General features: G+C 51.5%; 8 protein-coding genes and 1 long non-coding RNA gene across 22 annotated transcripts; 4 read left to right on the top strand and 5 right to left on the bottom strand.

Annotated features, from left to right (window-relative positions):
• Positions 1–338: 338 nt before the first annotated feature.
• Positions 339–15,134, bottom strand: ABHD16A (abhydrolase domain containing 16A, phospholipase). 6 transcript variants are annotated; one of them, XM_025418209.3, is made up of 20 exons: positions 14,928–15,134; positions 13,920–13,976; positions 13,103–13,169; positions 12,783–12,869; positions 10,028–10,113; positions 8,141–8,214; positions 7,800–7,961; positions 5,116–5,230; positions 4,930–5,031; positions 3,928–3,991; positions 3,472–3,521; positions 2,976–3,099; positions 2,223–2,327; positions 1,936–1,999; positions 1,618–1,674; positions 1,409–1,471; positions 1,185–1,261; positions 989–1,087; positions 846–892; positions 339–670 (listed from the first exon to the last, which is right to left on the bottom strand). In XM_025418209.3, exons 1-20 carry the CDS (start codon positions 15,057–15,059, stop codon positions 587–589), a joined length of 1,716 nt encoding a protein of 571 aa, XP_025273994.1. In that variant the 5' UTR covers positions 15,060–15,134; the 3' UTR covers positions 339–586. The 6 variants fall into 6 exon arrangements, with proteins under 6 accessions (XP_025273994.1, XP_025273993.1, XP_025273996.1 ...); XM_025418208.3 differs by having other exon boundaries at positions 989–1,090; XM_025418211.3 differs by having other exon boundaries at positions 7,839–7,961; positions 14,928–15,133.
• A 3,159-nt stretch (positions 15,135–18,293) lies between these two features.
• Positions 18,294–22,530, top strand: LY6G6F (lymphocyte antigen 6 family member G6F). Its single transcript, XM_025418214.3, has 6 exons — positions 18,294–18,451; positions 19,042–19,371; positions 19,455–19,718; positions 20,698–20,853; positions 21,051–21,117; positions 21,252–22,530. Exons 1-6 carry the CDS (start codon positions 18,394–18,396, stop codon positions 21,274–21,276), a joined length of 900 nt encoding a protein of 299 aa, XP_025273999.1. The 5' UTR covers positions 18,294–18,393; the 3' UTR covers positions 21,277–22,530.
• On the bottom strand, positions 22,524–29,386 carry LOC112641317 (lymphocyte antigen 6G6e-like). The gene is made up of 4 exons (XM_025418227.3): positions 29,198–29,386; positions 24,300–24,417; positions 23,328–23,459; positions 22,524–23,204 (listed from the first exon to the last, which is right to left on the bottom strand). Exons 2-4 carry the CDS (start codon positions 24,349–24,351, stop codon positions 22,978–22,980), a joined length of 411 nt encoding a protein of 136 aa, XP_025274012.3. The 5' UTR covers positions 24,352–24,417; positions 29,198–29,386; the 3' UTR covers positions 22,524–22,977.
• LY6G6D (lymphocyte antigen 6 family member G6D) lies at positions 25,622–29,698 on the top strand. Its single transcript, XM_025418225.3, has 3 exons — positions 25,622–26,073; positions 26,156–26,302; positions 29,371–29,698. Exons 1-3 carry the CDS (start codon positions 25,995–25,997, stop codon positions 29,592–29,594), a joined length of 450 nt encoding a protein of 149 aa, XP_025274010.1. The 5' UTR covers positions 25,622–25,994; the 3' UTR covers positions 29,595–29,698.
• A 744-nt stretch (positions 29,699–30,442) lies between these two features.
• Positions 30,443–33,990, bottom strand: LY6G6C (lymphocyte antigen 6 family member G6C). Its single transcript, XM_025418228.3, has 3 exons — positions 33,660–33,990; positions 31,608–31,718; positions 30,443–31,126 (listed from the first exon to the last, which is right to left on the bottom strand). Exons 1-3 carry the CDS (start codon positions 33,709–33,711, stop codon positions 30,912–30,914), a joined length of 378 nt encoding a protein of 125 aa, XP_025274013.1. The 5' UTR covers positions 33,712–33,990; the 3' UTR covers positions 30,443–30,911.
• A 230-nt stretch (positions 33,991–34,220) lies between these two features.
• On the top strand, positions 34,221–38,446 carry MPIG6B (megakaryocyte and platelet inhibitory receptor G6b). Of its 4 annotated transcripts, XM_025418221.3 has the most exons (7): positions 34,221–34,360; positions 34,732–35,391; positions 35,586–35,927; positions 36,066–36,156; positions 36,498–36,538; positions 36,668–36,747; positions 36,876–38,446. In XM_025418221.3, the coding sequence occupies exons 2-7, from the start codon at positions 35,331–35,333 to the stop codon at positions 36,978–36,980; spliced, it is 720 nt and encodes a 239-aa protein (XP_025274006.1). In that variant the 5' UTR covers positions 34,221–34,360; positions 34,732–35,330; the 3' UTR covers positions 36,981–38,446. The 4 variants fall into 4 exon arrangements, with proteins under 4 accessions (XP_025274006.1, XP_025274008.1, XP_025274007.1 ...); XM_025418223.3 differs by lacking the exon at positions 34,221–34,360 and having other exon boundaries at positions 34,369–35,391; positions 36,649–36,747; XM_025418222.3 differs by lacking the exons at positions 34,221–34,360; positions 36,066–36,156 and having other exon boundaries at positions 34,371–35,391; positions 36,649–36,747.
• A 321-nt stretch (positions 38,447–38,767) lies between these two features.
• Positions 38,768–42,215, bottom strand: DDAH2 (dimethylarginine dimethylaminohydrolase 2). Of its 6 annotated transcripts, XM_035697865.2 has the most exons (8): positions 41,822–42,215; positions 41,359–41,442; positions 40,624–40,986; positions 40,421–40,520; positions 40,223–40,296; positions 39,946–40,065; positions 39,280–39,344; positions 38,768–39,090 (listed from the first exon to the last, which is right to left on the bottom strand). In XM_035697865.2, exons 3-8 carry the CDS (start codon positions 40,918–40,920, stop codon positions 38,787–38,789), a joined length of 960 nt encoding a protein of 319 aa, XP_035553758.1. In that variant the 5' UTR covers positions 40,921–40,986; positions 41,359–41,442; positions 41,822–42,215; the 3' UTR covers positions 38,768–38,786. The 6 variants fall into 6 exon arrangements, with proteins under 6 accessions (XP_035553758.1, XP_035553759.1, XP_035553756.1 ...); XM_035697866.2 differs by lacking the exon at positions 41,359–41,442 and having other exon boundaries at positions 40,624–40,982; XM_035697863.2 differs by lacking the exon at positions 41,359–41,442.
• Positions 42,216–42,359: 144 nt separating this feature from the next.
• Positions 42,360–47,868, bottom strand: CLIC1 (chloride intracellular channel 1). The gene is made up of 6 exons (XM_025418220.3): positions 47,571–47,868; positions 45,425–45,534; positions 45,095–45,220; positions 44,831–44,937; positions 44,024–44,205; positions 42,360–42,756 (listed from the first exon to the last, which is right to left on the bottom strand). The coding sequence occupies exons 1-6, from the start codon at positions 47,607–47,609 to the stop codon at positions 42,595–42,597; spliced, it is 726 nt and encodes a 241-aa protein (XP_025274005.1). The 5' UTR covers positions 47,610–47,868; the 3' UTR covers positions 42,360–42,594.
• LOC125752187 (uncharacterized) lies at positions 45,887–52,527 on the top strand. Its single transcript, XR_007401053.1, has 2 exons — positions 45,887–46,560; positions 52,123–52,527. It is a non-coding gene; the product is annotated as an uncharacterized LOC125752187 (long non-coding RNA).
• Positions 52,528–52,961: the final 434 nt, after the last annotated feature.

Raw genomic sequence — 52,961 nt, forward strand, 5'->3', positions numbered from 1 at the left:
GTAAGTGACAAACCCATGGAGTTGTAAGCAAAGGGGGCAACCGTGAGTTCCTGGGGTGGCAGCAGGGTTACACAGGAAGGACTGTGTTGCAGCCTGGGGAGGCTGTACGTGGTGATACTACTAGACACACCAGCAAACGGGGAGGCCTGGGGACCCACCACGTGCAGACAGATCGGCTTGGGGGCTGCAGGCCTAGGGGAACAGTGAGGATGAGGAGGGTTACATTGGCTGGTTGGGGTTGGGTTGCCCAAAGCACGGCCTTCTGTGGCTTCAGCTGTCCCCACTCCCAGCTCCAGGCTCCTGTGGACATCTGGGAAGTCAAACAATTAACCAGCCTGTAGAAAAAATACCTTTTTATTAATTATTAGGAATAATCCATTCATTGAATGCAGGATGTGTATTGGGGAAGGTTAGGTACTGCCAGATGGCTGAGGGGAAACGTGCAAGAGGGCAGTGAGAAGGGGGACAGTCCCCACCTTTCCACAAACTATAAACAGCAACACGAACACAGAGAATCACAAATACGAGGATCCTTCCTCACATCTCCCTCCATCCCACTCTTTCAAAACAAGTGCCAGTGTGGTCGCTAGAGGTGCCAGGGCATCTGGAAGTTCTGGGCCGGGAGCGGGGTGCAATGTGTGGCCTCGAAGTTGTGCAGATGCTTCTGAGCCTGAAGAAAGAGCGCAGGATGGGGACGGGGGAGGGTGCGTAGAACATGCAGTGAGCAGCAGCCACCAATCGCCCCCGTGAAACCACCACATGTTCTCTACGAGCTGCCACTTCCAACGCTGTCCTCAAGCCCCACAGGTGCCCCCTGGCCATCCCAGCACCCCCTTCCTGCTCACCAGAAACAAGGCCAGCTGCTGTCGTCCATCTGCGTTCATGTCTTCCCCTGCAGAGGGGGGTGCTCACACATGGGCTGCACATCTGGGTATTGGGCCCCCCCGGCCCCTCCCCAAAACCCTATCCTGCCCCAGGCCCTCCTTACCCACACTCCAGGGAAAGTCAGGCCCACGCTCTGCCTGGTAGGAGCGGAGGACGGACAGGCACCAGTCCTCCTCCACCTCCCAACGGCTGAAAATCGAGGCTGCTGGGGGAGTGGGGGCAGGGAGGGAAGAGGCACTTGTCAGCCACCTGGCCTTGCCAGGGCCCCACCCAAAGGCCTCACCGCATCCTACTCGCACCTTCCTCCAGCTGTGAGGAGGCCTCCAGCCACTGCCTCACCACTCGAAGACCCTCCTCTGCCATCACACAGGGATACCTACAGGGGGAGCACCGGGGTGGGAGGTCAGGACCCCGTTCTCTTCAGTTCTCTTCACTCATCATCCCTAACCCTCTAACTCCCCACCCCCTGCCGCAAGGCGGTGCTGGTGTCAGCACACATATGTACACACACACCCTGGCTCACCGATACTGCAGGAGCTTCAGCAGGAGGTCGTTGCCTCGGTTGGACATGATGTCCTCTGGAACCCTGGGGGTGGGAGGAATATGCACTGGAAGGGCTGGAGGTTGGGGAGGAAGGGTTTGGATACCTGGGTTTCTGGCGGGCAGAGGTGGGTGGGGCAACTTCCTAGCTCTGTCTGGGATCCAGGAGGGCAGAGGCTCCTAGGCACTCACGTGGTAGTGATGATCTCATCCTTGGTTCTTCGGATCAGCAGCACAGGGCCCTGGTACCTTCAGAGGACAGCGTGGTGGGAGGGAGTGCTCAGAGGGGGACAGGTGACAAGTGGCCACCCCGCCTGTCTTGTCCCTGCCTTCCCAGCCCCTACTAAGCAGGGGCCCAGGAGCTAGCCCATCACTCAGGGGAGAGAAAATATTGAAGAATAGGCACTGCCCAAACTCTGATCTTACTGGATCTTCTGGAACACCCGGCAGAGCCTGTACAGTGGGGAGGCGGGAAAGGGTGTTTCATGCTAGAGGCAGGCCTGCCCTCACCTGCACAGCTGTTCTGCGTTGTTTAGATTGAGATGCTGCCTCACAGTCCTGGTCACCAGGCCCCCTGCAGCGAGATAAAAGTGAAGGGATAACAAAGACAAAGCCCTTGCCCAACATAATGGTCCCCACTGTCCACAGAAAGAGAAAACTAAGGCTCCAGACACGGGAGCCCTCCTGCTTCTCAACAACGGTGTGACCCACTCCCCATCCATCTCCAGTCAAGATAGCTCCCAGTTCCAGCCCCCGCCTCCCCTTCCCTGGAAGGCAGGCCTGGGAGCTTCACTCACTCCAGCTATCTGGCATGACCTTCAAGGCCAAGGGCACCAGGTCATCGAAGGAGGCATCCAGGATCACGGCACTAATGTCTGGGTAGGACATGGCTGCCCACGTGGCTGGGATCAAGACAGGGAAGAAGGGTGACATCCTTGGCCTCCTGTCCACTGCCCCACCCTCATCCCACTGACCCTGCAGGCTGACGCCATGCTCCTGACTAGGTGAGCCCCTGGTCTCCCTCAACCTCTCACTTCACTTGGCCAGGGCTCTATCTGGAGAGGATGTGCATGGGAGACAATGTGCAGGGGAAAGACTCACTTTCCTGATCCCCCTCCAGGACCCTGGTTTACTTCTTTTAATAATGGGCATAGGAGGGGCCCCTGGGTGGCTCAGTCAGGCATCCGACTCTTGGTTTTAGCTTGGGTCATGATCTTGGGAGGGGCGGGGGTGAGATCAAGCCCTGTGTCAGGCTCTGCACTCAGTAGGGAGTCTGCCTGGGACTCTCTCCCCTTCTCCTTTGCTCTCTCTCTCAAAGTAAAATCTTAAATAATAATAATAATAATAATAATGGGCATAAGAGTGGAAGGAAATGCAAATATGCACAAACAGGATACCATCTTCTAGACCCACATAGATAACCCACCTCTATCATCTCTTCCCTTAAGCCTTGACCCCACTATCAGGCCCCTAGTACATTTCCCTACCTCACCTGGGGGTGGGGTGGGGGTGGCGCAAATTGTGGGGGTGGTTAGGAGGTAGGCTAATACCAGTGAAGCCGCCAATGGACCAGGCATAGATGATGATGTCCTGGGGCTGGAAGCCCAGGCGGTAGATGGCAAACTGCACCACCACATCCATGGCATTGGCCTCATTCTGAGGAAATGGCACCCCCTGCAGGAGGAAGGGCAAAGGCAGGAGTGGTTCAGCACAAAGGGGGCGAGGGCCAGACCCCCCCACCCCCACCTCCACCCCCCTCTTGCAAGCCTGTTGCTTGCTTGCTGTGGTGTGGACTCTTAGCTCCCCTGCAACAGCCAGGGAGTGCAGAAGAAAAGCATGGTGGGAGGGGCTGCACTCTCCAGAAAGCAGCCTGCCTGCAACTCCCCACTGCCAGAGGAGGGAACCTGGGTCCCTGTCCTTGGCGCCCAGGTGACAGGTGAGTGGGAGACCCCCAGAAATATATACCCCTTTCTCTAACTCCAGTGACTGACCAGGGAGGAGACACACCATAATTCAGGAAAAGAAAGGGATTTCAGAGGGTCTCACCGTGCTTCCAGCAAAGCCTGGATGGTTCCAGCCCAGGACTGAATATCCAGCTGCAACAGTGGGGGAGGAGCTAGGACCTCATGACCCACACCTCCCCTACTCCAGCCCAGGGGGAAAGAGCAACAGAACACTGGAGCTCTAAACAACCCAAACTCAGAGGCGAATAACCCCAAGCCTTCCCAGAATGAGGCGAGGACACCAGAGGTTCTGAGGCAGCAGAAGGGAGAGATACGTGACTGTGTAGTGGGGACAGAATGAAGGCCAACATGTTAGGGACACAGCCCAAGGGGAGGGATGTAAGGTTAGCAAAGCAAATGGGGAGTACACTCTCCCCCAAATGTGAGGTTTAAACTTCACACAGACAAGGCGATCAGGCCCAGGGAGGTTATGTCAGTGTGGGAAGGTAGAGGCTTTCCATTCCAAAGGGCAGGACAAGAGAGCTGAGCCCAGGCCTACCTTCCAGAGGCGTAGAAATGCAGCCCACCTCATAGAAGCCCGCGTTCCCCTCACAGCAGATCACCTATGGAGGGAGGCAGGAGGAGGGCTGGGGAGGAGCCAAGCTGGGCCAGAAAATCCCCCATGTGGCTAGAGGTAGGAGCTTTGTAGGGTAGAGGAATGGGCCTGTTCTCTTTAAGGAGAATGGAAATTTCTCTTTTCACAAGGTTCATCAGAGAGAAGCAAAGTGGATGCAAATGCTTAGCAAACTGAGCCCTCAGAGGAGGGGGAAGTTGGTCAACCACCCAGCACAGTGTCCACTTCTCCTTGGAAGACCAGTGGGGGCTCGCTTTCAGAAATGGGGTTAGGGATACTTTTTTCCTTTCTAGTTTTTGGCTCTATCTTTGCCCATGAGTGTTTCTTCTGTGTGGTATGCCAACTGCTTTCCATCTCTGGGCTCCAGACTTATACAGTCAGATAAACACTAATTCTATGGTACCCCAAGCCCAGAGATAGGGTGGCTTGCATGGACTCTCACAGCAGTTGGGTAGAGCCAAGACCAGAAGCCAGCTCCCTAGACTGCTGGCTCAGTGCTCCTTCCAGGGCTGCTTCCTGGAGGCAGGCTGCTTTGGAGACCAGGCTGCCCAGGTTCAAATCCCAGCTCTCATTTACTGTGTCATCTGGGAAAACGATTCTGGGCCTCAGTTTTAATATCTGTAAAATGGGCTGACATAAAAATAGTACCTATTCTACAGGGTTGTGGTGAGGATTAAATATATGCCTTCTATGTGATAAATGCTACGTGGTGACTGTCACAAGATTGTTTTTTGGTCCTTGTATGTTACCTCTTGCTTCCTCCATTTTGCTATGGCAGGGTTTTCTGACACCAAGAGGTCTTGAGGGTGGGGCCAGGAGATGGGCTTTTCTCCAGCTGTCCTTCTTTGGGGTTGCTGGAGGACTGGGATCCCCAGAGCCTCCACTGCTTCCCTCTCCCCGACCTGTGAATTCCTGGCTCCCACTCACCAGCTTCTGTCCCTGGGGCTCTGATGTCTCCCGCCGGTCCACAAACATGGTGTCAATCTCGTTGCCATCGCAGGCCAGCAGCTTCGCCCGGCGCCCATTACACTAAGTGAGGGAGATGTGAGGAGTGGGAAGTCACATCCCTGGTGGGGGGAGGAGCATCGGGGCGCAAGGGCAGGGGCGCCTCACCTCTTCCACCAGCCGGGCCTGGCCCTGCAGCAGCACAGGCATGAGGGCCTTCTGGAGCAGGTACACTGAGCCGGGATACAGCATCCGGCGCCCCAAGGTGTGTGCCACCAAGTAGCTGTGGGGAACTCAAGGTTAACAAACCCTTGACCTCAGGGGGGCCCAGGGACCACCCCAGCCCTTGCACCCAGAGGTTCTGGGGCCTGATGCACCCTTGACCTTCACATTTTTGTTTTCTTTTTAGAAGATTTAACAAAATGCTGTATGGACCAGACTGGTGTTTTCCCAACTTTTTTTTTTTACTACAGCCTTTCTAAGATGCACATTTTATACTGTGGCCCAGTACACGCATTTGTACATATAATACTGAAAATTTCAGGAAATAATATTTTCTACGTAAAAGTAAAAGCAAAGTTATTAACTATGATTCTCTTAATGTATAAATACAACTTAGGGACACCTCGGGAGCACAGTCAGTTAAGCGTCTGAACTGTTGGTTTCAGCTCCAGTCCTGGGATCCCTGCATGGGGCTGCAGGCTCAGCATGGAGTCTGCTTAAGATTCTCTCTCCTCAGGATGCCTGGGTGGCTCAGAGGTTAAGCATCTGCCTTCGGCTCAAGGTGTGATCCTGGGGTCCGGGGATTGAGTTCCACGTGGGGCTCCCCACAGGGAGCCTGCTTCTCCTTCTCCCTCTGCCTGGGTCTCTGCCTTTCTCTTTCTGTGTCTCTCATGAATAAATAAAATCTTAAAAAAAAAAAAAAAAAGATTCTCTCTCCTCCCTGTTCCTCCCCCAGACCTTTCCCTGGTGTACCCGCATGAGCACCTGCTCATTCACTCTCTCTCTCAAATAAATAAATAAATCTTTTTCTTTCAAATAAATAAATAAATCTTAAACAAATGCAACTTATTAAAAGTCCCCAAGTAAATAATACTTAAATAAACAACAGCTATAATTTATTCAATTGATTTCAAGATTCATGAGTGGGTCAAGATCCATAATTTGCTTTCTGTTTTGAGATTTGAGAGAGGGAAAGTGGAGGGGAGGAGAGAGAGCAAGAGGGGGAGGAAGGGGGGCAGAGAGATTGAGAGAGAGAGAGAATGTGTGTGTGTGCATGAACTGGGGAAGAGACAGAGGCATAGTGAAGCAGACTCCTCATGAGCACAGACCCCAAGGTGGGGCCCATCCCATGACCCTGAGATCGTGACCTGAGCCGAGGTCAAGAGTTGGACACTTGGGGATCCCTGGGTGGCTCAGCGGTTCAGCACCTGCCTTTGGCCCAGGGCGTGATCCTGGAGACCCGGGATCGAGTCCGACTTTGGGCCTGCTTCTCCATCTGCCTGTGTTTCTGCCTCTCTCTCTATCATGAATAAATAAATAAAATCTTAAAAAAAAAAAAAGAGTTGGACACTCAACCAACTGAGCCACCCAGGTGCCCCAAGATCCACAGTTTGAAAGACACCAAACTAGATTGCACACTCCACCAAGCAGAGACCTGGCTGTTCTGTTCACTGCAATATGCCTTTTATCTGCCATGTAGCTGGTGGCTAGAGCCTAATGCAGAGTAGGGGCTTAATAAATATTTACTGAACCAATGCACTAATCTAGACAGATAAGCTGTGGTAGGTGCTGTTCCTGAAAGACCATTTCCAGTTAATCTTGAAGTAGGATTTGTTCACAGAAAAACACTGTACTACCCCATTCAGCATCCTCTCAAAACTGCAAATCTGGCTTGCCCCTCTGACCAATCAGCATTCTGTAGACACCGACCACTAAGCCCTCCCCTTTCTTCGGTATTCCAGAAACTGCGTCCCAGGCCACAGCAACAGAAAATTCCCACGACATCTGCACCACGGTAAGATATGGATGATTACTGCTGCTACTTCCAACACCATCCGTGTCCACAACTATGATTTACTTGGGCTTTGCCATATGCTCTCAGGCACCCAGGCAAGGTAGAAGGCTTTGTGAAGATGTTACTACACTTAATCTCGCCAATCCTATGAAGTGGGTTAATCATGGACACAGAGATTGCAGGTCGCTAAGGTAGGATAGCCTAGGAGCAGAGGGGCCAAGACAGGGATAGCTGCCACCAGACCCTGCTCCAGCTAAGGCTATGTGTCTCCACCACACCTCCAACCTCATTCTTCCCTCCCAGCCTGGTTAACAGAGCTTCTGTGGGGACCTGGCTGGCCCAGTTTGTAGAAGATGTGACTCCTGCTCTTGGGGCCGTGAGCTCAAGGCCTATGTTTCGTGCAGAGCTTGCTTAATAAATAAATTAAAAAAAACAAAAACAAAAAGAGTAGTAACATGAAAGAACTTTTGTGTCAGATAGAATTGTGTGAACATCCCAGTCTTTCATTCACTGTCTATGAGACTCTGGAGCTCTCTGGGCCTCTTTTCTTCACCTATAAATCTAGATTAAAAACCACAAATATGAGCACCTGGGTAGCTCAGTGGTTGAGCATCTGCCTTTGGCTCAGGTCGTGATCCTGGGGTCCTGGGTTCAAGTGTCCATATCAGGCTCCCTACAGGGAGCCTACTCCTCCCTCTGCCTCTGTGTCTCTCATGAATAAATAAATAAAATCTTTGGAAAGAAAAAAAAACTACCACAAATAATACAAACTACGCAGCACAAGGCCCTATCTTGCAAGGGAGCACCCTGTCCTGGAATCCTCACTCCGAATCACCTCCATCCCAGCTGGCCTCTCTTCCCTGTTGCTTCCCACCTGGTGATCTGACAAGGCAGCTTCTTGACCCGGTTGAGGAGGGTGTCTGCTGTCCCCCGGTGCAGGGGCTCTGGGCGGAGCAGGGCCACACCTTGGTAAGAAGGGCCCCCTCGAGACTCCTTCCTGAGGATGGAAAGATGCAGGGGAGGACAGTCAGGAGCAGCAAGCTGAACAGCGGAGGTCTGCAGGAGAGGGGGGAGGATGCTGTCTAGGAACAAGGAGATGGTGCTGGAGAGCAGCCCCTGGGGCCCAAGATGGGGACAGGACAGAGCAGGGATGGAATGAGAGAACTGGGACCTCACCGGCTGCTGGGCTCTTTCCAGTGGAAGTCGACCGGCCAGCTCTTAAAGTCAAAGTTGTAGTTGGCGAGCTGCCTCTGTGGTGGGCAAGGAGAGGTAAAGAGGAACTGAAAAGTTGGGGCAGGCCACCTACCCACCCTAATCAGCCATGGGACTGGCCCCCACACGTCATGGGGAGACAAGGAGAGGTCAACACCCCCATACTCCCTTCTCAGAGTGAAGAAAAAATCAGCCAAGAGAGGATGCCTTTATCAGCTATCCAGCTGCTTCCAGAACACTCCTTGCTTTCCCAAAATATAAAACTGACCCACTCCCAAAAGGGATGGCTGTAGGTACTGGTGCTTCTGAGGGAGGAAGTGGGGGTCTGTTGGCTGTTCATGCCCCCCTCCCCTACTGGGTCCCTGATACAATGCTGTCCTGGAGGGCTGAGTGAGATGGATGGAGGGAAGTCATGCCTACAGTGGCTCCTTCGCATTGGGCCCACCTCTTGAATGAGGCCCTCTCTCACTGTTCCATCCTTATGGCCACCTTCCTTCCCTCAACTTCTGCAGCCAGACCATCTATGCCTCCAGTCACCCCACCGAGCCCATCCACATGCTTTGTGAGGGTGGCGGGAGCTGTGTCTTCTCTGCTGTACTCCCTCCCTCACCCTCGAAGCACCTGGCACTCTATCTTGAGAACTGTTTTTTATTTTCCGTCACAGAAATTTTTTGACATTTTCAAAAATAACTTGACTAAGAGAGAACAATAGAAACACTGTACAAAAATGTAAATGGCAAAACAAGACAAAATGAAGAAAAGCACATTTCAGGCAGCTTCTGCTCAGACCCTGACTCAGATCCAGACCCAGCCACTTCCTTTGCTCTGTTCCTCACTTAATCTTCCTTTGTCTGTTTCCTCAGAGGTACAATAATACCACCTCATGCAATTGTTGTGAAGACTGGGAAGGGCATATGCAAAATGCCTCAGAGGGGGGGTCCCTGGGGGGCTCAGTGGTTGAGCGGCTGCTGCTGCCTTCGGTAGGATACCCCTGCCCTGCCCGGTAGGGGACTTAGTCCCTCATGAGGCTCCCTGCAGGGAGCCTGCTTCTCCCTCTGCGGGTGTCTCTGCCTCTCTCTGTGTGTCTCAGGAATAAATAAAATCTTAAAAAAAATATGCCTCAGATGGTGGTAGAGCATCATCGCATAGCTCTGCAAATGCGGCCAGAGCAGCCAGTAACATGATGATGGCGGTCACAGATCTCTGATCCCAGGAACCCCTTTGTTAACAGGAAAGAGCTATATAGGGCCCTAAAGCCCCTTCTTTTTTTCTTAAGGATTTTATTTATTCATGAGAGACACAGAGAGAGACAGAGAGAGAGAGAGAGGCAGAGACACGGGCAGAGGGAGAAGCAGGCTCCGCACAGGAGCCCAACTGGGCCTAAAGCCCCTTCTGAAAGACAATCACACTCCAGCACCAGCTGAGCTGGCACAACTCCAAGGACACTGTGCCCTGGCTTTTCTCCCTCTTGGCACCACATTGTGCTTCCAGGCACAAGAGTGGACATACCTGTCCATCTTGTCCCATCCCTGAACAAAACTAGCATGGTGTGCGATGCACACGGCCAAAATAAACAACATTTACAGAACTGAGCTGCTCGGAGAGAAGACCCCCTTCTAAAACACTGTGAAATATTCTGTTAGAAGTGGTGGGGAGGAAGATTCCTTGGGTAGATGGTTTCCTCACACAGAGGAGGAGGGACATAGCAATATGCAAGCAAAAAGCCAGGGTGTTGGATGGCAAAACACACTGCCTCCCCCAGGACAGAAGCTGGTGCCCGGTGCTCTGGGGAGGCAGCTGAGGAAGCTGCTACCAGGGTACCTGTCTGGCACCTTTCCTGGAAACGCTCACCTTGTTTTCTGCAGACTGGTTCCTATGTGTTGCCTCCAAGATAGTGATGAACTGCCGGTACTGGGGGTTGGTCCAGCGGCCAATACCTGGTAGAAAGAGGACAGGAAACAGTGTTAGGAAAAGTGGGAAGAGCAAGCTGAGTGGGTTTCAGGAAGAGGGTTGGAGATGGGCAAGGAAAAGGCCCTGGAAAGAGAAGCAGGAGGAAAAGGAACAGATGGCCCAGGATCTGGGGAAACAGGAGAGTCGGGCTGACCCCCTTCCTCCATATCTAGCAACTGGCTTCATACTTCTCCTATCCAGCTTCTTCAGTTGTTTTGTTTTTTTTTTTAAGATTTATTTATTTATTCATGAGAGACAGACTGAAAGAGGCAGAGACATAGGGAGAGGGAGAAGCAGGCTTCCCATAGGGACCCCGATGTGGGGACTGGATCCCAGATCCAGGGATCATGACCCGAGGGGAAGGCAGGTGCCCAACCACTGAGGCACCCAGGCATCCCTCTTCAGTTGGTTTCTTGATAGGCGATTGACTTCCCACCCTCCAGAATGTTCACTTTCCCGGTCTTACTACAAGCGTCATGCAACCTTACTATTCACCCTGGTGAACATGGGTTTCCCTGCCAGCATTCTCTGCTGCTCGCTTCCCAGCTCTTTTCTGTATGGTCTAACTCCCGGCCATCTGGCTCCCTGGCTCCCCCTCTTGCCCCAGAATCACTTCCTCACTGACACTGAGCCCCTTCCTCCATCCCCACTCTTCCTACGGTGCCTCTCAGCACTCTTCCTCTCCCTCCAGACTCCATCCTCCTCTGCTTCCTGGGTCCATCTTTGCCACCTTCCGAGTCCCAGACTTCTCTCCCCCACCCCCCCCACCTCCCTTTTACTTCTCGGAGAGCTACCCTTCCGGAAATCACATCTGCTCCCTCTTCACTGTAAAGGAGTCTCAAGCCCTGACTTCTCTGCTTCCACTAATCTGATAGGTATCACTCACATGCCAGGCACCATTCTGACACGAAGACAGTAGGAAATGAGACACACAGGCTCCAGCCCTGAGAGCTGGTACTTTGGCCCGGGGTGGGGTGGGGCTGGAGAAAGAGAAGAAGCAAGTACACAAGAACTTTTCAGGGAGGGGTAAGTGCTATAAAGAAAATAAAACCAGAATGAACTAGAAGGCTAGTATCTATCATCAGGAGTAGAGACCCCAGACAGTACTGCGAACAAAGCAACGAGCAAAATGAATTGTGTGGAATGATGCCGTTTGTGCCAAAAATGTAAAACTCACAAAGAAAAGGTGATATATTATTTATACTTCCCATACTTCATAGATTCTAAAATGTCTATTTTATTTACATTTGAAAACTGAAATCGGAATGCATTTTACAATTCATAACAGCTTAGATTTGGTAAGATGAGGCATATCTTTCATAAGAGTATACAAATATGGAACCAGGAAAGAAACTACGCCAAGTGGCACTGGTTAGTTCTGGGAAAAGAGGAACACGGGACTGGGGAAGATTCCAATGGGAATGTCAACTCTGAATGCAATGCTTCAGTATTTTATTGATAAAAGGTATTTGAAGCAATATCACAGAACACAAGCATTTCAGTTCTTTATGATACTGTATTTAATTTCTGTACCCAAACTAAAAATAAATAAAATTTAAAAGTAAGGCAAAACTGGGACGCCTGAGTGGCTTAGTGGTTGAGCATCTGCTTTTGGCTCAGGCTATGATCCCTCAGTTCTGGGATAGAGTCCTACATCAGGCTCTTTGCGTGCAGCCTGCTTCTCCCTCTGCCTGTGTCTCTGCCTCTCTCTCTCTGTATGAATAAATAAGTAAAAATCTTAAACAAAAAAAAAAAAAAAAAAGTAAGGCAAAACTGAGGAGTGGGAGCTACTTTTAGACCGGGCACTCAGGGAAGGCCTCGCTGAGGGGGGAGCCCAGAGCATGGGGGATCAGGAGGCAGAACACCGCAGGCAGAAGGTCCGCACCCCTGACCACTGCCACCACCCACCCACCCGCCCACCCTCTAGACAGGCATCCCCTCGCCCAGTTTTTGTCACGTGCACTCGCCAAGGGGCAATGATTTGAACCATCTCTTCATTTTTAAATCATGAGCTATAACATACACACCTGCAACACAGTTTAAAAGATACAAAGCAAACATTCATGTGACCATCACGCAAGTCAAGGAAGCGAACATGGTCACGTCCCCCCACACAGCCCCGACCGTCCCTCTCCCAGGTTATCACTCCCCTGACTTTCAAGATAGTCACGCCTGTATTCTGCTACCGACATATGCATCCCTTGTGAACTTTACGTGAGTGGGAACAAACCACATACGGTTTCTGGAAGTCTGCTCCTTGCATTCAACCTTACAGTTGTGAGACCCGTTCTTGCTGCTGAGCGTAGTTTAAATTCGCTCACTTGCATGCTGTGTTGTGTTGTGTTGCACAACTAGACCTCTAACATATCCATCCTATTTGTGGCCATGGACTTGTTTCCAGTTTCAGATTATGACAAACATCTACATGGACATGTATGGAATTATTGTAGGGTATATGCATCTTCTTCAGATAACAGCAGTTTTCTGCCAATGAGTGTTTTTTTCATACTTACAACCAAGCCCTTTAAGGAAAAGATCACGTCTTCACCATTCCCAATTATTCCCTTTCAGGGCCCAAACCATATATTTGCAAAATTACTTAATAAATATTTACCCCGGGAAATATAGATCCAAGCCAGGCTCCCTCTGGACCTACCTCGGAGACAGGCCACGCCTGCCAAGAGTAGTAGCAATGTCCCCGCATAGTGAGAAAATGGCACCACTTTGGACAAGCTCAAGTAACCTGGGAGGGGAGAGGCATTATGTGAGAAATTTCCCCACTGCCCCTTGGCATCTCTTCCCAGGTCAGGCCCAATTTCCGCCCCATATTCTCTCTTTGGGACATCCATGCCCTTGGAGGAAGAAGACGCCTGATGGAAGAGGAAAGCCAAGCCATGTCCGTAGGTTCCCTTTCCTCTTTGGAGAGGTTGGCTCATCTGCCAACAACCTGCCCACCACCTTTGAAGCCACACTGACCTTTCCTGTATAAGTAGAAGAAGGCGAAGGGAGAGGAGTAATAAGAGATGGACCAGAAGACTGAAGCCTGCAGCAGAGAGACAGGGACAAGCAATCAGTACACATGCACACACATGCACATATGTGCACACATGTACACGCACGCACCCACACACAAGTCTGCCATTTCCAGGCCTAGGCTCTGAGCAAAGTGGAGGACCTGAGGGAGATCAATCACATCAAGTACCTATTCTGTGGATGACACAGTAGGTGCTTAATATCTGTTGAAAGGCAATGTATCAGAGCAGAAAGGAGGCTGGGGAAATTAGGTACAGGTTCTGTTTTCTTCCTCTTATCTCCAGACATAATCTCATCGCTTTTAAAGGCCAGTTTCTTTTTCTACTCAAGTCAATCAAACCTTTCCAATCAGCCCTGCTCAGCACAGCGCCTGGCCTGGTCTCCAAGAGATGCACAAACGTCACCATAGGAACCCTGCCAGAGAAAACAGCTGTCTTTGCAGCCAAGGAGGTTAGTTGCCTGTAGCCAGGGAGGACAGGTCACTGGGGACCACAGGACTCAGCACTTGCAGATGGTCCCAAGGGGAAACGCATTCTCCTCAGGGCTCAGGCTGCCCCAGAGAAAGCAGTGCACACACCAAGGTGGAGTGCCAAGTATGGGTGCTTGAGAGTGGGTCCATGTGGTTGGAGAGGTTGGCAGCAGAGGCTGGAGCATTCCCCACCCCAGGGGCGCTGCCTTCTCCCATGCTAGGGAGGAGAAAGTTCCGAGGGCAACTGGGTGGGAAAAGACACAGTAGTCCCAGATGCGAGGGCAGACATACCAGTGCCAGGATGCTGTCAGCATGCTTCTCCAAGGCACGGGGTTGATAGTACGTATCCTGCCAAAACAGATGGCGGAGTCAAGGACCATGTCCACTGACCAGTCCTTCGCCTTCCCTTTTGAAAGCCCTGACGTTGTGTCCTCTGGTTCTAGCCTCTGAAGCTGTCCCTCCTGCGACATTCCTGGCTCCCAAAGAAATCCCTCTTACTAACCCCTCCTCCAAGCCTGATTTCCTACCCCAGACCATGAAAACATAGGAGGCCGGACTTGGGAGCAAAATTGAAAGCCTCACCGAAGGATTTGTGTTCCTTTTTCACAACCCAGTTTCAAATGGGCCGTGGGCAGGTGCAAACGGGGAGAGGAGTGAGAGAAGAAAGGAAAGACACAATGACAACTTTAAGAGGGAAATAAGATCAGAAATAACAGGGTGATTAAGGAAGAGAATGTGGCAGAGGGCGGGCCGTCCCGGGGCGCAATCAACAGCTTGAGACTACCCGTGAAAAGGCAGAGCGCCTACAGGGACACAGCCGCCCACCACCCCAGCTTTCCTAATGTGACCACCCTGGGGTCTCCAAGGCTGGCTGGGCGGCGGGGTGGGAGGCCGCGCGTACGTGACTTGTCGAAGCCATCTAACTTCACGGACAGTGTGGAAGGCAGATAAAACGGAACTGGGGAAGGCACCGAGTCAGAAGAAATCACCCAGCTCTGGAATTGGCGCAGGGTCTCAGGCAATTGGGAGTAGCACGAACCACGACAGACGGGGTGGGGGCCGCGAGAGGGAAAGGCGAGGAGCGCTAGTGGGAACCGGAAAGCGGTGGCGAAGAGCGACAGAGGAGGCCGGCGATCCGCGGGCGTGACTTTAACCCAGGAGGCGCAGGGAGCGCTCCGCAGACACCTGGCTCGACAAGCAGGCTCCCCCGATTTCCAATAATGGGCGCTTCCGGGGAGCAGAGGCCGCGAAGGGGACTGGGCCGTACCATGTTTCCGACCCGGGGAGAACTCGACTCACCCAGGAGCTGGAAGGGGGGGCAGTGACTGAAGTTGGAGTCTCGGGGACGCCGGACGGGGCCCTTTCCGAGTCCCTCTCCCGGTAGATTTTGTAGAGCCGGGGGCCTAGGACGCAGCTCAGCAGCTTCGCCATGGCCCCCGCTCCCGCCGCTGCTCTCCCAGCAGCAAGTCCCCCTTCCGACCCCGCCCTTCCCCGGCCTCGAAGGTATTGCGTGCCCTTGACGTCAGCACGTACCGGCTCCGCCTCGAGCCCTGTAGAGACATTTTCCGCGCTGCTTGAGACGGATTTCGCGCAGTTGGACCTACGGGTAGAGCCGTGGTCAGAAATTAGTTGGAGGCGTTTGGAACGCGCCGAGGTAGGGGATTATCAGGATTAAGTCACTTTTTCCCATCCCTTAATATTGGCAGGCTCTTGAACGACAATGGGAACGAGGGATAAGATGCAACACAAAGAAAAGGTGTCTAGGAACACATCTAACCAAAGAAATGCACGATTTTATGAAGAAAATTACAGAAGTTTTTGAAAGAGGTGACCAAAGGCTTGAATAAATATAGAGCTACATCGCAGTCATGGATAGGAGGACTACGTATTATCAGGGTGTGTAAAATACCGGTTAAAAAAAAAGAAAAAAAAAGGAGGAATTCTTGCTCCTAAGCGTAGACAAATCTCAAATGTATTGTTTAGTGGGAAAAATAAAGCCACAGATTGATTACACGCAACCATCACGATACATATGCATCTGTATAACATTTGAAAAGAAAATTTAATGATCAAGTGAAAGTTGAAGAGCAAATTTAGAATAGTGTAACACAGCATAGAGGATCTTTGAAATGGTAATACTTTTTAAAAGATTTTATTTATTTATTCATGAAAGACACAGAGAGAGAGAGGCAGAGACACAGGCAGAGGGAGAAGCAGGCTCCATGCAGGGCCCGACGTGGGACTCAATGCTGGGACTCCAGGATCATGCCCTGGGCCAAAGGCAGATGCTCAACCACTGAGCCATCAAGGATCCCAGTAACACATTTAATAGATATTCAGGTTTGGTTTATTTTCCTTTGTACCTTACACCTACATGATATATAAATTCTTTCGCTTCTTATTGCAGTAAACACATATACAGAAAAGTGCACCTTTTGAATATATCCATGTAATCAGCATCCAGATCAAGAATACATTATACCACATCTACAAGACCCTCCCCAAATCACTACCTCCCCCGCCAAGGGGTAACCACTATCTTAGTTTCTAACCTCATAGATTAGATTTGACTAATTTTGTACTTTATGTAAATGGAATCATGCAAATGATGCCCTTTGTTTCTTGCTTCTTTTACTCATTATGTTACATTCGATACAGTCCTTGGTATGCATGGAATATTTCATCAAAAACCATTTAGAGGGCTGCCCAGGTGGCTTGGCGGTTTAGCGTCGTGTCAGCCCAGGGCCTGATCCTGGAGACCTGGGATGGAGTCCCATGTCGGGCTCCCTGCATGGAGCCTGCTTCTCCCTCAGCCTGTGACTCTGCCTCTCTCTCTCTCTGTCTGTCTCTCATGAATAAATAAATAAAATCTTTTAAAAAAACTTTTAGAATTTTTAAAAAACACGAATTCAAAGAGATACATGCACCCCTCTAAAGCAGCATTATTTACAATAGCCAAGATATGGAAGTGGCCCACGTGTCCATTGATTGATGACTGGAGAAAGAAAATGATATATGGGGCACCTGGGTGGCTCAGTCCATTAAGCATCTGCCTTTGGCTCATGTTATGATCCCAGGGTCTGCGGATTGAGTATCTCATTCGGCTCCCTGCCCCATGGGGAGCCTGCTTCTCCCTCTCCCGCTGCCCGCTGCTACCCCTGCTTGTGGGTAAAATCTTAAAAAAAAAAAAAAAAAAAATGTGGGGGCAGCCCGGGCGGCTCAGCAGTTTAGCACCTGCCTTCAGTCCAGGGCAGTGATCCTGGAGACCCAGGATCGAGTCCCACATCAGGCTCCCTGCGTGGAGCCTGCTTCTCCCTCTGCCTTGTGTGTGCCTCTCTCTCTCTCTCTGTGTCTCTCACGAATAAATACATAAAATATTTTTTAAAAGATGTTATATATACGTATATACATAATGAAATATTATGCAGCCATTAAAAAGAATGAGATCTTGCCACTTGCAATGACATGGATGGAGCTAGAGAGTATAATGCTAAGCAAAATAAGTCAGCCAGAAAAAGACAAATACCAGATGATCTCACTCATATATGGAATTTAAGAAACAAATGAGCAAAGGGAAAAAGAGAGAGAGAAATCAAGAAACAGACTCTTAATTACAGAGAACAAACTGATGGTTACCAGAGTAGGGGGGGCATGGATGAAAAAGGTGATGAGAATTAAGGAGGGCACTTGTTATGATGAGCCCTGGGTGATGTACAGAAGTGCTGAATCAGGACACCTTAGTGGCTCAGCGGTTGAGCACCTGCCTTTGGCTCAGGGCATGATCCTGGATTCCCAGGTTTGAGTCCCTCTGCCTGTGTCTCTGCCTCTCTCTCTCTCTCTCTCTCTCTCTCGTGTCTCTCATTGATAAATAAATAAAATCTTTAAAAAATAACCTTTAAAAATAAATAGCACATTAAAAACTATCACAGCTCTATAAAGATCTGCTTTGAGAATCCTGCCTGGAGTAAAGGGATTTGGTGAGTTCTCCAGGCCTCTTTTATCCTTTTCCTTTAGTAGCAACACACTCACCAGGGGCTCAGAAGAGGTTTGGTGGGCCAGGCAGCCACAGGGAAAGTCATTCTAAATTATTTATGGAGTATTGACAAAGCGTGCAGTCTTGTGCTGGGTTCTGTGGAGACCAACATGAAGACTCAGCTTCTTCACTTGTTAGCATCTCTTGTAGGGTGGAGGAGAGAGCACAGAATATACTTCCAGACTGCATATAGGTGGATAGCTGTGCCCTCTTCTGAGCAAGCTTTTTTTTTTTTTTTAAGATTTTATTTATTTATTCATGAGAGACACACAGAGAGAGAGAGAGAGACAGAGACAGACAGACAGACAGAGGCAGAGACACAGGCAGAGGGAGAAGCAGGCTCCATGCAGGGAGCCTGACGTGGGACTCGATCCTGGGTCTCCAGGATCAGGCCCTGGGCTGAAGGCGGTGCTAAACCACTGAGCCACCCGGGCTGCCTGAGCAGGCTTTTTATCATGAAGTCTTTGCTCTGTGTCCTTCAGCTGATATAGAGTCAGAATTGTGAAGAGATAATCTTCAGAACAACCTGGACTGGGTCTTTTCTCCCGTGGGACTGCAAGGTGCTGGTCACTTTTTCCCTAGTAGACATGAAGCTGGGCTTTATCTCTCCAGCATTTCCATCCCCTCAGAGGCCCATGTCACTCTAGACCAGGGAGCATGGAACTTTATCTGGCTTCTATTTCTTCCGTGGGGCACCAGGCTCTGGGGAGGAGAACTTAGCAGGCTCTCCCCATGGCAGTCTTATTCTTCCTCCTTCTGTTCCCATGTGGGCCCCTCTGGGCTGCTGCAGGTAAGAAACAGGAGGTGGGGGAGTCTTCAATGATTTTAAAATTGTAAGGAACTACTAATGTTTCTCCTTAGGGGCCTGGGGAAGGCATCTGACTCAAGAAAATAGATTTACCCCAGTTGACTCCCTGCCCTCAGACTCTAATTCTGGGGAAGACCCAGAGACCATGAGGGTCCAGGTCATGTACAGTTTCTTTTTTGTTTGTTTGTTTTATATTTAATTTGTTTTGTGTTGTTTTGTAGAGTCTATTTTTTTCCTTTGGTTATATAGTTTTCTTTAGAAAATAAGAATAGATGAGAAAATGTGTCCAGAAAAGGAGAAATGAGAGAGAAGGGGCCTTTGCCAACCATTCCAACCTTTTTTGTCCTCTTGTCTTCATATTCCCTCACCCACTGGAGGAGAGAGAGGAATACCCTACTGTCTCCTCCCCTCCTCACTTTTTGTAGCTGTCACTTGAGAAATGTGCTCATAGCCAGACCCATGCTGGGAGACCCCAGAAGAGGCAGAAACGGGGGGGGGGGGGGGGTTAGAGGTCAACTGGGAGCTGTTGATCTGATGGAGGTTTCTGGCCTCATACAACTCTCTCCCCACAGACAACATCCAAGCCATCTATGTAGCCTTGGGAGAGGCAGTGGAGGTCCCGTGTCCCTTACCACCCCGCCTGAGTGGAGATGAACTCCTGTCCTGGTTCCACAGCCCCGCAGCAGGCTCCTCCACCACCCTGGTAGTTCAAGTCCAAGTGGCCAGGCCAGCCCCAGACCCCGGGAAGCCCATAAGGGCATCCAGGCTGAAACTGCTGGGGAACTATTCGCTGTGGCTGGAAGGATCCAAGGAGGGAGATGCCGGTCGGTACTGGTGTGCCGTGCTGGGTCAGCACTACAACTACCAGAACTGGAGGGTATATGATGTCTCCATACTCAGAGGTGAGCAAAGGCATGCAGCTCAGGGGCCGGGGGGCGGGGGGCAGGAAGTCCAGCAAAGAACTAAGGTCCCTCTCTCCCCACAGGATCCCAGCTATCCGCAAGGGCTGCAGATGGATCCCCCTGCTCTGTCCTCTTATGCTCTGTGGTCCCTGCCAGACGCCTAGACTCTGTGACCTGGCTAGAGGGAAGTGGTCCTGTGAGGGGCCATGTACAATCATTTTGGGGTGATGGGGCAACCCTGCTCTTGGTGTGTCCTGGGGAGGGGCTCTCTGAGTCCAGGGAACACAGACCAAGAATCATTCGCTGTCTCATGCCTCATAACAAAGGGGTCAGCTTTAGCCTGGCAGGTAAACTGAGGGAGAATAAGGGAGAAGATATGGCCTCTGGCACATTCTGGGCCTGCTGGCTAGGGGAAAAGGATGTGACTTTGTAATCAGTCAGATTTGGGTCAGGGATGATTTCTGGTGGAGCAGACCGTCACCTGTAGGAAAAGGGCTTTTGTCCTCATTGACTAACTCCCCTAACATAGAGGGGTCGCATAAGCCAATTCTCTGGTGGAATAGACCATTGGCCAAGAGGAATGGGAAGGCTTCTGGTGGAATATACCATAGCTTAGAAATAGGGCAATCTATGGCTTTTGTGGAATATCTCATAGCAGAGAGGAAGAAAAGAATTATTGACGGTCGAATTAACTGTCTTTTGAAGAAAAGATATATGCAGTGTTGTTATAATGGCCTACTGAGAGTGAAAATAGAAGGAGAAAAAATATATAATTGTTTTACAACTAGAAATCTGTCATACACAGAAAGAATGCTATTGGATGTTGAATAACTCATTGATAAGGCATGAGGGAGGGGCAAGTGGCCATTATTTTGGTAACCAAAGGCCAATTAATGGGCAGTGACTGGGTCTTATTTCCTTCTATACCTACAGCACCTAAGATGGTGCTTGGCCTTTGGCGGGCACTCAGGGAATGCTTATGGAGTAGATGAGTGAAAGAATGAATGAATGGAAGACACTTTAGTTTTTCCTGAAAGTTTGGGTGACTGTTAAGGATATGAGGAAAGATTGCAGTTATGGCTGACTGTCTCCTCTGGAGTTAGCTGTCCAGATGTGGGTGGGGGTAGATTGCTATTCCCTGCCAATGGTGGTTGATGGGGTCAGCATGAGCGGCTTAAAAATGAGCAACGTGGGTTGGTGGAAATTGGGGACAAAGAAGCTTATGAAATCTTCTGGTGGGAAGAGCCCACCTGACTATGTGGGGAAGCCTCTCTTTGGGGAACAGGAATAGACTCCTTACCACTTCCCTCCTTATCCCTATTCTAGCCTCCACGGATGCCTCTCCTGCCCTCTGTGCCCTTTCCACGGGCTGGGATGTGTCCTGGATCCTGATGCTGTTGCTCATGGCAGGTCAGGGATTCACCATCCTGGCCCTCAGCATCATGCTCTGCAGACAGAGGGCCCAGGGTGCTCAGTGCAAAGGTAAGTCCCTCTCTGCCAGAGGGAAGAAGAGAACATGTGGGTATGAGGCAGAGGTTTGGGCTCACATCTTGCCTCTATGCCCTATCTTCTCTCAGGGAGGAGGTTAGTGTAAGGACTATAGCTCTGAGTTATCTGGTGATTTCTCTGAGTTATCTGGTGATTTCTCTGCTGCACCCCATATGGCTCCTTCTTCCCAGATGCTTCGATTCCTCAGTTCAAACCTGAAATCCAGGTCTATGAGAATATCCATTTGGCCCAACTCAGGTGAGGAACTCAAGGGGGTAAAGATTTAAATCCCAGAGGAAACTGGGGCCAGGGTGGGTATGGGGTCTGGGTTCCTGAGGAGGTGGAGAATGGAAGTACGCTTAGTCTGTCGTTGTGCTTCACAAACCCCACAGCCCACCTGCCCCCAAGATCAGATGATCTCCATGACATCTGCCGGAAGTGTGACCTGCTGTCTCTCCCACCATCTGGCACCTGAAGGATTCGCCTGAAAACCTTGGCAAAAGGGGAAGGGCTGAGAGTGCTACTTCACAGTGCAGCTCGGTCTCCAGCAGTCAAGCTTTGGGGGGGGGGGGTGCGAGCACACATGTGCGCATTGCGGGGGAGGGTGCACTGAAGGAAAGTAGAAGCATTATTCTCTGATATTACCTGCAAGAAGGTGTGGTCTCCTGTTCCATAGCAGCCTGAGAGAGGCGGCTCTGAGCAACCATGGGATTTGGGGGGATGGAGGGGGTGGATGGCAGGGAGGGAAGAGGAGTAGGAGTGGGCAAAGAGGAGACAGAAGAACCCAGAGACTTGAGCAATTGTGGAGACTCAGTCTTGGAGACACCAAAGGACAAACCAATGGGAAGGGACCCGAAGTAGAGAAAGAGATGGGCAGAGCTAGACAACAGAAGCACTGCTGGATGCTGGATGGCTGAGAATGGAGAGAAGACTCGGGTGTCTCTAAATTAAGCCCAACCCCTCACCCTTGCCCCCCCCATCCCCACATCCCTCCCTGCCTAGTCTCATTCCCACAGAGAAGAAATTGAGGGAGAACAAGCACCTTTAATCAGGCCTCAGACTTCCTCTCATGGACAGGGAGGGCACTGAGTCAGGATGGGGGTGGCTGTGCTCAGTCCTCACCCTTGAGCCAGCATCCTTATCCTAACACTTCGGGTGGTATCCGGAGCAGCGAGAGGCTTATCAACATCCTGACATCCTGGGAGCCCCAAGAATCACATGCTATCTCCCTGGGTAGAGGGAGTGTCCACAGGGTGGGTGGATTCCCCCCTGGGGTGTGTGCTAGGCTGTCTTAGAACCATGGACAAGTCTGGGCTGGTCAAGCGGGGTAGGGCACTGATGCTCCTAACTGCTCCATTCCCTGGTCTCAGGCAGGAAGGAGCTGGCTTCCCCACCACACCCTAACAAGCAACTCCACCAGACACCTTTTGTGTGTCTGCTCAAGCTTGGGCCTCACTGGAGAAAAGCTTTCTCTGAAGTGTCACCAAAAGCCTTCATGCTACAGTGGCTTAAACTAAGCTATTAGCAAGAAGGAGGACTCGATGACACAGACAGAGGATGAGGTGGGCCAGCAGCCCAACCCAACCCACCAAACAGCTCTAGTCTGCTTTTAGAGAACACACACACACATACACACACAGTGCAGTGTCCTGGACTCCTAGATATCACCTTTTTACTGTTCATAGTTTATTGTTCACAGTTCCCCCAAGAACCTCCTTCCCAAGTTCCTGATCTGCCAAATCAATCTTTCCTAGTAAGACTGTCCTCCATACCATATCTGGTGCCCCATCAATCCCCTTGCCTGAAACCCCAGCTCCATCAACACACCCGCCTTGCCCAAGACCTGGAGCTGAGATAGGGCATCAGCAGTGGGCATCTAGAAAAGATAAAAGACCTAGAACAGCTGTTCTTTATGAGGCAGAACTCTGGGCAGGTGCTTACAGGGGCTTAGAGCAATGCCCGCAGGAACCAGGCCTCCGGAGGGTGTCTGGGAAGGTGTTAGGCCAGGGATCTGAGGTCTCTACAGAATCAGATTCTTGGTTCTCAAATGCAAGTGTCTCCATGGGTGGTGATGATGGGGCCAGAGTTCTCCGTTGAAGGCTGCAGTTAGGCTTGAAGCTAGTGGAGGAGGCGGCCTCCCCAGGTGAAGCTGGTGGCGAGGAGGAGGAGCAGGGTAGTGAGGAGGGTTTTGGGGAGCCGCTGCAGCGTGGTGGCTGTGTTGCACAGGTCCTGCTCACAGCAGTGGTGTCGCAGAGTGTAGGAGCGTGACCAGTAGGTAGCGTGGCCTTGCAGAGGGCACTGGGCCCTTGGGAGGCAGCCTTTCCGTTCGATGATCTCATTCTGCTCTGTGGGACAAAGAGAATGCTAAGGCCTGGGCAGGAAGGAGGCAAGGGCTGTGGGGCAGCAGGAAAAACAGAATAAATGGATGGAGATGGGCCTGGAGAAGGGCCATTGGACCAGAGTCCTACCTGAGGTGCCAATACTGATGCCACAAGCTTCATCTTCCTGACACTCGGTGGGAACAGGGAAGCAGGGTTTGGCAAAGCTGCAGGTGTAACAGCGGAGCCCACCCCGGGTAGGGGGCGGGGGTGTGGTGAGACCTGTGGGGTCAGCAGAGATCAGGTGAGGCAAATGGGCTGCTGCGCTGAGAGGCTCCAGCCCTGATCCAGGATGGGGAGTCATGCAGAGAAGTGACACACAAAGTGGGGAGAAGGAAGTGGAAAGAAAGGAAGGGAAAGGGGCAAACAGAAGTAGAAAAAGAGACGCAGGGAACGGAGGGGAAACAATGCAGGAAAAGAAAAAGACCCAGAGGCAAAGGGATCCAGAGGTTGTGAGAAATGCACAGATGGGACAGAAGCCATAAGAGTCAGAGTGACACAGAAAGTCAGACAGGGGAAGGCAGGGTGGCAGTGAGGAAATTAAGCAGATGGTGCCACAGACAGAAGAGCAAATAAGAATTGACACTGACCACGGGGACCCCGGAGAAGCAAGATGTGAGACAGGGGCAATAGAGGACAGAGGCCTGTCATGATGCTACCAAGAAGAGAGAGAGTTATTCTCAAATGCCTTTGAAAAGAAACTTCTGGGGGTGCCCAGGTGGCTCAGTCCTTGAAGCGTCCACCTTCAGCTCAGGTCACGATCTCTGGGTGCAGCCCCAGTCCCTGCTCAGTGGGGAGCCTGCTGCTCCTGCTCCTCCCCACTCGTGCTCTCTGTTGCTATCTCTGGCTCTCTCTCTCTCTCTCTCTCAGATAAATAAATAAATAAAATTTAAAAAGAAAAGAAAAAAAGGAAAAGAAAGAAAAAGAAAAGAAAAAGAAAAAGAAAAGTAACTTCTGATTCCACTTTCTCCTGGCCTGAGGCCATTCCCAGGAGCTCTCTTCTCAAAAGCCCAACTCTCCTCTCTGCATCTTCCCCACCTCTGCACACCGGCCCACCCTTACCCAGCGCCCCACAGAGGAAGAGGAGGCCCAGGAAGATGCTGGCGGTGCCCATGGCTGGCCCCAGGACTCAGGCGTCTGGAAGAATGGGATCTGCACCCGAGATCGAGAGCTGGAGCATCTGAGCGAGGCAGGGAGGGACGAGTAAACAAACACACCTAGGGAGTTAATCTGGGGGGTGGAACCGGGACCAGATCCACCAGCCTGACGCAGCAGGGGCCCAGGGCCACCGCTCCTGCGCCCCACATCTCTCACACCCTCCCGCCCCCTGCTTGAGTCGACTTGAGCCTCGGGTCTTCTCTGTTCTGTGCTTGTCACTTGCAGCTGTGTCTGCCGCTCTGGGTTCTGTCTGTCACCTTCCCCCGCACTCCTCTGCACCTCCCCTTGTCTCAAGCTGTTCTCTGCTCTGGCAGCTCAGCATCCTGTCTTTGTTTGCTCCATCTTTCTCCTCTCTGTGCTTTGGAGTCTCTCAAGGTCACCCTCCTAGAACTGGTCCAGCGCAGCATTTGAACATGGAATCAACAATCCCCTCTCCCACCCGCCCCTCCACCCAAAGCTCAGCTGCGTGAGCGGGACCCCACCCAGCTTCACATCCCTTTGATCCCTCCAAGCCTCAACTTTTGTACCCCATAATTATCTCTCCCAGATTTACTATTGTGGAGGAAGGAATTAACCACGGGTGGGGCCAGAGGGACAGATGCGTTTCCACTTGGGTGGGTGGGGGCGGTCAGAAAGACTAGGAAGGAATGCAGGGAAAAGATTTAGGAAGTGATAGAGATTCTGGAAAATTGGGGTTTAAGACATTGAGGAGGAGAGCCTGATCTGGGGAATCAGAGCAGGGGTGTACCAGGGGTTAAATAGAAGAGAGAGGAGACAGATATCCTTTTTTTTTTTTTTTTTTTTAAATCTCAGGACCTCTTTACACTCATAGAAGACCGGGATCCCTGGGTGGCGCAGCGGTTTGGCGCCTGCCTTTGGCCCAGGGCGCGATCCTGGAGACCCGGGACCGGTGCATGGAGCCTGCTTCTCCCTCTGCCTATGTCTCTGCCTCTCTCTCTCACTGTGTGCCTATCATAAATAAAAAAAGAAAAAGAAAAAATCATTGAAGACCCAGAAGAGTTTTTCTTTGTGTGAGTTAATATAGGCATTTACTATAGTATTTACTAGATTTGAAATCCAAAGAGGATTTTAAATTGGTTTATTTAAAAATAAAAATAATAAACCTATTACGTGTTAACAAAATATGGTTTGCGAAGTCATTTCTCTCCCCACAACACAGAAAAGGAGTATCGCTCTACACTTTGGGGAATTACATAAAAGTCAGGCTTAATAGAAGATGACTGGACTTTCACATCTGCTTCTCGGCTCAGTCTCTTGGGATATGTTGTTTTGGTTGAAGTACACGGAGAAAATCAACCACGTATAGATATGTAGTTGGAAAAGGAAGACCAGGGAGGACCCTCTGAAAGGGTCTAGGGCCAGGAATTCTGGGGCGACAGCTCTATAGCTGCTGCTGGCTGCTGCGGACTTCAGAGGACACTGAAGGCTCTTAATCTCACAGGCCCCTCCCTGTCCCCACTGGGGCCCAAGTGCCTGCTGGAGGAGATTCTTTCCTCCCTTTTTATTGCCCTATAAAGCCCAAGGCAAGGGGATATAAAGCTGGCAGTCAGGGCCAGGGGAGGGGGGCAGGAGAGAGAGATGATACTAAAGCAGGCAGACACAATGAACTCCCTACTCATGGGGGTCCTGCTCAGCACTCTGTTGGGGTCTACCCTGGGTAAGGAGGCAGCCAAGGCCTGTTGCCCTCTGCCAACTGGCTCCCTATCAGTCCAGGTCAAGCACCTCTTCTCTCCTGCCAGGAAAACACATGCGGTGCTATGAATGCAGAGGAGACCCCAGCAGCTCCTGCAAAGAGACAGTGGCCACCTGCGGGGAGGGGAAACGCTGTGGCTTCCTGGAGCGCAAACCCCAACCAGGCCTGGGACAGAGCAAGCTGTCTAGAAACCGTGAGTCCTCAGTTTCTCTGTCTTCTCTTAGCCCTTTCCTGCCTCCAGCTTCTACTTCCATCTTTCTGGTGTCCAGAACCTTCCAGTCCCAGTCTGGCTCTGGACAGATGGTCCCACAGCAGAGTAAAGAATTCTGAGGCCTCTTCTGGCTCTGGCACTCTTAGCAGCCCATGGTCCTTATACTCCCACCTCCTCTGCTTCACTTTCCAGGGTCTCATAGGGCCATTCACTCATAAGGGGTTGAAAAAGTTCTGTCCCTTGAAGGCAGAGACCAAAATATATTTTTAAAAAGATTTTATTTATTTATTTATGAAAGACACAGAAAGAGAGAGGCAGAGACACAGGCAGAGGGAGAAGCAGGCTCCATGCAGGGAGCCCAATGTAGGACTCAATCCTGGATCTCCGGGATCACGCCCTGAGCCCAAGGCAGAGGCTCAACTGCTGAGCCACCCAGGGGACCTGGGACCAAAATATTAAACCAAACTTGCAGACATTAGCTAAGAACCAGTGTGTTGTGTGTGTGTGTATGTGTGTGTATGCATGTGTGATTCTGAAATAATTTCTGACTGACAGAAAAGTTGCAAAAATATTAGAATTCCTGTATATCTTTCACCTCCCTTCCTCTAGCATTAACATGTAATATAACCATAGTATGATCAGCAGAATCAGAAAATAACACTGGTACAATACTACTAACAAGGGGTGCCTGGGTGGCTCAGTCGGTTAAGCATCCAACTCTTGATTTCGGCTCAGGTCATGATCTCAGGGTTGTGAGAGCAAACTCTAAATGGAGTTCCGTGCTCAGCAGGGAGACTGCTTGAGGATTCTCTCCCTCTCCTTCTGCCCCTCCTCCTGCTCTCTCTTTCTTTCTTTCTCTCTCTCTCAAATATATAAATAAATATTTTAAAAAATACTACTAACTAATCTACAGACCTTATTCAGTTTAGCTAGCTGTTCTAATTATGTCTTTTTGTCTAGTCCTGTATCCAAACCAAATGAGAGTTCATCCACCCAATGTGCATAAGCCAATAAAAACCAACATCGGGCTTTTTTTTTTTTTAAGATTTTATTTATTTATTCATGACAGATAGAGAGAGAGGCAGAGACACAGGCAGAGGAAGAAGCAGGCTCCATGCAGGGAGCCCGATGTGGGACTCGATCCCGGGTCTCCAGGATCATGTCCTGGGCCGAAGGCGGTGCTAAACCACTGAGCCACCTGGGCTGCCCAACATCAGGCTTTTGCAGTAAAGAAAAGCTATTTCTTGGTGTGGTACCAACCAAGGAAATAGGGAGCTAGTGCTCAAAAGTCCCACCCCCACCACCTGACAGCTTGCAAGTGAGAGTTTTTGAGGGCAAAATTGGGGATAGTGGTCTTCTGAGCAGGTGGACACTATCGATTGGAGGCCCATGAGGTCATGCTAGCAGGTGTTCTGGTGCCACTGCGTCTGGTCCCCCAGAGGTCTTTTCCATCTCCAGAGACTTGGAATCTAAAGAAATGTCTTCATTCTTCATGTTAGAGATCTCATTAGGTACATCTTTTTTTTTTTTTTTTTTTTTTTTTTTTTTTTATGATAGTCACACACACAGAAAGAGAGACACAGAGAGAGGCAGAGACACAGGCAGAGGGAGAAGCAGGCTCCATGCACCGGGAGCCCGACATGGGATTCGATCCCGGGTCTCCAGGATCGTGCCCTGGGCCAAAGGCAGGCGCCAAACCGCTGCGCCACCCAGGGATCCCTCATTGGGTACATCTTATGATTATCTCTTTAGGATAGTGCTGATTAATTACGTGTCCTACAGGTTCCTTTGAGTGATAAGCAAGCATCCCTATCCGTTGAGCCTAGGCCTATGTGTCCTTTGGCCCACCCGGCTGCACCTGTGCCTGCAGGTGATGGGACCTGTAGTGTTCCTTTTTCCACCTGAACTGACAAGAGGGACATCGGCTTCGGTCCAGGACCTAAACCAGGATCCCACAATTGCGTTTATTTTGTTTTATTTTTTATTTTTTTTAATTTTTATTTATTTATGATAGTCACAGAGAGAGAGAGGCAGAGACACAGGCAGAGGGAGAAGCAGGCTCCATGCACCGGGAGCCTGATGTGGGATTCGACCCCGGGTCTCCAGGATCGCGCCCTGGGCCAAAGGCAGGCGCCAAACCGCTGCGCCACCCAGGGATCCCTATTTTGTTTTATTTTTAAAAGATTTTATTTATTTATTCATGAGAGACACAGAGAGAAGGCAGAGACATAGGCAGAGGGAGAACCAGTCTCCCTGTGAGGAACCCGATACAGGACTCGATCCCAGGACCCCGGCCGGGATCATGACCTGAGCCAAAGGCAGATGCTCAACCACTGAACCACCCAGGTGTCCCCTGCAATTGCATTTAGGTCTCATGTCTTCTTAGTCTCCTCCAATCTGGGACAGTCCTGCATCTTTGTCTTCCATGACCTTGACATTTTTCAAGAGTCCCCTTAAGTTATTTTAGAGACCATCCCTCAATTTAGGTTTATCTAATATTTTCTCATAATTATACTACAGTCATGGAATTTTTTTTTTAACCAGAACACCACAAAAGGAGAGGTTGGTTCTTTTCAGTGCATTGAATCAGAGGGCTCACTTTTTTTAAAAATTTTTTTTAATTTTTTTTTATTGGTGTTCAATTTACCAACATACAGAATAACCCCCAGTGCCCGTCACCCAATCACTCCCACCCCCCCTCCTCCCCTTCTACCACCCCTAGTTCGTTTCCCAGAGTTAGCAGTCTTTACGTTCTGTCTCCCTTTCTGATATTTCCCACACATTTCTTCTCCCTTCTCTTATATTCCCTTTCACTATTATTTATATTCCCCACATGAATGAGAACATATAATGTTTGTCCTTCTCCGACTGACTTACTTCACTCAGTGGCTCACATTTTTTAAGTTAATCTTGGTCACTTGGTTTCATGGAGGTGGTTTTCTGGGGGGTGCAGAGAATCCATGTGGGCTCCTTGAAGTACATCTGCTCTGTCCTAGAAGGCAAGTCCTCCAGCCAAGAATCCAACACCCCAGTCTTGTTTTCTCTCTTAGCCTCGATAACCTTGATTCATCACTATCCAGCCTGCATGGCAGCCCATCATTGCAATCAAGTGGAAACCGAGTTGGTGGGAGACGTGACTTACACAACCCACAGGGACCGCTGCGTCGGAGATCTGTGCAACAATGCCATGGCAAGAATGGTGGCCCCACCACGATTTGTGGCTGCAGCAGCCACTGCCCTGGCCTGGCTCCTGCCAGCACTGTGGAGAGGCTAGTAGGCTGTGGGGAGGGCGGGCGGGAGGAGTAAGGGAACAAAGGAGATCTGAGGTGAGAAGACAAACACCCCTCTGTGAGCCATTAAAATCTGTCTGCCACTTTAGCACTGACTGGAAAGTGCCATCTCTCTTTCGTTGATGGGAGAATTGCAGGAGAATTATGGGGACACCCATGCTCTACTTACCAAGTATCCATGGACTTTGTTCCAATAGTGTTCTCCTTGACCAATGAAACCCCAAAGAACAATGGAGAATCTGCCCCAAGTGACTCCTGGATCCTACTGCTAGGGAGAATCTTCCTTAGCAGTGAAGACTACTGAGGGGAGTAGGCTCTGGGCTTAGTGAGGGTCACCAGGAATCAAAGAACCTTGTTGGATCTGTTCCTCCTACTCCCATTTGCAATTCGGTTCCTGAAGTGACCCTATAGGATTGGGAAAGGAAAGGAAAGCACTGAGATAGGCGGGTTGCTTGGTGCCCTGTTTACCAACCTGGCCAAGAGAGGCCCTTGTCTCAAACATGAAGGACTGGGACTCAGCCCAAGCATATCCTTTTTGGGGGGCACCCTCAAGCCAGGCTGCACCTCCTTCTTGGCAGTACATCAGAGGTGTGGCCTAAATTTGGGATAAGGATTGTTGCTCCAAACACTGGGACCTGTGTGGCATCCCCAGACTCCCCAGACTTCAGGAAGGAAGGATGGAGGCCTGAAAAACCCGTTTCTCCATTTGCCCCAACCCAGCCTCCCAGGGAAACTCCCTGGAGGATTCTTGGGGGTGGGCAGGAACCGAGAGTATTATTTCCTGAGAGGGAGCTTCTGACAACAGGTCTTTTGACAATAAACACACAATTAATCAGACACAGACATTTATTACTCAAAATGGAAAGAGGTGAGCATGAGGATGAGGTATGTACAGGGACCAGGGTTTAGGGAATCAACCCCATACAGTGAGGTCATCGGGTCCTTCCTGGGAGCCTTTGTGGGGGACAGGACAGAAGCCCCATTTCAGGCCCAGATCCCCATCCCTCCCCTAGTCGGCATGGTGGAGTGTAGGAGGCAAAGCAAGGAGCTCTTCTGGCGACGAGTGGGAGATTTGGAATGGTCTGGAGGGATATGGGAAGGGATTCAGGAAAAGGTGAGTGGAGTATGGAAGGTGGAAGGATGGGTGAGGAGCCCACTGCTTAATTAAAGAAATGTGAAGAGCCTGGAGAAATGCTTTTCTGAGCAAAGGGAGTTAAGGAGAGACGAGTATGGGGAACCCGGGGACAGGGAGACTCGGCTAAGCTCAAGGTAGCCAAGGAGGGGCAGCCAGGGAGTGAGTCTTAGTGAAGCAGCCAGAGGCCAAGGCCAGCCAAAGAGGTGAGGAGGACAAGGGTCAGGGCCGGGGTGGGCCGAGGGGCTGGGCTATTGCAGTTGTCCTTGCTGCAACAGGTGGTATTATAGATCAGACCCAGCTTGTGGTTGGTTTGGTTGAAGGTCTCCCGACAAGGCTCTTCTGGTGTGCCACATCGAAGGTTGGAGAAAACCCACATCTTACCTGAGGGCAGGAGGGGGCCGTGGGGTCAGCTGGGACGGGTGCCCGGTGTGCCTGTGTCCACCTCCCCTCCTCAGGCACCCATCCAGGCTTCCTTTCCGACTTTGCCAGGGCCCTCCCCTCTTTATCTCTTCTCAGTAAGTCTGACTGTCTGCCTGCACTTCCTTCCCCACCCGCTCGCCCCAGTCTTGGTCCTAGGACTCGCTGGCTGTGAGGCCTTGGACTTGTTACTGTCTCTTTCTGAGGCTGTATCCTCAGTATAATAAAAGCACGCACATTCACAGGGTTCTCGTGAGCATGAAGTGAAGCAATCCACATAAAGTCATAGAAAGGTGCCTGATACGTAAGAATCCTTGGCCAAATGTCATCATTGCTGTGACTGTCATCATTGCAGTGACCATCTCAGTCTGAGCCACAGTTGGGCCCCAGCCCTCGCCATAGTCTCCCACCAGCCCCCTCTCCCCACTACAGAGGAAGATGTTACCGAGGTACACATTTGTTGTCAGGCACTGTTGTCCCGGTTCCAGGCGACAGGACTGCCGGTCCACGCAGCCCAGCACAGGGACTTTGTAGCAGGAGTGACAGCGAATGTCAGCTGGGAAGACACAAGTCAGGCTGAGGTGATGGGGAATCTGACTCACCTGGAGACCAGCCAAGCTGGGGGGTAGGTGGACAAGAGCCAATCAAGTAGGTGTTCTGACCTGGTTGCTTTGCTGGTGACAGAGCAGGTGAGTGCAGCAGAAAAAGTGGAAGTAGGTGAGGGTGGAGTCATTACTCTGTGAATACCTACACCCTAAATATCATCTTTTACCCCACCCCATTTGGGGATGAGTCAAGAGGGGCAGAGATACCAACAAAAACATGGGGCTAGGGATAGATGGAATGTGGGGATACTGTGGGCAAGGAAGGAGGTGTGGGAAAAGATAAAGAATTCAGAAAATGTCACAGATGGAAACTTCAAATTAGAAGAAATACTACAAATAGAAATCATGGTTGTTGGGGTTCCTGGGTGGCTCAGTCTGATAAGCGTCTGCCTTTGGCTCAGGTCATGACCGCAGGGTCCTCAGGTCCCATTGAGCCCTATGTCGAGCCCCACATCAAGGAATGGATGTGCTCACTTGTGTTCTCTCAGATAAATAAAATATAAAAATATTTAATTTATTTATTCATGAGAGACACACAGAGAGAGGCAGAGACACAGGCAGAGGGAGAAGCAGGCTCCATGCAGGGAGCCTGATGTGGGACTTGATCCCAGGACCCCGGGATGACGCCCTGAGCTGAAGGTAGATGTTCAACCGCTGAGCCACCCAGGAGTCCCTAAGTAAATAAAATCTTTTTTTTTTTTTTATAGAACTGCCATATATATTTTTATTTTATTTATTTATTTTTTTAATTTTTATTTATTTATGATAGTCACACACAGAGAGAAAGAGAGGCAGAGACACAGGCAGAGGGAGAAGCAGGCTCCATGCACCGGGAGCCCAATGTGGGATTCAATCCCGGGTCTCCAGGATTGCGCCCTGGGCCAAAGGCAGGCGCCAAACCGTTGTGCCACCCAGGGATCCCTAAATAAATAAAATCTTTAAAAAATAATAAATAAAATAAAAATCATTGTTGCAACATTGCATGAATGGCTTGGAACTTGAGGCTGGCAAGAAAGCCACCTGTAGCAGGCTTTAGCAATTTACTCTCATCACCTGGAACCACCATGGTGTGGGAAGAGGAACCAGACCTGAGTGAGTGGGATCCTCTCACTCTGGCAGCTCTCAGACAGAAAGGAATAACATCGGGGAAGCAGATCATCAGATGCTGTGTGAGCACCTCACCAGAATGGAGACAGTGGATGCAGAAAGTGTTACCCTCCAAGTTCCCACCTCAGCTTATTCCAGGTTTGAGTGAGCAAAGTTTGTTGAAGGAGGGGTTCAGTCCAAGGGTAGAGCAACCTGGTGACTGCACCTCTGTGAAACAAATCCACTTCATCCTGGGGGCGGGCAGCCCTGGCATTCCCTCCCTAGAAGGCTGGGATATCTCCCTAGTTCCCCAGGAGGTTCTAGGAGATCACTGGGAACCTCTAGAAAGCTTGTGTCCCTGCAGATACCTGGGGAAGAGCAGGGGTGAGCTAGTAAAGGCCACTGCTTGAAGGGCTGAGAATAGAATACGGAAGAGTAGATGGGGAGGGTGGGGCGCACAAGAAGCTCCAGGCTGGATGCCTAGGTTTCTGAGAGAGCTCTGCTGAGCGCAGGTGGTGAGAGGAGAAAGCAGTAAGCTGGGCCCCAAAGAGTTTGGTAGTGGAGTGGGGGACAGGGGATCTGGAGCCCTGGCAGGTTAGAAGAGTGGATCTTGGAGGTGGGCAGAAGTGTGAGATATGAGTCCTCGAGAAATGGAGCCAGGACCCTGTCACAAGGAGGTCTGGTTCTGGAGGCACAGGAGAGCTGCCGCATTTGGGGTTAGGGGTGCTTGGGATCCTGAGCAGTAGGCAATGGAGGGCAGTGGAGGGGGCAAGGTGCAGCAGTCCCTGGGGCCCCCCAGTGCTCACCTGAGACCCGGCAGAGCAGAGCAGACAGGGTGAGCAGCAGAAGACCTTTCATGATGAGGGTCCCGAGAATGGTAGTGAGGGCAGCAGCGGACAGAGGTTTTCGGGCACCCAGCTCCCGCTCCCAGGCAGGAGTTGTGAGGCCTTTTTAGAATTTATAATCCCAACGGTCCCTCCCTTCCCTGCCCCTGGTGGCCCCTCCTTCCCGATTTACACACAGATGACCAGGGATGGGGAGGGACTAAACTGAACTGGGTGAGGGAGTAGGGATAGGAGATAGGAGAGAGAGAGAGTGGAGGGTAGGTACACTCGCGGCCAACTCCATCTTGGTTCTTGGTTTCAGGCCAAGACACCCCTCCCAGTTCCCAGCTGACATCCCTGCTGGCCCAGTCCTCTGAAAAGGCATCACCAAGGCCCCTGTGATGTTACACTGGCTGTGGGCACAAGGCCTGCTGGACCCTGGGAAATGGACAATGGGGTGAAGCCCACACTAACTGCTAAGTTTGGGTTTCCTGGGGGGCATTGGTAGGGGCCCCTGAGCAGAAACTTAGGATAGAAGAGGCCAACTTAATCTGTATTCAGCCCTGACATGGTCTTCCCAACTACTGCTCAGCCACAGGATGAAGGACGAAGGGTTTGTGATATCACCAAGGGCTCCTGTGATATCACAACAGCAGAGGCATAGGCTGGAGCTGCCCACTGAGGTGCTGTCTCAGGCCCTTAGAAGGTTCTTAGAACTTGTCCTGGCTAAACTAAGGCCTGGCCTGGCCTGCTTTAGTTCAGTGAGGGCCAATGAAGTCCAGGGTGGGGCATATGCACCTGCTCCAGGGCGCTTCCCAAATCAAACCCTGCCAGTCTGGGTGGGGACACCATTGGCCAGGAGGGACAGGATGGGCATAGAGAGATGAAGTAGAAGCTAAAATAAGAATAGAAATTGTAATGATCATAATAGTGATGAGCACTGAGTGAGTGCTCCTGTGTGTCAGCCATTGTTCTAGGCATTTTAGGTGTATTCCTTTTTTAAAAAAATTTCTCAATACTCTGTGACATAGGTGCTTTTATCCCTGTTTTATAGATGAACCAACAGGCCCAGAGAAGTTAAGCAACTTGTCAACATCACTGGCTAGTAGATGGTGAAGGCAGGTCTTTTTTTTTTTTTTTTTTTTTAAGATATTATCTATTTAATCACGAGAGAGAGAGAGAGAGAGAGAGAGAGAGAGAGGCAGAGACACAGGCAGAGGGAGAAGCAGGCTCCACGGAGGGAGCTCAACATGGGATTCCATCCCGGGACCCCAGGATCACACCCTCGGCCAAAGGCAGGCAGTAAACCGCTGAGTCACCAAGGGATCCCCTGAAGACAGGTTTTGAACTCAGACCTCCAGGATGTTCTAGGCCACTGCTACTCTGCCTGCGGGGGGAGGGGGGCAGGAGTGGGGGTGTAAAGTATTCGAAAGTGCTTCTGTAACCAGTCTGAGCACCACTTTCAACTGAGTATGGTTTGAGGGCTGTGAGCGATCCTGCAAGGACTCCCAGAAGGATCCTGGCAGCTGGGAGCCCCGCCCTGTTGTTATCAGAGCCCCCAGACCCGCAGGCCTCCCCACAACTCCCCCTAGTTTCCCTCCGGTCTCCTCCTCCACTGATCCACTCACCTTCTCTCACCACCACACCCAGGCCATGGCCTTGGTTCTGCAGCTGCTGCTGTTGCTCCTGTTGAGGGTCCAGGGGGACCCCGGGGGTAAGCCATCCTGCCCCAGGAAAGTTGGGATGGGCTCGAGGGAAGACTGGGGGGGGGGGCGGTGATGAGTGTGGTTAGATCCCGGCTGGCAGAAGTGGAAGTGCAGAGAGGAGATGAGAGAGAGAGAGAGGACGTGGGAGTGGGCTTTGTCCGCCCTGCAGACTCGCCCTAACTCCTGCCCCCTCCAACTCCAGCCTCACTGGACGGCCGCCCTGGAGACCGAGTGAATTTCTCCTGCGTAGGCGTCTCGCATCCCATCCGCTGGGTCTGGGCGCCCAGCTTCCCTGCCTGCAAGGGCCTGTCCAAGGGACGCCGCCCAATCCTGTGGGCCTCATCGAGCGGGATCCCCACTGTGTCTCCCGTCCAGCCATTTGCTGGTCGCCTACGTGCCCTGGACCCTGGTATCCGGTGGCTAGAGCTGCTCCTGAGCGCGGGGGACTCAGGCACCTTTTTCTGCAGGGGCCGCCACGAGGAAGAGAGCCGCACGGTGCTTCACGTGCTAGGGGACCGGGCAGATTGCAAGGCTCCAGACCACGGTAGGTCCAGGGCTCCGCGCTCCGGACTTAACTCGGACACACACCCTCGTGGGCAGAGGCCTTGGCTGGACAGCTAGTTGTCTGTCCTCGCACCCCCGACCTCGGCATCCACCACCACCCCTTCCTCCGTTCCCCCAGGGTCCGTGTATCCCCAACTCCTGATCCCCCTGCTGGGCGCTGGGCTGGTGCTGGGACTCGGGGCGCTGGGCGTGGTCTGGTGGTGGCGCAGGTGAGCACCACGGGCGGGCCTGGTTACCCGGGCCGGGTCCGCGGGAGGGGCAGGACCAGGGCCTCCGTGGGCCGCAGCTGGACCGAGAGCCCTGCCGTGCGGCCTAGAGGGGAATGGGCGAGGTCCGCGCTTGGGCGGAGGCCGGGGGCGGGTAGGTGGAGCCGCGGCTAGGGAGGCGCAGCTGGAGCCGGAGCCGGAGCCCGAGCCGGGTCAGAGCGTGGGCGGAACTGTCTGTGGGGGTGGAGCCTAAACTGTGCGGATCGGAGCCTTGGAGTTGCTGGGTTGCTGCTGGAGGACGAGACAAAACTGGTGGCCCTCAGAGACTTGTACATCCGTTACAGACGATCACCTCCGCATCCGCCTCGACCACTCCCCAGATTTGGTGAGACTAACTCCACCCCATTTTCCTTCTTCCACACCTCCCACCTCCCAATTCATGGAGTCTGAGCCCTTGCTGGGAGCAGTGTTGGTCACTTTCTCTCAATTCTTCAGCTCTGTCTCCCCCATATAGAGCCACTAGTGAAAGTCGACTCCCAGAGGCCAGTAAAGGAGGAGGAGCCTAAGATGGCAGGGGACCTGGACCAGGAGCCGGTAAGGGCCTGGGGATTGGAAGGGGGCCGGCCAGAATCCCCAAGAGCAGTGGACCAAGAAGGACAGAGTCCTGTATCTCCCAGCAAGTCGGACTTCTGAGACCCCCTGCCTCCCTCTCCACCTTTCAGAGCCTGCTCTACGCAGACCTGGACCATTCGGCCCTCAGAAGGCCACTACGGTTGTCGCCAGTGGTTCCTGCTGATGCCTCCACCATCTATGCAGTTGTAGTTTGAAGGGAAGCCCTTATTGTAAACCTCACAAGCTGGAGGTTCTCCACAACTCCCGGCCCCTTCCTGGTCCCTCACCTGGAAAAGGAATGCACCGCGAGATAGAACTGAGCACTAGCTTGAGTCAGGAACCCTGAGTTCCAGGCTATCTCTCTGCCACTGATCTTGCTCCTTCAGTTACCTCATCTCTCCTATAACCTTCACGTCCCCTTCACCACCAGTGCCCTCTCTAAACCTGATCAAACCCTGTCTCCCCATAAGATATCAATCAACAAGTTCTAGATGTCCTGTTTCTTCCCTTCCCTCCAGTCCAGCTCTTTGAGCCAGGAGCCTACACCTTTTCTTCCCCGTCACTCCACTCCCCCTGAGGTTGCCAGTCAGGTCCTAATGGTCACACCCAGTAGATTTATGGGCTTGGTCTTCGATTATTTTCTTCTTTAAGCTGTTTTTCTTTAAGGCTGGTGTCTTCCTTTTGGAAAAACTCTTCTTCCTCGCTCCCTACTGCCTTGCTATTCTCCACCATTCTAGGATTGTCCTTTCCTTTATCTGACTTCCTCTCTCCTGGAAACCTGTCATCCACAGCCAGTCCTCAGCCCTTACCTCTGCAAACAACCCTCTGAATTCTCTCCAGCTCAGATCTCGAGTAATGGGATTTCCTATCTATCCCTGGGACATCCCTGCCTAGTCAGCAGTAGGCATTTTGCACACAGCATTGTCACTCACTTAATCCTCCTCTGCATTCTCCCTTAATCAACCAGTTGCCTAAGCCAGAAGCTGGGAGTCATGTAGACCTCCTTCTGCTCACTCCCACACAATGAACCAAGTCCTGAAATCCATACCCTTCTTCACACCAATTCAGCTGGCTGCCACTTGAATATACTCTCCTCATTTCTTCCCTGGGTTACTCATTGCCTCACCTCATCTTCTTGTCCGTGCCCTCCTCCCTGAAGCCAGAGAGATCCTCCCCAAATGTTAACCTTCTCACAGCCTGTATTCCAGAGCTGTGGTATTTCTTCAGTTCGGGACCCATGGGCCTTGGCTTTGGGTACAAGGTGCTGGCAGCACTCTCCCTACTCTCCAGGCTTGCTTTGTCACTCCACATTCACACAACATGCCAACCTTGGAGTGATTCTCCCCAGCCTCCAAATATGCCTTTGACACAGTGCAAGTCCTTCTTCCTGGATCACCCTTTTTCCTCCTCCCCACTACCGTCCTGGCCAATTCTTTATCCCCAGGACTCAGTTGAAATATAGCCGTTTCTGGGAAGGCATTCCTGATCCTCTTTGCCTACCCCTGCATATATTTTGATGCTGTAGGAAGTCTCCTTATTCATCTCATAGCAACACCCTGTGAATTGTTCTATCACAACCTGTATTTCAATTTCAATGTACTGTTGAGTTCCCTGATATCAAGAGACTGACTCTTTTTTTATATTACTGCTAAGCCTCAGTAAACGAGTGAATGAAAATTCACGAGCCCTGGAAGCAACACTTCTTCCTCTGTATCCACTAGGGGTGGGTCGGTAATCTCGCAGCCTCTGAAACATCTGACATTTAGATAAATTGAGTGATCTGCCCATAATCTCTTTACCTTGTATATGCTCCCCACAATAGAAATTCTATCCTGCCCATCTTGTGCCCAAACACCTGATAGGGCTGGCCAATGAGTCAGGAAGTACTTAATAAGGGTTTGATGAATGAAAGAGACCTCTTTCCCAAACACTAACCTCAACCTCCGATTTCAGCCTTGCCCCTATCCCTCTGCTCCAATAAGACACCAGCCACATCCCAGTCTAAAAGGTCAGTTGTTTTATTAGTTCTGAGGAAGAGGACTCACCCAGTGGACTCTATTCCTTTTTCCCACACTAAGCCCTCCCTCCCCCAATCCTGGGGCCCTCTCCCCACTACTACCTAGTCCCTGTCCTCTATCTAAGCTTCCTTCCCCTTCTACTCCCTCTGCTGCCCTACCCATGGCCAGCCAGGACCCTGAGGCCAGGCCCTCAGCTGTGGGGGCGTGTGCTGAGCACCAGGCAAAGGGAGCTAAGACCGGCGCCTGCCTTCTCCAGTTCTGAGCAGGACACAGGTACCAGGGTGACGTCAGAGAGCTTCTGCAGTGCCTGCAGGGAGGACACGAAGTGAGAAGAGGGGAGTAAGGACCTGAGGCCACAGCCAGGCCCTTTTTCTAGCCAGCTGGGAGTGGCACCACCCAAGCTTCTAGAGAAGGTACCCCTTCTTCCTCCCACTAGGAAGGCCTAAGACTTCTTTCTCTGATTGTTGTTGTTGGTGGAGCTCCTGCCTTCCCTCACCTCTTGGCTATTGGGCAGGTCCCCACCTCCACGGTGCAGCAGGAAAGGGGGCACACCGGGCAGTCCTGGACGTAGAAAGAGACAGTCAGCAGCCGCGTCATCTGGGAGGGTCAGGGACGCATAGGGGTGGTCTGTCAACACTGCCATCGCCTGAGGGAGAGGAAGGAGGAAGCAGTCAAGTCTAACAGCCTTTCCACAACCAAGTCTGGTGGCCCTACCACCATTAAGGGCTGGGGACACATTTACATTTGTTGTATAATAATGAGCTCAAGCACTTGCCCTCAGTTTGTGTCAGGCACTGCTCTTAGTGACAAAGGTCTTAGTAACCTTTGTTAAGTTCCGACCTGGACTCACATGCAGTTCTTTCTACCCTCTTGTCCCCTTCTCCAGCCCACATGGGTCAATCTCATCTATCCTTTGTCATAGCTTAGACGCCCCCTTTGGGAAGTTTCTTGAAACTTGGGAAGATGATGGTAATCGACTGTACTCCCTGTCTCTGTCCTTAGTAGCGTCTTGCTTTCTGATGCGTTTTCACACTAGATGGACGGCTCCGTGAGGGCAAGGGTTGAAGTTAATTCCCCAAACCTCCCAGCTCTCCGCATCCCCCAACCCCCAGAAGCCAAGCCTACTTGTTGGCCGCGCGCACCCAGCCCCGCCCCTCCTCACCCTGACAGCCTTTTGGGCTGCGTCGCTGCTACCGGCCACCACAGTGCGGGGCCCCCCCATGCCGCAGAGGCTGCGGAGGTGGCAGGGGCTCGAGACCGGCACAGTGGAGACAGCGAAGTCCTAGGGGCAACAAAAGAAAGTATTCGGGGACGCGGGAGAGGTGAGGGGATTCCCGCGTTTGCTCGGGGCTTCTCCCTCTTCGGCGCTGCCCCCCCTCCCCACCCCTCCAGCCCCCCCACCCCCGCTTCCCCAGCGCGAAGCCTGTCCCGCTCCTCACCCGGAACGTGTCTGCCACGATCTCAGCTCCTCGGTGGTTGGTCCACTTGGAGAGGCCTACGAAGAACTCCCGGCCTGAGCCCAGGGAGGCCGTGGAGGTTTGAGAACCACAGTGAGTTGAACAAGGCCCCACCTGGCTCAGACTCCCCAACTCTGCTTCCCAGCGCCAAGCCCAGGGATGCAGGCACCTAAGCCTCACCGGTAAAGAGAACATCAGTGCCATCCAGAGTCGCGTTCTCATCCCCCATCTCCACAATCCGGAGCCCAAGGTCCTGAAGGGCTTTGCGGACTCCATCGACCTTAGGGCAGGAAAGAGGGCGCGGGGCACAGACATTCCCACCCACAATTCGTAAAGCCCCGCAAGTCCAGCTCCTCCTTTCCCTTTATCCCGACCCCCCTCACCTCCGGCCTGCGGGCGGGGCTCCAGGGCCGCGTGATTAGGGCCGTGTCCCCTTGGATCACGGCGGTGTCACCAAGCAGCGGTCCCAGCGGCAGCGACTCTTCAGGAGGCAGTTCTAGCAGCTGCAGCCCCAATCGCTGCCTCAGTTTACCCCCCAGCACCCCGTGCTCCCTCTGAGCTTTAGCCAGGTCCAGAGCCGGGAGGCCAGCCCCCGCACCTTCCCCCGAAGCCAGGCTCTCCGGGACCCCCCGGATCAGGGCATGGGAGCAGCGGCCCAGCCCCTCCCCTGGCGTCCCCATCCCATCCACACCGTCTCCCCCTCCGGCCACGCTGATTTCTTTAGTTTTCTCTTTTACTTCACCTGTCTGGGAGAAAAGACAGAAAGGGGAGGAGGCAGAGAAAGAGACATGCACAGAAGGGCATCGGGGGATGGTTAAGAGCGCCTGGGTCTTCTTCTGCCACCTCCGGGCGCCCCTCCCACTTTACCCCACCCCCTCCAGACCTTCCTTTCCTGCCGACCCCATTCCACCCCGCACCCTTCTGGGTCGGCTTCTTTGGATGTAGTCTGAGGAACAAGATCGGGACCCCTAATCTTCAAAACACCTGTTGCCCCCTGTTCGGGGGCTTCGCGAGGTCCCTGCTAGGCGCCCCTCTTGGCAGCCGCTAGGATGCGCTCACTCCCCAAAAATGCAACGGCCCCGCCCCCTTAACCCTTAGCTGCTCGCTGCTGTAGGGACCTGAAGTGTGGCGAGGGACCCGAAGGGGTTATGGGCCAGGAGGAGACAGCTGCGGAGAGGGTCGGGGTCTGGAAGATGGAAGTCCTGAACGCCCGAACCGGAGAGGCAGAGAGGGGCAACGAGGAATTAGAATCTAAGGAGTTAAATATCCTCTCTCCACCCCGGCCGGCCGTGCTGCCTCTAGCGCGACCCAGTATAAACCAGACCGAGTCCCGGAGGACCGGGAGAGGTCTAAAACGAAATCCAAGGGGCGGGGAAACCGGGGGCGTGGTCCCAGGGAGCGGGCGCCACTCCCGGCTCCGGGACCCGGTCTCCTGGTTCATCTTCCCCAAAGTCTACCCCGCTCAGCTCCGCATCCAAATTTTGGCCTCCTGCACTCTTGTCCACTGCGGGCACGGGCTCGGCACCCTCAAACTCCAGCCCTCCACACGGTCCAGGGGACATCTCCAATCCCTAGACTTACCTCCCGCGGCTACCGGGACTCCTGCGCTCTGTGATCTTGGCTGGGCCCCACCCCCCTGAGGACAGAGTTGGTTGGAGAAGGGAGTCCTAGTCTTCAAGCCTCGGGGACTGGACCTCTCGGCTTTTGAGGGGTCTCCGGCTAGGCGAGCTCAAGAGCTGCGGTGGGGCGGGGGCGCGACGGTCTGGCGGCTCCCGGGCATTGTCTAAGCGGGACGGGGCGGGGCCCCCCGAGACCACGCCCACTCCGCCCCGCTAGGCCTCGCCGGCTCCGCCCGGACTGCGCTCCCCGCCTCCGAACTCGGCCCCGCCCCCAGTGCTGTCCAGGCCCATCCAGATCTGGCTGGCTCTGAGGGCTGAGCTGCAAATGCGACACGGACCACAAGACGGCCTTACGGTGGACCGGCGCGAAAAATGGAAGTCGGACCACCAATACTCCGCTTCGAAATTCCTGGCTTCTGCCCTGAGCTCAAGGTCACCGACCCACTTCTCATTCCGTGTTACCCACTACTCAAGCCCCCTTTGTCTAAAACGACACTGTATTTCCAATCTGTATTTTATTACTGAAATACACTGCCCTACCCGCACCACCCCACAATAAAAATCTTACCTAGATTCCCCATCATCCCCTCCAGACCCCCAGCCAGCCCTGTAGAAGCGCTTCAGGATTCTCTGCCCACTGGCCATTTTGAAGTGTGTCCTTTGGGTAGCCACGTGAAAACCAGCTGGTGTCTTTGTGGAGAAAATGGAGAGGAGAGACGGAGCCTCAGGAGGGACTTATTTGAGGGCCTTGGCCACTTGCTCATAAGCCAGCTCGATCTCCTCATCATCTGGACAGGTGGAGGCAAACTCTTCCCGAGCATAGGCATTACGCAAGTACCGATGCACTCCGCGGAACACCTCTGGGATGGAGAATCCCCTGTATTTCTTACACACCACCTGGGTGTGGGGAGAGAAGAAGGACCAACATGTTATGTTAGCCTCGAGGAAGCCACACTAGCTGCTAGGCTCTTGGTCTTTCCCTTCTCCCAAGACTTATGGGATAAAATCTAGCCTTCCTGTCCAGGCATTCAAGAACCTCCACTATCTAACTTCTTTTCCTGTGATTCTTATCTCCCATATGAATCATCTTCTCCAAAGGGATTTCTTTTTTTTAAAGATTTATTTATTTATTTATTTATTTATTTATTTATTTATTTATTTATTTATGATAGACATGGAGAGGGAGAGAGAGAGGCAGAGACACAGGAGGAGGGAGAAGCAGGCTCCATGCCGGGAGCCCGACGTGGGACTCGATCCCGGGACTCCAGGATTGCACCCTGGGCCAAAGGCAGGTGCCAAACCGCTAAGCCACCCAAGGATCCCCTCCAAAGGGCTTTCTTAACTCCTCACTATCTTCTCCGGTGTTTGCCCTTCCTTTCCACTTACTTAAATCCTGGCCATTTATAACCAGCTCCTTTTCAGACCACCTGTTCCATGGTGCCATTTCTCTCTTCTTGATTTTATTGAAATATAATTCATAAATCATAAAATTCTCCACTTGAATTTCCAGTGACTTTTGTCCCTATTTTTCATTTGGCTTTTAGTCATGCATTATTACTTAACTTTTGTGTGACTGTTTTATCTTCCCAGCTAGATTTCAAATCCTTTGAGGACAAGGGCCAATCGTGATACATCTCTGTATCTTTCAGTGCCTAGTACACAGATGTTCAGTACAGAGGTCTGTGGCCAACTGACATTAGGCCAAGGTTTTATAAAGTAAACCATAGTTTTGAGGCTAAGACAAAAACATGGGAACCAGTAGTTTTCATTTTTCATCACGAGACAAAGTAAAGATGGATGCTCGAAAAAGAGTTAAGGCTCTGATTTTAGGAAAAGGCTGCTTTGTCTGATCTGGGGATTTGGCAGTGATAGAGACAGGAAGCACACTCTTGACAGCAATGCAGGGGTATGTTACTCCTGGCCAGTCTGTTTGCACCCACAGCCTATATATCACAGAATGTAATTCTCTCAAACACTGGTCTGGTTCAATTCTCTCAAGCAATGACTGGTGAGAAGGAATGGGATGTCTGCTATTGGTAGCAATCCCTAGAAACCATCCTAAGAAAGAAACCACCTTTGGAGTGGTTGTCATGGGAAACCAGTGTGGGAGCTTCTGAAGGAGCCATTCCAGTGGCCACTCTCTGCTCCTACAATGACCACCCACCTGTACTATGTGGAGTTTTGGCAAGAGGTTGCAGTCAGCCAGAGTGAGCTCATTGCCATCCAGAAACTTCCTCTGTGAGATGCCCTCATCCTCAGCACTGGTCTCATCCACTTCTTCTGGGAGGGGGGATGTCAAGTAATTGTCTAAAACTTTCAGGGCTTTCAGGAGCCCCTTCTCCAGATCTGTGCAAGAAAGGGGAATTGGTAAGAACATTAGGGGAGTGACATAGTCCAGGAGGGCCTGGGGAGTGTGTGTGTGGGGGGGGTGGCGGTGAATGAATACCAATGGTGAGCCAAATGAATACTAATGAATACTAATACCAAACTAATAACATCTGACAAAAACACAGTTAGTTTTCCATGAGTTATTCTAAGCACTTCCCATACAGAAACTCACTGAATCAACCCATGAAATAAACAGGCATTGTTATCCTCATTTTATAGATCTAGAAATGGATTTATAGAGAGATTAAATGAACTGCCCAAAGTTACATAGCTTGTAGTGTTTGTACTCAGGTCGTCTGGATCAAGAGTTACTATTCTTAAGCATGAAAACAGGCCATCAACCAACCTAACTAATGTCCTAGTGGGGGAGGAGAGGCTAGGTGACAAACGAGAGAAGCTTACGTCACAGCCAATGAAAATGCAAGGAAATATGGGGTTAAAGCAAAAATAAGGGGGCTGGGGTGGGAGGCAGGGAGAGTGTGCCAATAGCTGCTCCATCTCCCTGATATTGGGATTTCCAGATCCAATCCTTGGATCTTCTCCATTCCTCCTAGGACCCTGGCCTCCAACCCTTAAGACTCACTATCATTGAGTGCCGGGTTTGAATTCTTGATGTAAGCAGAAAATTTGGCAAATATGTCCAGCCCAGCCGTGTTGGATTCAGGGTTCAGAGCTGCCAGCTTGGGGTACCTGAAAGCCAGTGGGAGAAACAGGATAAGATATCTTTTGCTGAGAACCTCAGCTCCCCTGCTCCACCCCACCACCATTTCTGTTTTCCAGTTCTACAACCTCTCTCTTTCCTACAGTCTCCCAGCTACCCACCACTTCCTTTCAAGTGCCCTTGTACCTGGGAGGGCACAGCACTGCCTCCAGAAACTCCTCAATCTTGTTGGTGTCTGTGTGTACTTCAGTGCCATACAGAAGGAATGGGAGCTGCCCTCCTGGGCACAGCTTCTGTACTGTCTCGGTCCGCCTGGAGAAGAGGTCAGGCATCAGGACAGGAAAAGGGGGTCAGGGAGAAGCAGAGAGGGGAAATGGAGGGATGTGGAAAGAAAAAGGAGCTCTGGATGGAGGGAGGGCAAAACAGTGCAGGATGAAAGGACGAGGAGGATGGGTGAGCGTGTGTGTGCATATGTGTGTACATGAGGGGTGTTCAGAGGAACAGAAATTGGCCCACCTCTTGGTGTCAACAGTGGTTACGTTGAAGGTTACTCCTTTGAGCCAGAGTACCATGAACAGTCTCTGGGAGAAGGGGCAGTTCCCAATCTTGGCCCCATCACTGCCGGCCTGAAAAGCAACCCCCATCCCAAGGTTAGGCCTGGTACACCCAACCTACCCCAGGCCATTCTCTACACCGCCTACTCCCAGATCTAGCGTTCTCTGCCTAGTCAGGACAAGCAGCTCACTACTAAAAGCTCCCCACCCCCCAGACATGGGCTCTCCACTCTGGAGGTGGAGCAAACCTAGGGCAGAGGTCAGCTTCTGGCTCCCCAGAGAGTTCAGGACAGGTGGGAAGTAGGCAGAGGGACTGGGTTGGGGAGAACTTGGGAGGATCTGGACCCTAGAGAGAGCAGACAAATAGTAATGTAGTTTTACATGCTATTCTAAGCACTTTACCCACAAAAATTTAATCCTAAAGTCTGTAGAGAGACTTTGGTGAGGCCAGGGTTGTAGGCTAGAGAGAGGCCTGGATTCCTGAATTGAATAGAGCCTGTGAATGGGCAAGGTATGACCGCTTTGGAAGCCAGAGTTCTGGTTCTCTACACCTCCACTCAAGCTGTTTTTGGCAGCTGGGTGGGGAGTCAAGGGGCCCAGAGCCTCACCCTAAAGATGTAGTGGGCTTTGCAGAGGGGGGCTGCCTTCTAATTGGCAGGTGGTGACCTCATCCCCCAAGGGACCTCCCCCTAGGCTGAGGGTGATTCATCTCAGGCTGTCTCGCAGTCTCTGGCCTCAGCAGCTTCCTTCCTGGCAAGGAGTGGGGGCAGGGACCAGGGAGGCTGAGAGGCCTGGGCAACGGAGGGCCACCTTCCTCTTCCCCACGCACTACTTGTGGGGTCTCCCAGCACACAGCCCCCAGCTCCAGATAACTCTCCTCACACTGGACCCAAGGCCAGAATCTGTAGCGCAGCCCCACCCAGGAATAAAAACAGCCCTTGAGGCTGAGTGTGAGTGAGGTGGGGACCACACCTAAGGGGGGGTGGGTGGACCCAGGCGCCAGGCAAGGCTGGGCCCGGGAAAGGCTTCCCTAGAAGCCCCAAGCAGAAAGGAGGGAGAAAGTGGCAGGACCGCACAAAGGAGGACAAACAAAGGGGGGTAAGTGGAAAGAAAGGCGGCAGGAAAGTAAAGGGTGGGGAGAATGTGCAAACCAGGAGGCCTACACAGAGAGGGAGGTACAGAGATGAGATCCAGGCTTGGGGAAGAACGCCCCTGCAGCAGGGAGGGGAGCGGAGCAGAAAGAGTGAAGTCCGCTGTCTGCGCTTTCATCTCCAAGGGCCAAAGGACCACTGTTCCTCATCCACACCCAGAGAGAGAGGACAGAGTTGGGGTGGCTCTCTTTTTCCTGTTTCTAAAACCCCAAGCCCTCAACAACCTAGCCCAGATCTCCTCCTGATCCCTCCCCCACCTACCCTCATGATAGCCCCAGCTAAACTCCCAGCTTGCCACCTCCCAGTCTCTCGCTTCCCAGTCCCGGGGACCCTTCCCCACCCACCCCCTCTCCAGCCCCGCTGCTAGAACTCCACTCTCATTCTCCCATCTCCTTCCACCTCACCAGTCCACCCCCGAGGATTTCCTCTCGGCCTCTCTCACCACACCCTCTTCCTTGAAACCAGCCCTGCCAAACACAGGCGCGTGCACACACACACTCACATTTCTCCAAGTCTCCCCCAAGACACACAATCTGGTCTTCTCCCAGGACCACCTGTCCCAATGTTTCCTTCCCTCTGACCCTCCCAAATCCTGTTGGGTTTCAGTGCCCCCTTCTCTCCGTCTTCCCATCAGCTGGTTCCCACCCACCTCCTCCACAATATTCTCAACTGTTGGGAACCCTCCCTTCTCCCTACCTTCCGGCCCTTTAGGCTGCTGGAAACTTGCACTCGTACAAACTTTTCAGGGTTGTGCACAGAATTCTCATCACCCGCTGGCACAATCGCCTTCCCGGCCCGACCACCCCCGCGATACAGGCACACCCAAGATTGCACCTGAGGCTGGGCAAGGGGGTCTAGGTGGGAAGGGACTGGGGAGTTAAAGCTGGAACTGGGGAGAGGTGAGAGGTGCCTTCCAGGGATCGGGACACTGGCCTAGGAGGGAGACAGTGTTCCTACCTTCACGAACAGTTCAACCTGAGGTTGTTCTTCAGCCATGGTTGCGACGGGGACCAGGAAGCGGCGGCGCTGGGGGAACTGGGAGGGGCCCGGGCCAAGGAAGGCGGGTCTCACAAGCAGGGAGTCTGTCCCCCAGACCTAGGGCAGCCCCTTCAGCGCCACACGAGCCCGATGAGACCCGCTCACACGACCCACGGCCTCCCCAACGGCCCAGCGCACCCCACACCCAGCCCCTCCGGCTCTATCCCCTCCCAGGGTAGATCAGGGAGCCGCTGACTCACCGACCGGCTCCGCCCTGAACCTGGGGAGGGGACAGGAGGGGGGCGGGACTCAACGATCTAGGGAGTGGGTCGAGAGGGAGAGCCTCTGGGTCTCCTAGAGAGTAAGAGATGGGGGTGCTAAGGAGAGGGAATCCTGGAACCTCCGTGTTTCTCCACCAGTCTCCTTGAACACAGGACTTTTTTTTTACTGCCTCAGTTTCCCTGCTGCGTTAATCAGGAGACACTCCCACTCCACCCTCACCCAAGAAACCACACCAACAGCTTGGTCAAGCCCGTGAGGGCCCAGGGAGGGAATTTTAGAATATGAAGATGATTGTTTATTCCTTTTTCCATGGTCCTTCCAGACTCCAGCAGGACAGGGACTTGGAAGTGGAGACTGAGATTGGGAGAAGAGAGTATTGAAAGGTTAGGGCAGGGGATGGGAAGAGAGACCGCCTGGCCTTCTGCTAGGGAAACAAGCCAAAGGGCCTCATCGCTGGGGGAGGTCTGCTCCTCCTCACTGGCCTCCTTAGCTTGAACACTTCCACGCTTGCCCCCATTCCAGGCCCCTTCCTGTGACCCTTGCCCTTTTCTCACTGATAGGTTGAAGATAGAATGGGGGGGGGGGGGGGGAAACAGGGATATTGTAGCCCTAGAATAGGAGCTGCACTGATCCTGGATGGGAATGGTAGCTAGTCCTTTCATGAAAGAAAAAAAGCAAAGATCAAACGGAATAATGTAAGTGGAGTCCCCGGAGGCACAGACACAGAAGTAGGGAGGTAGAGGAAGAGTAGCTTGATTTTGGAGGTTCTGGCAACTCCTGATGATCTGCTGAAAATGGCTTAATGATATGTCCTCCAAACTGGACATATTCCAGCCTCCATATCTTGAATCTCTCTTCTACCCTACCATACCTTCTCTTCCTTCCTCACCACTGCTGTCTAACAAGAGATCTACAGCTCCAGAAAAAACATGGTGGAGTGCAAGGACGGAGAGGAGCAAAACAGGCTTTGACACGTAAAGGAAGGGAGACCTGGGGCAGGACTTGGGTGGAGTGAGAGACGTGCTGCTGGAAGCCAGCAGTTAGTGGTTTCCTTTCCTACTTCCTCTTCTGTGGGTTTTCTTCTCCCTGGGAGAAGGCCTATCTCTCTCCTCCCCAGAGAAGAGATATATTGTATTTGTTCCCTTGAATAGTAAAGTCCTATAAGGTTGTAGAATGATTCCTTGAGTGTGTGTATGCATGGGGGGGGGGGGTTCTCCTCCATGGGTGACCCTCATTTTCTGCACACAGGACCCCTTGTCTGAGGAAAGGAGGCCAAAGCAGCCCTATTCTTAGGGTCCTCTTCTGCTCTAGTTGATCGATGTCCATCAGAGAATCTGCCCCACATAGATCTCCCTTCTGGGAGATGCCTCAGACAAATGGGGCCAGCCCTGAGCTCAAACAGGTTTTGGCAGCTTTTTCTCTGCCGCTTTTCCTCTCCTACAGCTTTATGGCTAGAGCTGGCTTGATCATCAATATTGACTTTGGCTGGCTGGCATGGCTACCCACAAGGTATTTTGCCTTAATTTCCCAGATGACAGATAATGCTGCCCTCTCTTGGTACTATCCAGCAGTGCCTCCTGGGCTGCACCCCCAAATCCTGCCTCAGAGAATTTTCTCTCTGGTCTCATCTCCTTATCCCTGCTTTTCTCCTATCTCAGTATCTACCCTTTCCTTCGAAGGATGGCTTCTTTTTTCACTCTCTCCCCTTCCTTGTCTTGGTAAACCAGTCCCTAATCTCTTTTCACCCCAGATTGGAAGGTGTGTCCCTCCCTGACACGCCTTAGAGTTGTGATGGTCTCTTCCAGGTTTCCATAGCTTCATTGCTCAACAGTTTGCCAGGGGTAACCATTAACCTAGCCCTTAACTCCCTCCCCTACTTTTCTTGCTAGAGGGGATTTTCCAATCATTGTTTAGAAGAGCCAGGTTACCCCACCATCTTCTCTAACCTCTTGGATGGGATCTACCCATCTCAGGGTACCTAAGGCAAAGCTAGAGAGGAAGATGCATTTTAAGGGATTTTTTTTTTTTTTTTTTAGTATATATTGATTTCTGTCCCCCTGACAATCTCCTTGCTTCTCCGCTCCTTACACACACTAAAAAAAATCAATGCCCAGAAGTCAGTGGCATTTCTATACACTAACAATGAGACTGAAGAAAGAGAAATTAAGGAGTCAATCCCATTTACAATTGCACCCAAAAGCATAAGATACCTAGGAATAAACCTAACCAAAGATGTAAAGGATCTATACCCTCAAAACTATAGAACACTTCTGAAAGAAATGGAGGAAGACACAAAGAGATGGAAAAATATTCCATGCTCATGGATTGGCAGAATTAATATTGTGAAAATGTCAATGTTACCCAGGGCAATATACACGTTTAATGCAATCCCTATCAAAATACCATGGACTTTCTTCAGAGAGTTAGAACAAATTATTTTAAGATTTGTGTGGAATCAGAAAAGACCCCGAATAGCCAGGGGAATTTTAAAAAAGAAAACCATATCTGGGGGCATCACAATGCCAGATTTCAGGTTGTACTACAAAGCTGTGGTCATCAAGACAGTGTGGTACTGGCACAAAAACAGACACATAGATCAGTGGAACAGAATAGAGAATCCAGAATTGGACCCTGAACTTTATGGGCAACTAATATTCGATAAAGGAGGAAAGACTATCCATTGGAAGAAAGACAGTCTCTTCAATAAATGGTGCTGGGAAAATTGGACATCCACATGCAGAAGAATGAAACTAGACCACTCTCTTTCACCATACACAAAGATAAACTCAAAATGGATGAAAGATCTAAATGTGAGACAAGATTCCATCAAAATCCTAGAGAAGAACACAGGCAACACCCTTTTTGAACTCGGCCATAGTAACTTCTTGCAAGATACATCCACAAAGGCAAAAGAAACAAAAGCAAAAATGAACTATTGGGACTTCATCAAGATAAGAAGCTTTTGCACAGCAAAGGATACAGTCAACAAAACTCAAAGACAACCTACAGAATGGGAGAAGATATTTGCAAATGACATATCAGATAAAGGGCTAGTTTCCAAGATCTATAAAGAACTTATTAAACTCAACACCAAAGAAACAAACAATCCAATCATGAAATGGGCAAAAGACATGAACAGAAATCTCACAGAGGAAGACATAGACATGGCCAACATGCATATGAGAAAATGCTCTGCATCACTTGCCATCAGGGAAATACAAATCAAAACTACAATGAGATACCACGTCACACCAGTGAGAATGGGGAAAATTAACAAGGCAGGAAACAACAAATGTTGGAGAGGATGCGGAGAAAAGGGAACCCTCCTACACTGTTGGTGGGAATGTGAACTGGTGCAGCCACTCTGGAAAACTGTGTGGAGGTTCCTCAAACAGTTAAAAATATACCTGCCCTACGACCCAGCAATTGCACTGTTGGGGATTTACCCCAAAGATACAAATGCAATGAAACGCCGGGACACCTGCACCCCGATGTTTCTAGCAGCAATGGCCACTATAGCCAAACTGTGGAAGGAGCCTCGGTGTCCAACGAAAGATGAATGGATAAAGAAGATGTGGTTTATGTATACAATGGAATATTAGCTTCATGAAGTCCATAATTAAATGTTCAGTACTTTGATTCTGCCACCTGGCCCAGAGTAGGCACTAAATAGTTGCTGGGTGAATGAATGACACCCCTGTCTTTAGGGGTGTGTGTGTGTATGTGTGCACCTGCGGAGAAGAGGTATAGACATGTCTCAGTGGGGGTGTAGGTGTTCTTATCAGGTCTACTTCTCTCCATTGAATGCTTCTACCTCCTCTGGGGAGACCAAAATCAAAATTAGGCCCAGTTGGGATGCCTGGGTGGCTCAGCAGTTGAGTGCCTGCCTTCAACCCAGGGCATGATCCTGGAGTCCGGGAATCGAGTCCCACATCAGGCTCCCTGCATGGAGCCTGCCTCTCTGTGTGTCTCTAATGAATACGTAAAATCTTAAAAAAAAAAAAAAAAAAAAAGGCCCAGTAGTGCCCTTGCGGGGGTGGTAATACTCTGCACCAAGGAAATAGGCAAAGGAGGACTAAGATGGGAGTCTCACTTATTTCTGCTTATTTATTTGAAACACGTAGTAGCTCTTACCAGTTTACCAGGTACTGTCCTAAGCTGTTCAACAAATATTAACTTAGTGGGTGCAAATATTAATTTAGAGCTGTTGGCACAGGTTTAATTGATGTAACTTATCTCCACTCTCCAGAAAAAAACGCAACTCCCCTCTGCCGCTTTGGCCCGCCCCACACAACACCCCTACACCAGTTCCCTGTGCTCAAGCTCCGCTTCGGACTTTCTAGCGGGCTCTACGTCGTGTCAATCAAAGGCCAGAGGGGATTAACCCCAAAGATTCAGATGCAATGAAACGCCAGGACACCTGCACCCCGATGTCTATAGCAGCAATGTCCACAATAGCCAAACTGTGGAAGGAGCCCCGGTGTCCATTGAAAGATGAATGGAGGGATCCCTGAGTGGCGCATCGGTTTGGCGCCTGCCTTTGGCCCAGGGCGCGATCCTGGAGACCCGGGATGGAATCCCACGTCGGGCTCCCGGTGCATGGAGCCTGCTTCTCCCTCTACCTGTGTCTCTGCCTCTCTCTCTCTCTCTCTCTCTCTGTGACTATCATAAAATAAAAATTAAAATTAAAAAAAATTGAAAAAAAGAAAGATGAATGGATAAAGAAGATGTGGTTTATGTATACAATGGAATATTACTCAACCATTAGAAACTACAAATACCCACCATTTGCTTCGACGTGGATGGAACTGGAGGGTATGATGCTGAGTGAAGTAAGTCAGTCGGAGAAGGAGAAACATATGTTCTCATTCATTTGGGGAATATAAATAATAGTGAAAGGGAATAGAAGGGAAGGGAGAAGAAATGGGTAGGAAATATCAGGGAGGGAGACAGAACATGAGAGACTCCTAACTCTGGGAAATGAACTAGGGGTGGTGGAAGGGAGGAGGGCGGGGGTGGGGGGGAGTGGGTGACGGGCACTGGGGGGGGGCACTGGACGGGATGAGCACTGGGTGTTATGCTATATGT

Source organism: Canis lupus, chromosome 12, assembly GCF_003254725.2.
Source record: "Canis lupus dingo isolate Sandy chromosome 12, ASM325472v2, whole genome shotgun sequence".
Classification (NCBI taxonomy): Eukaryota; Metazoa; Chordata; class Mammalia; order Carnivora; family Canidae; genus Canis; species Canis lupus.

Excerpts from the sequence above, each read along its gene's own strand:
- ABHD16A (XM_025418208.3), bottom strand. The coding sequence starts at position 15,059 with ATGGCGAAGCTGCTGAGCTGCGTCCTAGGCCCCCGGCTCTACAAAATC. Across the intron at positions 8,215-10,027 it reads ACCAGTCTGCAGAAAACAAG|AGGCAGCTCGCCAACTACAA; the intron begins GTGAGCGTTTCC and ends TGCCCACCACAG. Across the intron at positions 671-845 it reads AGCAGCTGGCCTTGTTTCTG|GCTCAGAAGCATCTGCACAA; the intron begins GTGAGCAGGAAG and ends CTCTTTCTTCAG.
- LY6G6F (XM_025418214.3), top strand. The coding sequence starts at position 18,394 with ATGGCAGTCTTATTCTTCCTCCTTCTGTTCCCATGTGGGCCCCTCTGG. Across the intron at positions 18,452-19,041 it reads GCCCCTCTGGGCTGCTGCAG|ACAACATCCAAGCCATCTAT; the intron begins GTAAGAAACAGG and ends CTCTCCCCACAG. Across the intron at positions 21,118-21,251 it reads ATCCATTTGGCCCAACTCAG|CCCACCTGCCCCCAAGATCA; the intron begins GTGAGGAACTCA and ends CAAACCCCACAG.
- LOC112641317 (XM_025418227.3), bottom strand. The coding sequence starts at position 24,351 with ATGGGCACCGCCAGCATCTTCCTGGGCCTCCTCTTCCTCTGTGGGGCG. Across the intron at positions 23,460-24,299 it reads CTTCCTCTGTGGGGCGCTGG|GTCTCACCACACCCCCGCCC; the intron begins GTAAGGGTGGGC and ends CTGACCCCACAG. Across the intron at positions 23,205-23,327 it reads CATCAGTATTGGCACCTCAG|AGCAGAATGAGATCATCGAA; the intron begins GTAGGACTCTGG and ends TTTGTCCCACAG.
- LY6G6D (XM_025418225.3), top strand. The coding sequence starts at position 25,995 with ATGATACTAAAGCAGGCAGACACAATGAACTCCCTACTCATGGGGGTC. Across the intron at positions 26,074-26,155 it reads TCTGTTGGGGTCTACCCTGG|GAAAACACATGCGGTGCTAT; the intron begins GTAAGGAGGCAG and ends CTCTCCTGCCAG. Across the intron at positions 26,303-29,370 it reads GAGCAAGCTGTCTAGAAACC|CCTCGATAACCTTGATTCAT; the intron begins GTGAGTCCTCAG and ends TTTCTCTCTTAG.
- LY6G6C (XM_025418228.3), bottom strand. The coding sequence starts at position 33,711 with ATGAAAGGTCTTCTGCTGCTCACCCTGTCTGCTCTGCTCTGCCGGGTC. Across the intron at positions 31,719-33,659 it reads TCTGCTCTGCCGGGTCTCAG|CTGACATTCGCTGTCACTCC; the intron begins GTGAGCACTGGG and ends GTGTCTTCCCAG. Across the intron at positions 31,127-31,607 it reads GACAACAAATGTGTACCTCG|GTAAGATGTGGGTTTTCTCC; the intron begins GTAACATCTTCC and ends TCCTGCCCTCAG.
- MPIG6B (XM_025418221.3), top strand. The coding sequence starts at position 35,331 with ATGGCCTTGGTTCTGCAGCTGCTGCTGTTGCTCCTGTTGAGGGTCCAG. Across the intron at positions 36,539-36,667 it reads TCGACCACTCCCCAGATTTG|AGCCACTAGTGAAAGTCGAC; the intron begins GTGAGACTAACT and ends TCCCCCATATAG. Across the intron at positions 36,748-36,875 it reads GGGACCTGGACCAGGAGCCG|AGCCTGCTCTACGCAGACCT; the intron begins GTAAGGGCCTGG and ends TCCACCTTTCAG.
- DDAH2 (XM_035697862.2), bottom strand. The coding sequence starts at position 41,145 with ATGGGGTCGGCAGGAAAGGAAG. Across the intron at positions 40,983-41,123 it reads GGGGTCGGCAGGAAAGGAAG|GTGAAGTAAAAGAGAAAACT; the intron begins GTCTGGAGGGGG and ends TCTCCCAGACAG. Across the intron at positions 39,091-39,279 it reads ACCTGCCCAATAGCCAAGAG|GCACTGCAGAAGCTCTCTGA; the intron begins GTGAGGGAAGGC and ends TCCTCCCTGCAG.
- CLIC1 (XM_025418220.3), bottom strand. The coding sequence starts at position 47,609 with ATGGCTGAAGAACAACCTCAGGTTGAACTGTTCGTGAAG. Across the intron at positions 44,938-45,094 it reads GCAGTGCTGTGCCCTCCCAG|GTACCCCAAGCTGGCAGCTC; the intron begins GTACAAGGGCAC and ends ACTGGCTTTCAG. Across the intron at positions 44,206-44,830 it reads AAACCCGGCACTCAATGATA|ATCTGGAGAAGGGGCTCCTG; the intron begins GTGAGTCTTAAG and ends TTTCTTGCACAG.